This window comes from Papio anubis, chromosome 7 (genome assembly GCF_008728515.1).
Source record: "Papio anubis isolate 15944 chromosome 7, Panubis1.0, whole genome shotgun sequence".
In the NCBI taxonomy this organism is placed as follows: Eukaryota; Metazoa; Chordata; class Mammalia; order Primates; family Cercopithecidae; genus Papio; species Papio anubis.
Genome location: NC_044982.1, coordinates 146,592,218 through 146,662,091, shown reverse-complemented (window position 1 = coordinate 146,662,091; position 69,874 = coordinate 146,592,218). Strand labels below are relative to the sequence as shown.

At 47.6% G+C, this 69,874-nt stretch overlaps 3 protein-coding genes and 1 pseudogene across 5 annotated transcripts in view; 3 read left to right on the top strand and 1 right to left on the bottom strand.

Annotated features, from left to right (window-relative positions):
- The window catches only part of DISP2 (dispatched RND transporter family member 2), a 12,902-nt gene extending 11,158 nt beyond the window's left edge, over positions 1 to 1,744 (top strand). The window contains exon 8 of the mRNA XM_003900767.2: positions 1 to 1,744. This exon is cut by the window's left edge and continues 2,255 nt beyond it. Within this exon, the coding sequence (XP_003900816.1) occupies positions 1 to 1,006 (1,006 nt within the window). The 3' untranslated portion in view covers positions 1,007 to 1,744.
- An 8,994-nt stretch (positions 1,745 to 10,738) lies between these two features.
- LOC101011658 lies at positions 10,739 to 11,193 on the bottom strand (annotated as a pseudogene). The gene has a single exon (XR_649049.4). The product of XR_649049.4 is annotated as a 60S ribosomal protein L22 pseudogene (transcript).
- A 2,644-nt stretch (positions 11,194 to 13,837) lies between these two features.
- KNSTRN (kinetochore localized astrin (SPAG5) binding protein) lies at positions 13,838 to 26,018 on the top strand. The gene is made up of 9 exons (XM_003900768.4): positions 13,838 to 14,162; positions 14,344 to 14,438; positions 17,169 to 17,301; positions 17,975 to 18,022; positions 20,398 to 20,503; positions 20,731 to 20,824; positions 22,675 to 22,736; positions 23,452 to 23,526; positions 25,250 to 26,018. The coding sequence occupies exons 1-9, from the start codon at positions 13,954 to 13,956 to the stop codon at positions 25,376 to 25,378; spliced, it is 951 nt and encodes a 316-aa protein (XP_003900817.1). The 5' UTR covers positions 13,838 to 13,953; the 3' UTR covers positions 25,379 to 26,018.
- A 19,357-nt stretch (positions 26,019 to 45,375) lies between these two features.
- IVD (isovaleryl-CoA dehydrogenase) lies at positions 45,376 to 69,123 on the top strand. Of its 2 annotated transcripts, none has more exons than XM_021940422.2 (12): positions 45,376 to 45,630; positions 47,258 to 47,347; positions 47,556 to 47,607; positions 50,227 to 50,396; positions 50,858 to 50,951; positions 51,153 to 51,289; positions 52,892 to 52,988; positions 54,735 to 54,828; positions 55,241 to 55,322; positions 55,919 to 56,023; positions 56,129 to 56,201; positions 68,196 to 69,123. In XM_021940422.2, exons 1-12 carry the CDS (start codon positions 45,487 to 45,489, stop codon positions 68,249 to 68,251), a joined length of 1,194 nt encoding a protein of 397 aa, XP_021796114.1. In that variant the 5' UTR covers positions 45,376 to 45,486; the 3' UTR covers positions 68,252 to 69,123. The 2 variants fall into 2 exon arrangements, with proteins under 2 accessions (XP_021796114.1, XP_009208187.1); XM_009209923.2 differs by lacking the exon at positions 68,196 to 69,123 and adding an exon at positions 58,580 to 59,272.
- Positions 69,124 to 69,874: the final 751 nt, after the last annotated feature.

Genomic DNA, 69,874 nt, shown 5'->3' with positions numbered 1-69,874 from the left:
TGCAGCCCTGTTTGCGGCTGGCGTGCTCATGCTGCCTGCCACAGTGCTGCTTTATCGCAAGCTGGGCATCATCCTCATGATGGTCAAATGCGTCAGTTGTGGCTTTGCCAGCTTCTTCTTCCAATCTCTCTGCTGTTTCTTCGGGCCAGAGAAGAACTGTGGGCAGATCCTCTGGCCCTGTGCTCACCTACCATGGGATGCTGGTACTGGGGACCCTGGTGGGGAGAAGGCAGGCCGCCCACGACCAGGGTCAGTTGGAGGGATGCCCGGGACCTGCTCAGAGCAATATGAGCTACAGCCCCTGGCACGGCGTCGGAGCCCCAGCTTTGACACCAGCACAGCCACCAGCAAGCTGTCCCACCGGCCCTCAGTACTCTCTGAGGATCTGCAGCTCCATGATGGTCCCTGCTGTTCCCGGCCCCCACCAGCCCCTGCCTCCCCAAGGGAGCTGCTGCTGGACCACCAGGCAGTCTTCAGCCAGTGCCCTGCCCTGCAGACCTCCTCCCCCTATAAGCAGGCTGGCTCCAGCCCCAAAACACGGGCCAGGCAGGACTCCCAAGGGGAGGAGGCTGAGCCCCTGCCAGCCTCGCCAGAAGCCCCAGCCCACTCCCCTAAGGCCAAGGCTGCAGAGCCTCCTGATGGCTTCTGTTCCTCAGCCAGCACCCTGGAGGGGCTCAGCGTCTCTGATGAGACCTGCCTAAGCACCTCTGAGCCCAGTGCTCGTGTACCAGATTCCGTGGGTGTGTCCCCAGATGACCTGGATGACACTGGGCAGCCAGTCCTTGAGCGGGGCCAGCTCAATGGGAAGCGGGACACCCTGTGGCTGGCGCTGAGGGAGACAGTGTATGACCCATCATTGCCCACCTCCCACCAGAGCAGCTTGTCCTGGAAGGGCCGAGGGGGGCCAGGGGATGGCAGCCCTGTGGTGCTGCCCAATAGCCAGCCAGACCTGCCAGATGTTTGGCTGCGCAGGCCCAGCACCCACACGTCGGGCTATAGCAGCTAAGGGGGACCCAGGGAGGCCAGACAGGGCACGGAACCCTGTCAGGGATGACAAGGCAAGGGCAGCAATAGGCTGGAGCCTGAAGGTATTTCTCCAGATCCACAGGGAGAGGTCTCACCCTCCAGCTGTGGATGTTAAACCCTGCCAGATGTCCCAGGCTTGATCTGTCTGCTCTTACTCCTCACACCTGGAGGATTCCAGCAGGAGGGGTTTTGGAGGGGACCTGCTTGTGACCTGCTGAGGGCTTGTCTGCCCCCACAGCACCATCTAAAACCCCCCCTCTAGAAGTGGGGAAGGCCGGATGTGTAGCTTCGGGTATCGGAGGAGGCTGACCTGGCCCCCATCCCAAGTTACAAGAACTTCAGTGAGACTAAGGGACCCCCATCCTAGGGATCTTGTCAGGATTTCTTACTGACCAGAGGAGCCCGCAGAAATCTTCGCAGCCTCCTGAGTCTCACCCCTTTCATACGCTCTTCATCAGGACACTTCCCTCTCTTTCCGGAGCTTCTCTGGGCAGAATTAGGCTGGGGCCTCTCTCCCCAACTGCCCTGCTCTCCTCATACTCACCAGTTTGACCAGAAATTCTCCAAATCCAGCCATAGATGGCTGCTGGGAATGCAGCAGGAGAAGGAGGATGGTCAGCCTCGGAGCATCTCTAAATTACGGGACAGTCCCTCTTTGGAAGCAGGCTCGTGTGCTCTCCTGTGTTAATAAACGATAATAATCCTTTCCATCTCTGCACATTTTAGTCTCCTTGGAATCTATCTCACTACTTCACTACAGGGTAGCCTGACATTGGTCAGGTTCTTTTGCCCCCAATTTATAGGTAAAGACATTGAGGCTAAGTAAGATGAACTGACCTCAAAGTCACTTAGCCACTACATGGCAGAGCGGTTTCATTCCACCACTACAACCTCCAGTCTCCCCTTGGCTACCTGCCTTGTGGACATTGGCATATGGCTGTCTTGATCTTTCACCTCGAGCACCCTCTTCCAATCTGCTTTCTCTGGTGTCTCTGACTGAACCCAGCCACCCTCTTTGGGCCTCCACTTCCTGAGAGAGCTGTATTCCAAACAAACCCAGGAGTTCCTCTCCATCTCCCCTGTGCCTCCCTCTGGAATCTGGCTGAGATGTCTGCTGGCCCTGGGGCGTCCTGGCTGACCTGATTCCCAGGCTTCAGGACCATGCCTCTTCTACGGCCACAGTGTATAAGAGGCCCCACCAGAAGAGATACTGAGGGGCAGAAGAGGTGAAGCCAAATCCAGTCGAGGCACGAACTCAGACCTGCCCTTTGGGGAGTGTGTGAGTTGCTTCCCAGGTCAGGGTCCCCATCTTTTTAAGGACAAGTCTCTCTGTGGAGCGTTAAGCAGACCAAAGACTGGCTCCTCCTTCTCAAAGCAGAGTCTGGTGGGGAAGTTTTATCCCATGTGAGAGCTCATGACATCAGGTGGCATCAACACGTTTATTGAACACCTACTTTGCATATGATACTACAAGGGGACAGACGTGTGGAAGAAAAATTGAACACCACCCTCAAAGAGCTCACTTTCTAGCTGGGGAGACAGCTTATATGCACACGCAGGCATCGGATGGCTCACCAACGGCACCATATGCCTGCCATCATCATCATTGTTGGAGCTCAAGTACCCAGGACTGGGTAACAAGAAAGGCTTTCTGGAGGAGGAAAAACAAGCTGGGCTTCAGAAGACCAAGCATCTCAGACTGGAAGGGGCCCTGGCGATCACTTATTCCAGCAGTTTTCAAACTTTGTAGCCTCAGGACTCTTTCTTCAAAGGAGCTCTGTGTGGAAAAACAATATATAAAACAGGTAAAAAGCAGCTACTCTGGTGGGTGCTGGGTGTTGGGGGTGGAGTCAGCTCAGCCTCTCTTTCCACTGCAGCCTCTCCGGGGACCTGGGGAACCCTTCAGGCTCCTGGCAGCTTCACAGAATGCAATATGAAAGCTACTGATCCAGGCTATTTTACAGAGGAGTGTCAGAAAAGGGAAGGGATTTTTCCAGGGTCAAATAGTCTGTGGCAGAGCTGGAGGCAAATCAGATGATGTTTTTGTTTTATTTAGTTTTTTTATTATTGAAACCTACTTCCTACTCCAAGTAGCCCATGAGAAGTGGAGCAGAAACCCAAAAGAGACATGGGAGTTGTGGAAGAGACAGAAGATAGTAGGCAGCTATAGCAGGATACCTTGGCTCCTTTGCAAGATAAGTAAATCAAGATGCGAAACTCCTGACACCAGGAAGGGGAGGCTGGAACCTAATTTAAACCTGTCCCCTGGGGGTCTGCTGGGACCTCTCTCTTCATGTCCAGGTAGCATTTGGCGTCTCTGGCCTAGAGCTGCTCATCAGCCGTGGTTTTTCTGATAATGGTGTCCCTCTGTTGTCACGCAGCCAGGCTGAGAGAGCCCTGGTATCCTCAGGGGCAATGAGCCACAGGGAGGTCAAGTGAACTCTTCCTCCTGAGCGTGAGCAGAAGGCACTTTGCCTGAACACAACCACTGAAATGTTAGAATGCAGAGGGGTGGATGGGTGGGCATGAGGGACTCGGGCACACCCGAGGGCCCTACTTGGGGATTTCCGGGTCACATTCTTACAGGCTGTGGCCACACAACACTGCAGGAAGGTGAATGAGCCATAGCAGCTGATGCATTGATTAGACGTGTTCTTTATGTTGCCAGGCCCAGAAGAACCCAGCAGTAATCTAAAACATTACCTCATACCTAGTGTGGCCCAAACCAACAGCAGGCAATCCACATCAGCAGAAAATCCAGCCTGCCTCTCTAGCTCTGACTTTGGAATGTGGAACTTAAAGCACTTTCAATTTCCTTTGAGTTGCAGCAGATCCTTCACTTTATTATCATTAGGGGCACTTTACAATGAGTGTATGTCCCTGGAGACATGGCTTATAAGCACGCTGTGAGGCACACGAAAAGGAGTCAAAGCAGTCATGCTTGCCCTGCAAAATTCAAGAAATGATTTCTCCGCACTCAGACGCTTTCATAGAACTACATTAACACTCATTTGGAACTTGAGGTCATTTCCCCTATTTGTGCCACTGATCCTTGAACTCACATTCTGAGTACGAGTATGTATCCTGTATGTGATTAAAATACAACTTGAGGCCGGACGTGGTGGCTCATGCCTGTAATCCCAGTACTTTGGGAGGCCGAGGCAGGCGGATCACTGGAGGTTAGGAGTTTGAGACTAGCCTGGCCAACATGGTGAAACCCCGTCTCTACTAAAACTACAAATATTAGCTGGGTGTGGTGGGGGATGCCTGTAGTCCTAGCTACCTGGGAGGCTGAGGCAGGAAAATCGTTTGAACCCAGGATGCAGAGGCTGAAGTGAGCCGAGATCATGCCACTGCACTCCAGCCTGGATGACAGAGCAAGACTCCATCCCAAAAAAAAAAAAAAAATATATATATATATATATATATATGTATTATGTATATATAAACTTGATATAGTCTGTTACCATAGGAAAACTTGGCTTCCACGACTTCCATGGCTGTGGTGATTTGGGGACTTTTAGAATGACAATGTTAGACAGATTGATTTTTTATTGGCTGAATCTTAGATTTTACTGATATATAGCATATCCCATACCATGATATTCGGGCAATATTACAGCTTGAGACAATTTTTAAAAAGACATTTCTCAAGAGAGTTATAAGCCAAACTTTCCTAGCCCCCTCCAACTCATTCCGTCCTTCTCCCAGTGCATGACAGGACAGGGAAAAAGGCTTTAAATCAGATTTTAAGAAAGAGGATATATTGGTTTACAACCTTTGCCTATTGTCCAGAGAGTTTCTGATCTTTTCTTTTCTTTCTTTTTTTTTTTGAGACAGAGTCTCACTCTGTCGCCCAGGCTGGAGTGCAGTGGCACAATCTCGGCTCACTGCAAACTCTGCCTCCCAGGTTCACACCATTCTCCTGTCCCAGCCTCCCGAGTAGCTGGGACTACAGGCGCTCACCACCACACCCGGCTAATTTTTCATATCTTTAGTAAAGGCAGGGTTTCACCGTCTTAGCCAGGATGGTCTTGATCTCCTGACCTTGTGATCCACCCACCTCAGCCTCCCAAAGTGCTGGGATTACAGGTATGAGCCACTACACCCGGCCCTGATCTTTTCTTTGACGGCGGCATTATCTCATTTTTTGATAATACACATGGGTATTGGCAAGCTCTTGGGACCCCATGCCAAGCATCAAGATCCCATTTACCTGGTGATAGGAAACACAGACATTCCTCACCCTTTCCACCCTCACCCTTGTTCACAGGGATGACTGTAACTAAGGTCTGCAGGTATTTATGCTTAGGAGAAGAAATTGTAGCTCAATTCACCAGGAAGATGGGAAACAAAAGAAAGCCACTATGTGCTATGTAAATGTCTAGCCATCCAAAACCACCCTATGCAGAGGAACCCTGGAAGGGCCTTGATAAATTACTCATAATTATTATCAGGCCTCTTTGTGATTCCTCACATTTCTCTCAACATAGGGGAAAGATCAGCATTTTACCAAATCCACAACCATCAAACAAACAAGAGCTTTAATGCTGCTGAAGAAAATCACACAGCTGAGCAGATAGATGTAGATTTGAATTCATGGCCACCTATCTTAACTGGACCCTCAGCTCTGCCTAGCTAGTATTCATTCTAGCTACTAGTTTTAATTATTTGTATCGACTCTTTTATATTTTCTCCACCTTCTCAAATATCTGATGCCCTCAACTTCCCCCACCCCTCAGTGGACAAAAAAAAAAAAAAAAAATACATTCTTCATGAAGAAAATTGAAGCCTTCAAATAGAAATTTCACCTTCAAGGCACCAAAGCCCCTACTTACCTACCCCCGCTCCTGCCTGCTCCTCTCCCCATCCCTTCTGCTACAACGAAGGAAGCAGTAATGGCTCCATCAATGGCTTCTCACACTTGGTGTCAGAGGCTTCACACGAGGGTTTGCACTCCCCTACAAGGACATGAAGACTTTCTAGAAGGTAGGTGGACACAGATAGTTTTAAAGTAATCCATTTCCAGAGCCGCCTTCTCCATATGTTCCCCTCCTCATATTGGTGGGCCTAAGAAGTAGCCAGAGGCCTGACAGCTCTCCTTCCCCACTTCCACTTTCACCAGTTGCCTCCCCTCCCTCATTCTGAATCCTACTCTGGCACCTTGCTCTGCGCTGTTAAAAACAAATAAAAGGGCTACTTGAGAATGCTCTGCTTGAGGAAGTCCTCGAAAGAGCAAAGCCTGGAGAGCTTCTTTGAGAAGGTTCACAGGGGCGGCCCTGTGGCTCAGTTCTGTGCCTTCTTCATTTAAGAATTCAAATTCAGGCAAGGCGTGGTGGCTGACGCCTGTAATCCCAGCACTTTGGGAGGCCGAGGCGGGTGGATCACGAGGTCAGGAGATGGAGACCATCCTGGCTAACACGGTGAAACCCCGTCTCTACTAAAAATACAAAAAAATTAGCCGGGCATGGTGGTGGGCACCTGTAGTCCCAGCTACTCGGGAGGCTGAGGCAGGAGAAGGGCGTGAACCCGGGAGGCGGAGCTTGTGGTGAGCCGAGATCACACCACTGCACTCCAGCCTGGGCGACAGAGCGAGACTCCATCTCAAAAAAAAAAAAAAAAAAAAAAAAAAAATTCAAATTCATTGAACATGTTATATTGTAAAATATATATATATTAAAAAAGAAAAAATAAAAATTTTTTAAATAATTCAAGTTCAGGTGAGACACAGTGGGTCATGCTTGTAATCCCAGTGCTTTTGAAAGACTGAAGTGGGAGCATGGCTTGAGGCCAGGAGTTTGAGACCAGCTTGGGCAACATAGCAAGATCCCATATCTACAAAAAATAATTTTAAAAATTAGCTGGGCATGGTGATATGTGCCTGTAGACCCAGCTACTCCAGACGCTGAGGCAAGAGTATCACTCGAACTCTGGAGTTCAAGGTTACAGTGAGCCATAATCACATTATGGCACTCCAGCCTGGCAACAGAGCGAGACCTTAACTCTAAAAAGAAAGAAATAAAGAAGAAATCAAACTGAAAGTGAGTGGTTGACACAGGATACATATTAAGCACATCGATTTGAATGGAAAAATAAAATCAGACTTTTCCTGTTAGAAGGTCAGATTTGGCTCACAGGTTTGACAGAGAGGATAGCCTTTGCAAGTAGGATGTATGGTGGACATTTTCCCTAAAATGGAATAACTTTAATCTGCAGTTCCACAGTTTGAACAGAAACAGACTGAAAGTACAGATACAACTTCCCTTTCCAGCCAAGATGGAGGAGCAGGGGCCAAGTTTACCCTCCTGCCTGAAACAACCAACCAAACAGAAAACACATGAAATAATGAGTTTCAAGACACTGGACATGAGGTAACAAAAGACAGTGATCTCTCAGAGGCAAGAAACAAACAAGGTGAACCCCTCAGTTGCCCAGCTTACTGCTTGAGAGGATGTATTTCATGGAGGGAGAACCTAGGCAAAGCAAGTGACTCTGAGGTGAGGGGATAGCTGAGAGTTTGGAGCAGCCAACTGGCTAGAGTGCTCAGGACAGGGTACTGGAGAGGAGAAAGGTGGATACATAGAGAATTCTGGGGATCTGCAAAGGGCCCCTATTGAGTGTTCAACAGAGTGTGATTCATCATATAAGTGTAAAGAAACCACTTGAGACAAAGGAAAGAACCACCCGAAACAATGGGCTGGAACAGTAGCCAGGAGTCACACAGAGCCTGGACAGTGCCTGTCCCCATCAGCCAGATCGGAAAACCTCATAATTTATGGAGCATTGGTCAGAGCTCTCAGAAGGGCCTTGCCTCGTAGTGGGGATTCATTAGCCCTAGTTTAAACATTGCTAGATCCTACCTAACAAATCTCAAAAGTGAGACCTGAAGGAATCAAGCTGTTTCTAAGTAACTGAACTGCCTCCCAGAACAAAGCCCAAGAACATTTACAGAAATCCAAAATTAACAAGCACGCAAAAATGTAAAATTCACAGTGCCTGATTCTCCAATAAAAAATTACCAGTCATGTGGTCGGGCGCGGTGGCTCACGCCTGTAATCCCAGCACTTTGGGAGGCCGAGGCGGGCAGATCACAAGGTCAGCAGATCAAGACCATCCTGGCTAACACGGTGAAACCCCGTCTCTACTAAAAAATACAAAAAATTAGCCAGGTGTGGTGGCGGGTGCCTGTAGTCCCAGCTACTCGGGAGGCTTTGGGAGGCTGAGGCAGGAGAATGGCGTGAACTCAGGAGGCGGAGCTTGCACTGAGCCAAGACTGAGCCACTGCACTCCAGCCTGGGCAACAACGCAAGACTCCGTCTCAAAAAAAAAAAAAAATTACCAGTCAAGCAAACTATGACCCATCATAAGGAGAAAAATCAATTGAAACCACCACAGCTGACACCTATGTGAGAACTGGACAAGGACATTAAAAGAATTATTATAACTGTATTCCATATGTACTAAGTAGAGACTAGGAATATATTTTTAAATACCCACTTTGAATTTTAGAGACGAAAACTAAAATGTCTGAGATGATGGGGTGGGTGGGGTAGGCAGAAAGAAGAGGATGGGAAGAAGTACCAAGGGGAAGGAGGAATGATTTGGGTATGACGGGTGGGTGTGTTTATTATTTTAATTGTGGTGATGGTTTCACAGGTATATGTAATTTCTAAACTTATCAAATTGTACACTTAAAATATGTGGTTTATGGAATGTTAATTATATCTCAATAAAATTGTTAAAATTGTACTGAAACAAAACCATTGGGGGGAACTGGGTAAAGAGTCCAAAGGACCTCCCTGCACTATCATTGTAACTTCCTGTCAATTATAACGATTCCAAAATAAAAAATTTAAAAGTGTTTTTAAAATTAAAAAAAAAAAGTCTGAGATGAAAAATCACTGAATGGAATAACAACAGTGTAGACATTGCAGAAAAAAAAAAACAGTAGTGCACTTGAAGACATAACAATATAAATTATCCAAAAAACACCAAGAGAAAGAATTTTAGAAATGAATACAAAGGGCTAGGCGCAGTGACTCATGCCTGTAATCCAACACTTTGGGAGGCTGAGGCAGGCGGATCACCTGAGGTCAGGAGTTCGAGACCTCCCTGGCCAACATGGTGAAACCCTGTCTCTGGTAAAAATACAAAAATTAACCTGGCGTGGTGGTGCACACCTGTCATCCCAGCTACTCGGGAGGCTGAGGCAGGAGAATCACTTGAGTACGGGAGACAGAGGTTGCAATGAGCTGAGATGGCACCACTGCACTCTAGCCTGGGCAACAGAATGAGACTCCATCTCAAAAAAAAAAAAAAAAAAGAAAAGAAAAGAAATGAATACAAAGTATACACAATATGACCAGGTGGGTGGCTTATGCCTGTAATCTCTGCACTTTGGGAGGCTATGGTGGGAGAATCAGTCGAGGCCAGGAGCTCCCGACCAGCCTGGGCAATATAGCAAGACCTCATCTCCACAAAAAAATTTTTTTTTAATTAGCCAGGCATGGTGGCATGTGCCTATAGCCCCAACTACTTGGGAGGCTGAGGCAGGAGGATTGCTTGAGCCCAGGAGTTGAAGGCTGCAGTGAGCTATGATCGCACAACTGCACTCCAGCCTGGGCAACCAAGCAAGACCTTATCTCAAAAAAAAAGAAAAAAGTAAACAATATACAACAGGCAGAAAGTATGTCCCTTACAATGATTTAAAGTTATGAAAAAAATTTAAGCCAGGTGAGATGGTGCATGCCTACAGTCTTGGCTACTCAGGAGGCTGAAGTGGGAGGATGGCTTGAGTCCAGAAGTTCAAGGCTGCAGTACGCTATCTATGATCACACCTGTGAATAGCCACTGCACTCTAGCATGGATGACATAGCAAGATCCGCCTCTAAAAAAATAAAAATAAAAGTACACTTAAATATTAAATATTAAGTAAAAACAGGCAAGAGGGTTTTTTTGTTTTTGTTTTGTTTTGTTTTGTTTTTTGTTTTTTGTTTTTTGTTTTTTTGTAGGGGCATATGAATAAAGGAATTTAAAGATGCTACTCTGGATCCCATCTTCCTTCTTCCTTGCTCCTGAGCATCCTTTCCATCCATTCTACTGGCTCGTTCTTATGGGCACACATATCCACAGCTTTTTTTTTTTTTTTTTTTTTTTGAGACGGAGTGTCTCTCTGTCACCCAGGCTGGAGTGCAGTGGCGCCATCTCGGCTCACTGCAAGCTCCGCCTCCCAGGTTGACGCCATTCTCCTGCCTCAGCCTCTGGAGTAGCGGGGACTACAGGCACCCGTCACCACGCTCGGCTAGTTTTTTTGTATTTTTAGTGGTATTTTTAGTGTTAGCCAGGATGGTCTCCATCTCCCGACCTTGTGATCCGCCTGCCTCAGCCCCTCAAAGTGCTGGGATTACAGGCTGAGCCACCCTGCCCGGCCCACATGTCCACAGCTTTAGAGAAAGCTTTCTTTGACCCCCATAACCCATCTCCAGTTACTGCCCAGTTGCTCTGCTTTTTTTGCAACAGACTCCTGGAGTTACCCTGCCATCTCTGCTTCCTCATCTCCCACGTACTCTTCAACCCATGCCCATGTGACTGCCACTGCAAACGCTCCACCAGCATTCTTCTTGCTAGACTCATCACGACTTCTCTGTTGCCAAATTCATTGGATGCTTTTCGTTCTCATTCTACTTGCCCTTTCAACTATTTTTTTTTTTTAGTTCCCAAGTTTTATTCAAGAACTCATACAAAATATTCCTGATAAATGAAATTTAATCCTCATCTTCCTGCTCTTCTTCGTCCTGGTTAATCTGGAAGTAACGTAATTCATAACTCTCTTTGCTGTTAGCAACTACGCGCAACCAGTCACATAGATTATTCTTCTTCAAATATTTTTTGGTGAGATATTTCAAATACCTTTTGTAGAAAGACACCACAGATGTCACGGTGATCTTACTCTTGCTCCTTTCGATGGTTACCACCCCTCCACCAAGGTTCCCAGCTTTTTCCTTCACTTTGATCCTTTCTTGCAAAAACTGCTCAAAATTGGCAGCATCCATGATTCCATCTTCTACAGGGTGGATGCAATCAAGAGTGAACTTCAGAACCCGCTTCTTTTTTTTGTCCCCCTTCGCCACAAGCTTTTTCGCAGGAGCCATGGCAGCAGCGGAGTTAGAAAGTCAACTATTTTCAATAGTTCACCACTCCCTCCTTCAGCAGCTTGCCACTTCCTCCTTAGATTTTGGAACACCACCCTCTTTTTGTTCTCTTCTCACCTCTCTGGCACCTCTTTATCAGGTTTCTTGGCAAGCACCTTATTAGCATTGCAACTTCAAAATGCTGGTGTCCCTGTCCTTGGCCCAAAGACTCTCTGCACACTTCTTCTCTTGATCTCATCAAATATCAAGGTTTTGTTTTATTTTATTTTGTTTGAGACAGAGTGTCGCTCTGTCACCCAGGCTGGAGTACAGTGGCACCATCTCGGCTCACTGCAACCTCCACCTCCCAGGTTCAAGTCATTCTCCTGCCTCAGCCTCCCGAGTAGCTGGGATTACAGGCATGCACCACCATGCCTGGCTAATTTTTCTATTTTTAGTAGAGATGGGATTTCACCATGTTGGCCAGTCTGGTTTCGAATTTCTGGCCTCAAGTGATCCCACCTCAGCCTCCCAAAGTGCTGGGATTACAAGCGTGAGTCACTGTGCCCGGCCATTGTTTTGTATTTTTAGCAGAGACAGGGTTTCATCGTGTTGGCCAGGCTGGTCTCGAACTCCTAAATATCAAGATTTTAAGTACATTCATATGTCAATAACTCCCAAGAGTGTATCTCCAATCCAGGCTCTCTTCTGGGCTCAAGGCCTGTATTTCCAATTGCCTACATGACCACCCCACTGGAATGCCTCAAAGATATGTCTGGTTTTCCACGTTCAAAACTGAATTCTCAATTTCCCCAGCAGAAAATAGTGGCTCTGTCCTCACAATTATTCAAGCCCAATTATTTGAAAAGAAAAAGGGCTGGGCGCGGTGGCTCACGCCTGCCCCAGCACTTTGGGAGGCCGAGGCGAGCAGATCACCTGGGGTCAGGAGTTTGAGACCAGCCTGGCCAACATGGTGAAACCCCGTCTCTACTGAAAATATAAAAAATTAGCCAAGCATGGTAGCAGCGCCTGTAATCCCAGCTACTTGGGAAACTGAGGCAGGAGAATCGCTTGAACTCAGGAGGCGGAGGTTGCAGTGAGCCGAGCCAAGATGACACCACTGCACTCCAGCCTGGGCAACAGAATGAGACTTCGTCTCCAAAAAAAAAAAAAAAAAGAAAGAAAGAAAGAAAGAAAGAAAGAAAAAAAAGAATATATATATATAAATTGATCAGGTACCGTGGCCCATGCCTGTTGGGAGGCTGAGGTGGGAGGATCATTTGAGGCCAGGAGCTTAAGACCAGCCTGGGCAACATAGCAGGACCCCATCTCTACAAAAAGTAGCTGGGCCTGGTGGCATGCACCTTTAACCTTTAGTCTTAGCTACTCAGGAGACTAAGGTGGGAGGATCTCCTGAACCCAGGAGTTCAAGGTTGCAGTGAACTATGATTGCACTCCAGCCTGGGCAACAGAGTGAGACCCTGTCTCAAAAAAATAAAATACAGTAAAATAAAATATAAATTGGATGACACTCTCCTGCTATAAAGCTTCAGTGACTTTCCATTACTTTTAGATAAAATCTAATCTCTATACCTTAGCCTGTAAAATTTGTCTTTTGACTTCTTATTTCTCCAGTTTTATCTGTACCACTCTCTTCCTATCTTTCTGTGCCTAGGGAAGAACCCATTTCTGCCTTGGGACTTTGCATTTTCCCCTTTCCCCAATGATTAACTCCCTCTCCTCCTTCCTTAATCGAACATCATCTCAGAGAGGTCTTCCCTGAGCCCCCAATATAATCTAAGTTTCCCTGCTTTTCTATCTTATAGGATTTTGTATTTTCTCTTCATTGTGTGTGAGTGTGTGTGTGTGTGTGTGTGTGTGTTTTGGTTTGGTTTTTGAGATCATGCTCTGTCACCCAGGGTGGAGTGCGGTGGTGCAATCTCGGCTCACTGCAACCTCTGCCCCCCGGGGGTCACACAATCCCCCTACCTCAGCCTCCAGGGTAGCTGGGACTACAGGAGCATGCCACGACGCCCGGCTAATTTTTGTATTTTTTGTAGAGATGGGGTTTCACTATGTTGCCCAGGCTGTTCTTGAACTCCTGGACTCAAGCAATCCACCCGCCTCCACCTCCCAAAGTGCTGAAATTACAGCTGTGAGCCACTGCGGCCAGCCTTCTTCACAATTTCACCACAATCCGTAAATATTTATTTATTCAGGTGATTATTTGTTCACTGTCTGTTTCCTAAGTTGTAAACTCCAGGAGGGCAGAGCCAAGGTCAATCTTGATATTTGCTCTCCCTCAGTCCCTCCCACCCACTGAGAACACTGCTGGGTAATCAGGAAGTGCTCAATAAATGCTGGATGAAATGAATGAACTAGTGCATTTAATGATGCAAACTACCCTGTTTATTAGGAGTAGCTTTGAATCGCTACTTAAAATCTGGGTAAGTACTATTAAAATTAGGACCTCAGGTAGGTGCCTCAGGTATCTCAGCCCATAGGTCCTTTTCTTCAAGCTTCACCTGCCACTCTCCTCCTGTAATGTGTAGTTTTCATCCAAATAACCTGTGCTCCTGGCAATATCCCTAACAATCCCAAACTAAATAAAGAGGATTGTGACATGGACCCTTAATGTGGCCACGTTTGCGTCTCCATCCCGGAATATGACGCTGGTAGCTCATTAGCTCCATTCAAGCCTACAAATTGCATCACCCTCCTCCTCCGCCCAGACCTGGGGGCTCCAACACCTTTCGCTAGGTCTGCCTCTGGCCTCCGAGCGAACCTTCCGTACAGCATGGCGGCTCCCGAACCCCCGCCAGGGGACAGAATGTTCCGTACAACATGGCTTTCTACGGAGTGCGATTCCCACCCACTTCCGCCCAGCTACCGGAAGTTTCCATTTGAAACCGAGGCGGCCAACTTGGCAGGCGGCGCGACAGTTGCTTCAGGGCATCTTTTGAAAGAGAGCGACGAGGACTGCGGGCAGGACCGGCGGGCTCCTGGGTTCGGCTCTCCCGGGGCGAGGGACTGGGCTGGATGGGAGGAAGGACGGAAAGAGCTGGGAAAGGAGGATTTTCTCTTTTCCAACCCCGAGCCGAGGCCTGTCGGGTCGCGCTATCCCCAAGCCCACCACTCTCGGGCCCAGTAGTCCAGCGCTGGGTAACATTCATCCTGTACCTTCCAGAGTTCAGCCGTGCCGCCTCGTTACGATGACCAGTGTGGTTAAGACAGTGTATAGCCTGCAGCCCGCCTCTGCGCTGAGCGGCGGCCAGCCCGCAGGTGAGTGCCCACGCCGCGCCCGGGGCACTGCGGCCCGGCCGGGGATGGTCCCGGGAGTGTGGAGATCCAATGGGTGGCGTGGGCACTGGGAGGGTGTCCCGCCGGCCCCGAAAACCTGCGAGCGCCCTATAACCAAGGTGTGTAGGTTTATGATGGGAGTTAGGGGAAGGGCCATGTGGTAGGATTTTAGACCTGCTCTGCATTTTTCTGCCCGCGTATGTACTGTATTCATCAGTTAGATTTAAGTTGTTGGTTATTGTACAGTGTTATTCCCATTAAGCTAGGAATCCCCTTCTAACCGGTTATCCGTCTTATTTCCAGACTTGGGTCATCTTGAGGGATTGGGTTTGTTTTCAGGGAGGAAAGAGGAGAATCATTTGAGAAGTGGAATGCTTAGGGTTCTTTGTTCACCTTTACATCTGCGCCGTGTTTCTCGAGATAATTATTGAGAATTACCACATTCTCAATACACGTTTGTTGAGTGAAGTGAGAGAGAGGGGTTAGACCTAGGCAAAGTATTTGAGAAACTTGGGCGAAGAGACAGACATGATTAAAAATAGAGTTTTTAATTGCTTTGCCATCTGCTTTGTGTTGCTTTGCTTGTGGTTCAAAGTCATCTCATGGGGTTTGCAGTCGGGAAACTGCCTAATCTAGAGATTATAGTACAGAATAAGCTTCAGACATCAGAAAACTGTTGTGGGAGATTGTGGAGTAGCTATTTGTGATCCCTTCCCAGATGATTCCACTCAGCTGGTACATAAACCTTGGCAGGATTGAGCTCTGAAGTAAATAGGCTTTTCTCCAAAGGCTTAATGGGTTGTTTGTTGTCTTGTGTAGCCACAGAACACCTGAATGGTAATCCTGGCACCAGCGGGGACTAGGAGTTGCTGGAAGAACTGGAGCCAGGTCTCAGCTGCTTGCTGTGTCTTTCCCTTAGATGCAGTGCCCTCAGTCAGTGGGCAGTGACTAGCTCTCTCAGCCAAGCTGCAAGTGTTCATCTCTTGGGTTTACATCTCTGTCCCAGCTTTATGATCATATGTAACTGGAACAGTTTCAAATTTTTAGGCTGCCTCCCAGGTTTTTTGTTTTGATTTTGAGCATTGGCTGGATAAGTAATATATGCACATGTAAAAAAAAAGTTGGAAAACCATATACAATGATAAACAAGTTTCCTTCCCTTCCTTGACACCAGCCATCCAGTTCCCCTCCCAGTGTCTCCCATTTTTAGGAGACAGCTTTGTGAAATCCTACCAAGTTTTTCCTACATTGCAATCCTTAGGTTTTAGCAAATACGAATTATTGGAACCAATTCTAGTCAATGAAGAGTGTTAATTTTGATCAATCGACTGTTAATTCCATTTTACATGGAGTAGATTTGTTGTTTATAACTTGCTAATACTTGAGAGAGGAGAAGATGATATTTCTCCAAGGTTACTTTTTACTTCAGACAGACACCTCAAAAAGAACCCTTTTAATACCTCATTTGTACCACATTTCTTTAATTTGATTTGATTGTAATGGCTCTTAAGTTAGGTCAAGCTTAAAGGGGCCATTTTACAGTCAACAAAGTGAGAATGAGTCCAGAAAAGCCTGCGTGTGAGGGTAGGGGTGCTTTTAACTCCACATAAGTTACTTGAATTTGCTGTAGAACATGAATGATGGACTGTGTGGTTGGGGAGCTGGCACAAGGATGAAGGAAAATTCTCACCTTTGGGGAAGAAGAGTGTTATGGCAGGGCCATTTCTCTGGTTATCTGGCAAGAAGATCAGATTAGAATGCCTAATAGGGAAACTCTAAACTTAACGAAGGGTAAACGAAAGAGCTGGTGGTAGAGGCAGTCAGCATGGAAGAGGAAGGGACCAGACAGGTGGTTTAGAGATGGTCTGTGAAACAACCTATGCAACTGTGAAGTGTTTGATTTATTCAACAAGCAGTTATTGAACCCCTGTTCATATGCCAAATATTCTTCTAGGTGATGGGGACACAAAGATGTCTTAGAGTGGTTAGGAAGATATTCTGGGAAAAAGAACGAAGTAACAATTTAAAAAAACTCAGAGCAGCTCAGTCATGCCTTAGGAGAGTGTGCAGCGTGCTTGGAGTTGCTTAACGAGATGGTACAAGGATTCAGCCATGTTTTACTTCCACCCTGCTCTCTGCTGGTGTCCATCTCCATGTTCACTTTTACAGCCTCCACCTTTCAGTTCAACGAAACTTTTGGCTACCCTCAAACACACTGTACTGTCCATTTAAAGAATTTTGGTTTTTATTGCCAATTAGCCTGGAAGTTTTATTCTTTTGAATTAATATCACATGTTGAAATTTGCCAGAATGAAAATAAAGATTTGGCCAGGCGTGGTGGCTCACGCCTGGGAGGCCACAGCAGGAGGATTGCTTGAACCCAGGAGTTCGAGGCCAGGCTGGGCAACATAGTGAGACCCTGTCTCTATTTTTTAAATTTTATTTTAAAACATCTTTTAGGTGCCTGTAGTCCAGCTACTCAGGAGGCTGAGGCAGGAGAATCTCTTGAACCCAAGAGGCAGAGGTTGCAGTGAGCCAAGATCGCACCACTGTACTCCAGCCTGGGCCACAGAGCGAGACTCTGTCTCAAAAAATTAATAATATTTTTTAAAATAAAGATTTATGACAACTTAGAATGGGGCTCTGTTTGTTATAGGGTTGCAGTTGTCGGCTCATGATGCCAGAAGTTTTACCTCTCGTTTTCCTTTGCAGACACACAAACTCGGGCCACTTCTAAGAGTCTGTTACCTGTTAGGTCCAAAGAAGTCGATGTTTCCAAACAGCTTCATTCAGGAGGTCCAGAGAATGATGTTACAAAAATCACCAAACTGAGACGAGAGAATGGGTGAGAACGCATCATTAGTATCCGGTTAGAACATCTTCCTAGAAATTGATCAATACAAAGAATTAGAAAACAGGATTTTGGGGAATACAAGGCTCCTGAACAACTGGCCTTCAGTCAGTGGCCCAGAGCTGTGCAGCATTCCTGAGCTCTTTGCCAGAACCCTCTGGGTTGATCTTTCTGAAGAGACACAGCCAGGGCTATGAGAGGTGTTCTTTCCTCTTTCATCGCTTGCTCTGAGGATACAAATGGCAGCACTGTAGTCATACACCAACCCTGAGGGGTAGTCATGTGGGGTGGGGACTAGTTGTTACCCTAGGTTGCTGGTCTGAACACAGTCCAGCCCTAGCATGGTGTGTGTGTGTGTCCCCAGCCAGCATTCAGTTCCCAGGTCAGTGATGTTGACATGAGATAGCCACGCCATCTTGAGAGGAGCAGCTCTGTCAGGATGTTGGGGTGGTCGGGGTCATGCCCCGTTGCTACTAATAAGCCTTTTTAATAGTCTCTGCTGAAACAATAATGCATAGTCCCTCAGAGCTCTCAAGCTTGTGCCATTTGCCTTGTATGTCATCCCTGGTTCTTTCCTCAGAAACTCAAGTTCTTTGTTCTGCCTGTTCACTGCACACTTAACAGTACTATGAGTCTCTGATTCATTTCTTTGTTTCTGCCCTCCTAGGCAAATGAAAGCTACTGATACCACCACCAGAAGGAATGTCAGAAAAGGGTGAGCATCAGGGTAAATCAACTTGGCCACTATTCTAGGGTAGTGGATCTCAATCCTTGTTTCTGCATCAGAATCACTCGTGGGACTTGTTTACTGTGTTAGGGTCTGGGTTCCACCTCAGGAACCTGCGTGGAATTTTCAGGGGTGAGGCACAGCTAGGTGTAAGAACCATTGTCAGTGCAAGAATCAGTGGTGCTACTATCTTGAGTCTCAAGCAAGAGCTTTTTGGACTCCATGCCAGGACCACTGTTGATCAGAAATCACACTTAGCTATGGCCCATCAACAGGAGGGTGAAGCCTTCAGGAGAGGAAGGGCTGCCTGTAGTTAGTGATCTCGAGATGAAGATTCTGGTGGTGGTGGTGGTGAAATCCGGGAGAGAAGGTTCATCTCTCATCTTTGAGGCTAGCTTCGAAGTTTTGCACTATCAGAAATAGAAATAATACGCTGAAAAGTCTGTACAAATAGGTTTTAGTTCCAGATCTATTATTTGGGCTTATCCTAAGAGTTTTGAAGATAGCAGGGCACAGTGGCTCATGCCTATAATCTCAACACTTTGGGAGGCCAAGGCTGGTGGATAACCTGAGGTTAGGAGTTCGAGTCCAGCCTGGGAAACATGATGAGACCCCATCTCTACTAAAAATACAAAAATTAGCTGGGCGTGGTGGCACATGTCTATAATCCCAGCTACTCAGGAGGCTGAGGCGGGAGAATCACTTCATCCCCAGAGGCAGGGGTTGCAGTGAGCCAAGATCACATCATTGCACTCCAGCCTAGGTGACAGAGCGAGACTCTGACTTAAAAAATTGAAAAAGTTTTGAAGACAAAATACTAGCAATAAAGACTGAGGCCGGGCGCGGTGGCCCAAGCCTGTAATCCCAGCACTTTGGGAGGCCGAGACAGGTGGATCATGAGGTCAGGAGATCGAGACCATCCTGGCTAACACGGTGAAACCCCGTCTCTACTAAAAAATACAAAAAAAACTAGCCGGGCGAGGTGGCGGGCGCCTGTAGTCCCAGCTACTCGGGAGGCTGAGGCAGGACAATGGCATGGACCCGGGAGGCGGAGCTTGCAGTGAGCTGAGATCCGGCCACTGCACTCCAGCCTGGGCGACAGAGGGAGACTCCGTCTCAAAAAAAAAAAAAAAAAAAAAAAAAAAAAAAAAAAGACTGAGAACTTTAAGAAAAAACTCTAGGCCCGGTGCAGTGGCTGACGCCTGTAACCCCAGCAGTTTGGGAGGCTGAGGCGGGCGTATCACAAGGTCAGGAGATCGAGACCATCCTGGCTAATATAGTGAAACCCCGTCTCTACTAAAAATACAAAAAATTAGCCGAGTGTGGTGACAGGTGCCTGTAGTCCCAGCTACTTGGGAGGCTGAGGTAGGAGAATGGCGTCAACCCGGGAGGCGGAGTTTGCAGTGAGCCCAGATAGCACCACTGCACTCCAGCCTGGACAACAGAGCGAGACTCCATCTCAGAAAAAAGAAAAAACTCTAATATTGGTGATATTAGAGTTTATTCGATGATAAACATTAGATTATTTTATTACATATTAGCCCAGCTACTGGGCTAAGAAATGCACATGGGTTTTCTCTCTTATTATTAATAATAATACTATGAGATGTAGGTATTGTCCTAATTGCCAAAATGAGGAAACAGGGCCTCAGGGAGCTTGTGCAACTCACTGAAGGTCATAACCACTATGTAAATAGCCAGGATAGGAACAGGACGTGTTTGTGTAACTCTGTAGGCCTGTCGCCCAGGCTGGAGTGCAGTGGCCGGATCTCAGCTCACTGCAAGCTCCGCCTCCCGGGTTCACGCCATTCTCCTGCCTCAGCCTCCTGAGTAGCTGGGACTACAGGCGCCCGCCACCTCGCCCGGCTAGTTTTTTGTATTTTTTTAGTAGAGACGGGGTTTCACCGTGTCAGCCAGGATGGTCTCGATCTCCTGACCTCGTGATCCGCCCGTCTCGGCCTCCCAAAGTGCTGGGATTACAGGCTTGAGCCACCGCGCCCGGCCCTTTTTTTTTTTTTTTTTTTTGAGATGGAGTTTTGCTCTTGTTGCCCAGGCTGGAGTGCAATGGTGCAATCTCAGCTCACCACAGCCTCCACCTCCTAGGTTCAAGCGATTCTCTTGCCTCAACCTCCCAAATAACTGGGATTACAGGCATGCGCCACCACGCCCAGCTAATTTTTGTATTTGTAGTAGAGACAGGGTTTCTCCATGTTGGTCAGGCTGGTCTTGAACTATCAACCTCAGGTGATCTGCCCACCTCAGCCTCCCAAAGTGCTGGGATTACAGGCGTGAGCTACTGTGCCTGGTGTAGGCCATGCTCTTAACCCTTTTGTCTTTTCATGTAAGTACAACTGTTATTACAGCTACAAACCACTGAGTAAGCAAAAATCAGAGGACGAGCTCAAGGACAAGAACCAGCTCTTAGAAGCTGTCAACAAGCAGTTGCACCAGAAGTTGACTGAAACTCAGGTAAGAGACCCACCAGAGCTCTGTTACCAGCTACCACTGGGCAATGCACATGGAATCCTGATGGATGGCCCCTTGGGTGAGCAAGCTTGTTAATGCACAAATGCCCAAGGGCAGAAAAAAAAAAAAAACAGGCTTTTGCTATGGCTGTCCAAGAGCAAGGGCAAGAAAGGGCGACCACCCCTAGGGATTGGGACAGTTCCTGATCTGTCTGTGCGGTGCTCCAACAGGGAGAGCTGAAGGACCTGACCCAAAAGGTAGAGCTGCTGGAGAAGTTTCGGGACAACTGTTTGGCAATTTTGGAGAGCAAGGGCCTCGATCCAGGTAAGAGATAGCACACAGCTAGCTGCCTTTGAAGGGATTGGTGCATGTGTCCCTTCCTGGGTTGATCTTGGCAGCATGGCATCAGCTGGCCCAGTAAGTGCAGGGGTTACTTCAGTAAAGCCCTAAAGATTTTGGAGGGCTTCTGTTTGTTTTCATGTGATGTTGATTTTTGCCTGGCCAATAGAATTTCAGAGGATTGCCGGGCGCGGTGGCTCAAGCCTGTAATCCCAGCACTTTGGGAGGCCGAGACGGGTGGATCACAAGGTCAGGAGATCGAGACCATCCTGGCTAACCCGGTGAAACCCCGTCTCTACTAAAAAATACAAAAAACTAGCCGGGCGAAGTGGCGGGCGCCTGTAGTCCCAGCTACTCGGGAGGCTGAGGCAGGAGAATGGCGTGAACCCGGGAGGCGGAACTTGCAGTGAGCTGAGATCCGGCCACTGCACTCCAGCCTGGGTGACAGAGCAAGACCCCGTCTCAAAAAAAAAAAAAAAAAGAATTTCAGAGGATTATATAGAGAGAAAGTTATCTCTTTCTTACCTGAACACTTTATGCCAACAGGTATGACCTTGCAAGTAGATGAGAAATATTTTGTTCCTTTCAAGGGAGAATATTTTCTGTCTCTTCCCATTTGGGAAAGTTACTAGTGTGCTTGAAAGGAATATTTTGTTTGAACATGTTCTTCCTCGCAAGCATACTAGTAACTTCCCAAATGGGAAGAGACAGAAAATACTACTTCAAGCATTCTTAAACCTGGCTAATCAGCAGAATTACAGTGACTAAAAAATGACTACTGTTCTGACCCTGTCCCCCAGAGAGCAGAATCCGTAGCAAAGAGAGCAGTAGAAGGAATTGTCCAAAGACTGTAAGAGGGCCTCAGACTGAGTCAAAGAGCTAGAGAATGCCCAGGAAATGGGCCCAGGCCTTTTTGTATTAAGGAATACTGACTTTGAATGTTACTGGTTAATCTTTAGGTTACAGGTGAGGATATTCTTTTTTTTTTTTTTGATATGGAGTCTCACTCCGTTGCCCAGGCTGGAGTGCAGTGGTGTGATCTCAGCTCACTGAAACCTCCTCCTCCTGAGTTCAAGTGATTCTCCTGCCTCAGCCTCATGAGTAACTGGGATTACAGGCGTGTACCACTATACACAACTAATTTTTGTATTTTTAGTAGAGACAGGGTTTCACCATGTTGGCCAGGCTGGTCTCAAACTCCTGACCTCAAGTGATCTGCCTGCCTCAGCCTCCCAGAGTACTGGGATTACAGACATGAGTCACCATGCCCGACCTGGGATATTCTTTGTAGTCACTGTAAAATACATGTTTTTAAATTTAAATTTTTTTTTTTTTTGAGATGGGATCTCGCTATGTTGCCCAGGCTCGCCTCCACCTCCTGGGCTCAAGCAATCCTCCTGAGTAGCTGGGACTACAGGTATGCACCACCACACCTGACACCATAAATGTTTTGTATGATTTTAATTTATTACATGCATGTGATATTACCAAAAGTAATAATTTTTAAGGCCTGAAAGGCTCTTAAATTGTGAACAAAACCAAAAAAATCCAACCTATACATTTCCTTTGGACAAATTGTCCACTGACCTAAGGAGAAAGTATACAAAATTTTTGGCCATATCCAAACCTAGATTGAAAGGAGATAAAATGCAGTTCTGCAGGGCAGATGTGGGTGACCCTGCCAAGGTGAAAACTTGGGAGAAAGTCCGGGATTAGACACTTAAGAGAAATTCACCTCGTGAATATTTCTGTACTTGTTCATGGAGGGTTTTTATTTTTTTTTTGTTTAAAGTGTGTAGTTCCCTAAGTGAAGTTGACTTTGTTGTATCCGTCAGCTTTAGGCAGTGAGACCCTGGCATCACGACAAGAATCTACTACCGATCACATGGACTCTATGGTGAGGGAATGGGTGCGAAAGGGCACAAGGGCTGAGTGACTGTGGGGCTCTGTAAATCTAAGAAGGTCTCTGCTATATGTTCCATAAACCCCAAGGAACAACCTTTGATTATCTGCGATGGTAGAAAAGAGAAATGGAACATGCACTCAAAATAGCATATTTTACTTGAAAGGTAGCTTTGTGCTTACAAATATAGGTAAGTCTGAATTGAAAATTTAAAACACGTGGGGCCTGGCGCGGTGGCTCACGCCTGTAATCCCAGCACTTTGGGAGGCTGAGGCGGGTGGATCACGAGGTCAGGAGATGGAGACCGTCCTGGCTAACATAGTGAAACCCCGTCTCTACTAAAAAACACAAAAAACTAGCTGGGCAAGGTGGCGGGCACCTGTAGTCCCAGCTACTCGGGAGGCTGAGGCAGGAGAATGGTGTCAACCCGGGAGGCAGAGCTTGCAGTGAGCTGAGATCTGGCCACTGCACTCTAGCCTGGGCGACAGAGCGAGACTCCGTCTCAAAAAAAAAGAAAAAAAAAAAAAGAAAAAAGAAAATTTAAAACACGTGATAGGTAAACCTGTTTCTGGTTCCTCTGTTCTATACTGTTTCAAATTTCTCTCCTGACTCCTTTGTTGAGAACTGTGTGGAAGGGATGTTAGCCATCATCTAATGCAGGTCTGGTTTTATATGAAGATTTGTTTACTACATTGTACTTTCCTCTTAGTTGCTGTTAGAAACTTTGCAAGAGGAGCTGAAGCTTTTTAATGAAACAGCCAAAAAGCAGATGGAGGAGTTACAGGTGAGAGGCAGACATCACCCTGACCATTTCCTACCACGATAGGTAGATTTCTTTCCTGTTTTTCTTTTTATTTTTAATAAACTTGCTAAATAATTTTAGATTTATAGGAAAGTTACAAAGATAATGCAGAAAATTTACCCTGATACTTTTTTTTTTTTTTAATTTCCAACTTTTAAGTTCAGGGGTACATGGACAGGGCGTGCAGGTTTGTTACAAGGTAAACATGTGCCATGGTGGTTTACTGCACAGATCATCCCATCACCTAGGTATTGAGCCCAGCATCTATTAGCTATTCTTCTTGATGCACTCCCTCCCCCAACCCCCAACAGTAACATCTTACATTATCCTGGTACATTTGTCAAAACTAAGAAATCAGCCAGGCATGGTGGCTTATGCCTATAATCCCAGCACTTTGGGAGGCTGAGGTGGAAGGATTACTTGAAGCCAGGAGTTTGAGACCAGCCTGGGAAACATAGTGAGATCCCATCTCTGCAAAATAAAATTTAGAAAATAGCCAGGTGTGGTGGAAGGCAGAGATTGCAGTGAGTCGAGACGGTGCCATTGCACTCCAGCCTGGGCAACACAGCAAGACTCCGTCTCAAAAAAAAAAAAGTATGAATAAACTAAGTTCATACCAATAATGCCTGTCTTGCTGGGTTGTTAAAAAAGAGAATTATGTCCAGTACCTAACCCAGTGCCTGGCAAAGGTACTCACAGTATATGCTTTTTTTGAGAGAGAGAGAGATGGTGCATACCTGTAGTCCCAGCTGCTCAGGAGGCTGAGGCGAGAAGACCACTTGGGCCCAGGAGGGCAAGGCTGCAATAAGCTGTGATCATGCCATTGCACTCCGGCCTGGGTGACAGTGAGACTATGTCGCTAAAAATAGAAATTTTTTTTTTTTTGAGATAAAGCCTCGCTCTTACCCCCAGGCTAGAGTGCAGTGGCATGATAATCGGCTCACTGCAACCTCCACCTCCCGGGTTCAAGAGATTCTCTTGCCTCAGCCTCCCGAGTAGCTGGGATTACAGGCGTTTGCGACCACGCCCGGCTAATTTTTATATTTTTAGTAGAGACGGGGTTTCACCGTGTTGGCCAGGCTGGTCTCGAACTCCTGACCTCAGGTGATCCACCCGCCTTGGCCTCCCAAAGTGCTGGGATTACAGGTGTGAGCCACTGCGCCCGGCAGGAAAAAATTTTTTTTAAAAAAGAGACCAACATCAGTACATTACTATTAACTATATTCCAAGTCTTCATTTGGATTTTTTAGCAGTTTTTTCCACCAATTTTTTTTTTCTTTCTGTTAGCGAGGCCTCTTAGAAATGTTCACATTGCCAAGGCATGAGGCAATGTGTAACACAGTAGGTTGCTCAGAGTTGGGAATTGGGAACTGTGTGTAATCCTTTCTATGGAAACTTGATAACTTGAGGAGGAGACCTGTAGTAAACACAGATTCTTTGGTCTGGACTGCTTCAGATTGCTTGGATGAATCATGGGATATTGCCCCAAACCTAGAGCTACAGGAGTCTAGTCCCTCTCTACTACTAGGGGGACAATTCCTAAAACCAGCACATAGAAACAAAATCTAAAATAGAAGATACAGTCTCTGTTGATACTCCAGCGGTCTTCCTTAGTGGAACAGGAGCATAATGTGGGTATTGTGTTTCCTGTTAGTCAAGAGTTTTGTGTATGTGTTGTTTTCCTTTGGAATGTCTTTCCATGCAGGCCTTAAAGGTAAAGCTGGAGATGAAAGAAGAAAGAGTCCGATTCCTAGAACAGCAAACCTTATGTAACAACCAAGTAAATGATTTAACAACAGCCCTTAAGGAAATGGAGCAGCTATTAGAAATGTAAGAAGAAGCAAGTGGCCAGATGGCTCCCTCTTGGGCATAAACTCTCAGAGGAAGCCACTTAGGATATCATCTTGGCCATGATCTTCTGGGACTCACCATCTCCAGAATGAAAGCAATTTCTACAGTAGAATTAAGGACAGTTTATGCTGAAATGGAATTCCTCATTTAAGCAAGTTTTCCCAACTTTCAGGTTGGTCAGCCCTCCTGAGCCTCACAGGTGGATAATTGAGGCCTACAAGAGAGGGAGGCCTAGGAGCTTGGATTGACCTTCTAGTCAACCACCTGATTCCAGCACACCATTATAATCCGGAGATTAAACCAACAACCAGAGGATCTAAAAGGTCACATTCAGATTTTCAGGAAGAAAATCTTCATTACAGTAGAGCACAAGTGTTCCGTACAAGACCATTGAGGAGCCATGCTGTCCCCTTCCAACCCGGAACACGTTCTGTCCCATCCTGGTTGGGCTTCTGTACCTCCTTATTAATTTATGAACCTGAAGTTGCTTGGAGTGTTCTGGGCTTAATAAATGGGGTGAAAATATAGGTAGCAGTAACACCTACATGAAACAATACACCTTGGAGCTTTAAATTACTTTTTTTTTTAAGTCTACTTTTAAAATAAATACTTCTGTAAATATTCTGACTGTAACACTGAGGAATGAAAATAACCTTTTAACCTAGATATGTTAGTTGATCATTATTGAACTAATTTAGTTAACAAGTCCAAGATATTCTGACTTAATCTAGAATATTTTTCTGCTACTCTTTAAGAGCCCTGTGGCTAGTCCCTCTGTCTCCCAAGAGCATTGGCTCGTCTCCTTAGGGTGCTGCCCATTTCTAGCAGTGGTTTCACCAGGTCTGTGGCCACTTGCTGCCTGTGTTCTCCCTGCACTTTTTTTTTTTTTTTTTTGAGACAGAGCCTCACTCTGTCACCTAGGCTGGAGTGCAGTGATGTGATCTCGGCTCACTGCAACCTCCTCCTCCCAGGTCAAGCAATTCTCCTGCCTCAGCCTCCCGAGTAGCTGTGACTACAGGGATGTGCCACCACGCCTGGCTAATTTTTAAGAGACAGGGTTTCACCATGTTAGCCAGGATGGTGTCGTCTCCTGACCTCATGATCCGCCCACCTTGACCTCCCAAAGTGCTGGGGTTACAGGTGTGAGCCACCGCAACCGGCCTTTTTTTTTTTTTTTTTTTTTTTTTGAGACAGTCTCGCTTACTCTATTGCCCAGTACAGTAGTGTGATCTCTGCTTACCACAACCTCCACTGCCTGGGTTCAAGCGATTCGCCTGCCTCAGCCTCCTGAGTTGCTGGGATTACAGGCGCCCCATCCCCTTACCATGCCCAGCTAATTTTTGTATTTTTAATAGAGGCGGGGTTTCCCCATGTTGGCCAACTCCTAACCTCACGTGATCCACCTGCCTCAGACTCCCAAAGTGCTGAGGCCGGGCGTAAGCCACCATACCCTGCCATTTTTGTATTTTAAATAGAGTCGGGTGGGGTTTTGCCCCGTTGGCCACTCTGGCCTCAAACTCCTGACCTCTAGTAACCCACCCGCCTCAGCCTCCCAAAATGCTGGGATTACAGGTGCGAGCCACTGCACCCAGCCCTCGCTGCACTCTTAAGCATGATTATCTGCCTGCTGTTTACTTTGTACAGCCAATCCTAGGCCTGGTCCCATAGATCCTTGAGTCCATGGCCTGAAGTCCATGACATGCTTCCCCACTGGTTTACCAAAGACATGGCCAAATTTTTTTCTTAACCAAACTAGGCTGACTTTGGCCATCTCCTGTTCTTTCTGCACCTCCTAATTTCTTCACCAAACCCTCCCACCCCCACCCTTCAGCATCTTTAAGGCTGCCCAGAGACACCCAGTGAAGCCAGTAACACTCCAACCCGGGCTTAAAGGGCCACAATTGTTTGCTTTCTCATACAGAGTTCACAAAGTTGGTTATGTTTCAAATATTTTGAGCCTATCCACTAAAAACTGGTCTTTGGCAAATTCTCAAACTAAATTCATACCAGTAAAACTGGTATGAACAGGCTGGGTGCCGGTGGCTCACGTGAGCCTGTAATCCTGGTACTTTGGGAGGCTGAGGTGGGTGGATCATGATGTCGAGTTCGAGATCAGCCTGACCATCATGGTGAAACCCTGTCTCTATTAGAAATTCCAAAATTAGCTGGGTGTGGTGGCGGGCACCTGTAGTCCCAGCTACTCAGGAGGCTGAGGGAGGAGAATCTCTTGAACCTGGAAGGCAGAGGTTGCAGTGAGTCGAGATGGTGCCATTGCACTCCAGCCTGGGCAACACAGCAAGACTCCGTCTCAAAAAAAATAAAAGGATGAATAAACTAAGTTCATACCAATAATGCCTGTCTTGCTGGGTGGTTATAAAAGAAAATTATGTCCAATACCTAACCCAGTGCCTGGCAAAGGTACTCACATCCTGGTGGTGATATTATTAAAGTTTAAAACTTATCCTGGCAAAAGATTCCCTTCATAAACTTGCCCCAAACTTCAATTCCAGTGTCCCCTTCTCCCCACTCCAAAACACAGTTGCTGATCTTACCATGCCTTTGCAGGCCTCAATTATTCAACTTCCTTCTGACCTGGGAACTCTCAACTTTGACTCTTAAGTTCAAATTACAACCTTCTTAAAACATAAAGCCAAAACCCACCCTCATCCCCTCCATCTACCACATACACTATATTCACAGCCAAATGTCTCAAGAAGCTGTTTCCTTACCATTTTCTTTCTCTGCCATTCTGGCTTCAAAGTACATAGGAACACTAATGTAGCTACATTAGGCAGATCCATCCAAAGTAGAATATAGATAACCAAGGACTGAGCAGGAGGGGAAGGGAGTTTCTCTTTGGGATGATAAAGTTCTGGAAATGGAAAGTGGTGGTGGTTGCATGGCATTCTACATATACCTAATGCCACTGAATTGTACGCTTTAAAATGGTTGAGGCCGGGCGTGGTGCCTCACGCTTGTAATCCCAGCACTTTGGGAAGCCAAGGCTAGTGGATCACCTGAGTCAGGAGTTTGAGCAGCCTGGCCAACATGGGGAAACCCTGTCTCTACTAAAAATACAAAAATTAGCTGGGCGTGGTGGCATGTGCCTGTAGTCCCAGCTACTTGGCCAGCTGAGGCAGGAGAATCGCTTGAACCCGGGAGGTGGAGGTTGCAGTGAGCCGAGATCACACCACTGCACTCCAGCCTGGGTGACAGAGCGAGACTCCATTAGAAAATAAATAAAATTGGTTGAGGCCAGGTGCAGTGACTGACACCTGTATTCCCAGCACTTCGGGAGGTCGAGGCGGGCAGATCACCTGAGGTCAGGAGTTCGAGGCCAGTCTGGCCAACATGGTGAAATCCCCTTTCTACTAAAAACACAAAAATTAGCCAGGCGTGGTGGTAGGCGCCTGTAATCCCAGCTACTCAGGAGGCTGAGGCAGGAGGATCGCTTGAACCTGGGAGGCGGAGGTTGCAGTGAGCGAAGATCGCACCATGACACTCCAGCCTGGGTGACAAGAGCAAGGCTCTATCTCTAAATAAATAAATTAATTAATTAAATTGTTGAAATGGCAAACTTTTACCAGATTTTTTTTTTAATTTGAGGCTTAAAGTGCGCTAACCTTAAGTGTACAGGTTCATAAGTTACTGTCACTGTTGTGGAAGTGAGCACTACTCTACAAAATCACCATCCATTAGTATTGTCCTTCCATGAATTTCATATAAATGGACTCACAGTATACACTTTTTTTGAGAGAGAGAGAGAGAGAGAGGGTCTCTGTCATCCAGGCTGGAGTGCAGTGGTGCCATCTTGGCTCACTGCAGCCTCGACCTCCCGGGCTCAAGTGATCCTCCTACCTCAGCTCCCCAAGTAGCTGGGACTACAGGGGCACACCACCAAACCCAGCTAATTTTTGTATATTTTTTGTAGAGATAAGGTCTTGCCATGTTACCCAGGCTGTTCTCAAACACCTCAGCTCATATGATCCGCCTGCCTTGGCCTCCCAAAGTGCTGGGATTACAGGCATGAGCCACCAAGCCCAGCTCCCTTTTTTTTTTTTTTTTTTTAAAGAGACAGCTTTAGACCAGAAGTTCTTGACCAGCCTGGGCGACACGGTGATACTCCTGACTCAAAAAAAAAAAAGACAGCATCTTGCTCTGTTGCCCAGGCTGGAGTTCAGAGGCACAATAATAGCTCACTGTAACCTCGAATTTCTGGGCTCAGCCGACTGAGTAGCTAGTACTACAGGTGAATGCCACCACACCTGGCTAATTTTTTAAATTTTTGTAGAGATGGGGGGGCTCTCACTGTGTTGCCCAGGCTGATCTTGAACTCCTGGCCTCCCAGAGTGCTGGGATTACAGGTTTGAGCCACCACACCCAGCCAAGTATGTACTCTTGTGTTTGGTTTCTTTAGCTCAACGTGTCTCTATAATTTGTATGGTTGAATGTATCAGTATTCTCTGGCTAGTGGACATTTGTTTCTGGTTTTAGGCTATTGATAAAACTGCACTGGTTTCTCTGGGATAGAGACCCTAGAACTGCTGAGTCATAGGGTAAGCAACTCAGTTTTCCAAAATAAATGTACCGTTTATACCACCACAACAATGTATGAGAGTTGGAGATTTAGTCAGTCTTTTTTGAAATACATATTTTGGCCAGACACAGTGGCTCATGCCTGTAATCCCAGCACTTTGGAAGACTGGGGCTGGAGAAGTACTTGAGCTCAGGAGTTCAAGACCAGCCTGGGCAACACAGCAAGACCTCTTCTCTACCAAAAAATTTTTTAAATAGCCAGACGCGATGGTGCACACCTGTAGTCCCAGCTACTCTGGAGGCTTAGGTGAGGGGATCGCTTGACCAGGGAGAAGGAGGCTGCAGTGAGCTGTGATGGCTCCACGGTGTTGGTGGTGGACTGATTCAAGTTCTTGACTTTGGTGCACAGAAGAATTTGAGAGTAATTCTCCACCCCGGGGGAGTGTTTTTACTGTTAAAATGAGTATAGGTCAGCCTAAAGACACTGACCAAGGGTTTCTGTGCCTGTGCAAGCTGGAGGATTTGTCCCCTTTTGCTCTTTTTCCTCCTTGCAGCAGGATGTTCTGACCACGAGTTCCTGAGGCGGGTTGTGCAGCATCCAGCCGTTCTCTCCATCTGTCTGTTTGGCAAGTATCTTGTTCCCCTTTAAGTGAGGCTGTGACCATCCTACCTGATCTACCTCAACTGCACTCCAGCCTAGGCTACAGAGTGAGACCCTTTATCAAAAGATAATAGTGTATATATTTGGGAATAATTTTAGATTTACGGAAAAGTTGCAAAGATAGTCCAGAGAGTTCCCATATACCCCTTCCCCAGCTTCCCCTAATGTTAACATCTTACAATACCATGACATATTTGTCAAAACTAAGAAACCAGCATCAGTAAATCAATATTAACTAAACTCTGGGCTTTATTTGGATTTCATTGGTTTGTCTACTAATGTAGTTTTTGGGTTCTAGGATCACATCCAGGATGCCATATTGTATTTTGTCATTAGTTATTATGTCTCCTTAGTCTCCCCTGGTCAATGACAGTTTCTCAGTCTTTTTCTGTTTTTCATGACCTTGACAGTTTCAAGGAGTAGCAGTCAGATATTTTGTAGAATATCCCTCAATTTGGATTTGTTTGATTTTTTTTGATGATTAGACTGTGGTTATGTTTTTTAGGGAAGAATACCACATAAGTAAAGTATACTCAGCACATCATATTGAGAGGTGAAGCCAGCTGGACTTCTGGGTCAGGTGCGGACTCGGCGAACTTTTCTGTCTTACAAAAGGATTTTAAAACGCACCAATCAGGCCAGGCGCGGTGGCTCACACCTGTAATCCCAGCACTTTGGGAGGCTGACGTGGCTGGATCACGAGGTCAGGAGATCCAGACCATCCTGGCTAACACGGTGAAACCCTGTCTCTACTAAAAATACAAAAAATTAGCCAGGCCTGGTGGCGGGCACCTGTAGTCCCAGCCACTCAGGAGGCTGAGGCAGGAGAGCGGCATGAACCCGGGAGGCAGAGCTTGCAGTGAGTGGAGATTGCGCCACTGCACTCCAGCCTGGGCAACAGAGCAAGACTCCATCTCAAAACAAACAAACAAACAAAAAAAAAACCACACCAATCAGCACTCTGTAGCTAGCTAGCGGTTTGTAAAATGCACCAATCAGTGCTCTGTAAAAATGCACCAGTCAGCATTCTGTGGCTAGCTAGAGGTTTGTAAAATGCGCCAATCAGCACCTTCTAAAATGGGCCAATCAGCAGGACCTAGGCGGGGACAAATAAGGCAATAAAAGCTGGTGACCCACCACACTGTCCCTGGGCAGCAGTGTCAACCCGCTCGGTTACCTTTCCCGGTTGCGGAAGCTTTCTTCTTTTGTTCTTCACAATAAATCTTGCTGCTGCTCACTCTTTGGGTTCATGCCAGCTTAGCTATAATACTCACCGCAAAGGTCCGCAGCTTCATTCTTAAAGTCAGAGAGACCAAGAACCCACCAGAAGCAACCAACTCCAGACACAATATTATAGGTAGATAGTATCAACTTGACTTGTTGCTAGTAATATTAACCTTGATCACTTGGTTAAGGCAGTGTTAGCCTGGTTTCTCCACCGTAAAGTTACTATTCTACTCTTTCCATACTCCCTTTAGAAGTCATCACTAATTCCAGCCCACTCTCAAGGGGTGTGAGAACTATCTACCTGTCCATATTGTTTGGAATTCTTCTGTAAGGAGGATTTCTTCCTTCTCCCTCCCATTTATTTATAACAATATGGGCCGAGTGCGGTGGCTCAAGCCTGTAATCCCAGCACTTTGGGAGGCCGAGACAGGCGGATCACGAGGTCAGGAGATCGAGACCATCTTGGCTAACACGGTGAAACCCCGTCTCTACTAAAAATGCAAAAAACTAGCCGGGCGAGGTGGCAGGCGCCTGTAGTCCCAGGCACTTGGGAGGCTGAGGCAGGAGAATGGCGTGAACCCGGGAGGCGGAGCTTGCAGTGAGCTGAGATCCGGCCACTGCACTCCAGCCTGGGCGACAGAGCCAGACTACGTCTCAAAAAAAAAAAAAAAAAAAAAAAACATGTTTGGTTTTTTTGTTCTTTTTGTTTGTTTTTTAAGACATTCTTGCTCTGTGACCCAGGCTGGAGTGCAGTGTTGCAATCTTGGTTCACTGTCACTTTGCCTCCCAGGTTCAAGCGATTCTTCTGCCTCAGCCTCTTGAGTAGCTGGGACTACAGGTGCACACTACCTTGCCGGGCTAATTTTTGTATTTTTGCAAAACTGAGCTCTCGTCAAGTTGACCACGCTGGTCTCAAACTCCTGACCTTAGGTGATCCGCCCACCTTGGCCTTCCGAAGTGCTGGAATTACGGATGTAAGTAATTATATACCACACCTGACCTGTATGAACATGTTTGTACTTTGTTTTTTAAACTTTTATGTTCAAGGGTACATGCGCAGGTTTGTTACATAGGTAAATTGTGTGTCACCCAGGTGACGAGCGTGGAACCAGATAGGTAGTTTTCTGATCCTCACCCTCCACCCACCCTCCACCCTCAAGTAGGCCCCAGTGTCTGTTGTTCCCTTCTTTGTGTCTGTGTACTCAATGTACTCAACTCCCACTTATAAGAGAGAACATGCAGTATTTTATGTTTTTACTTTATACTTTGATTTGTTCAATTTTTACCTTATTTTGTTGCTCAAAGCTTTGTTGTTTACCTTTCATATTGTTTACTTTTCATATTACCTGGGAAGCAGCATATTAAGGTCTATTATCTACCTCTAATCTTTTGTATAGTATGAAATCGGAGTCTCACTCTGTCGCCCAGGCTGGAGTGCAGTTGCGCAATCTCGGCTCACTGAAAGCTCCGCCTCCTGGATTCACACCATTCTCCTGCCTCAGTCTCCCGAGTAGCTGGGACTACAGGTGCCTGCCACCACGCCTCACTAATTTCTTTTTGTACTTTTAGTAGAGACAGGGTTTAGCCATGATGTTAGCCATGATGGTCGTCTCGATCCCCTGACCTCGGAATCCACCCACCTCTCCTCCCAAAATGCTGAGATTACAGGCATGAGCCACCACACCCGGCCACCTTTTTTTTTTTTTTGAGATGGAATCTTGCCTTGTCGCCCAGGCTGGAGTGCAGTGGCGCAATCTTGGCTAACTGCAACCTCCACTTCCTAGGTTCAGATGATTCTCCTGCCTCAGCCTCCCGAGTAGCTAGGATTACGGGCATGCACCACCATGTCTGGCTTATTTTTTGTATCTTTAATAGAGACAGGGTTTCACCATGTTGGCCAGGCTGGTCTCGAACTCCTGACCTCGTGATCCGTCCGCCTCTGCCTTCCAAAGTGCTGGGATTACAGGCATGAGCCAAAAAACACCATTCTTCCCCTACTGAATTGTAATGCAGAGTTCATTATAAATCAAGCAACTCTATATGTGGGTCTATTTCTGTACTCTCTATTCTGTTTCATTGATTTCTAGCACCAATACCACAGTATATTAATATATATACACATATATTTATCTTTATAAAATATCTGTTTCTGGTAGTGTAAGTCTCCAACTTCTTCAAAATTTTGTTTGCTATTCTAGGTCTTTACAGGTGTGAGCCACCGCGCCCGGCTGTGAGGTTCTATGTAAAATTTTTTTTTTTTAGAAAGACACCCTTGAATAAAATTTGATGAGCTTCTGGGTGGAACACAGAGGGCATAGACGCTCTGCACTCCTTTCCCCATACGTTGCCCTGTGTATTTCTTCCATCTGGCTATTCATGTGTACCCTTTGTAATATCCTTTATAGTATGCCAGTCAACTTAAGTGTTTCCCTGAGTTCTGTGAGCCACCATAGCCAATTAATCGAATCCAAGCAGAGGGCATGGGAATCTTGTTTTTTGGCTTGTTAATCAGAATATAGGTGACAATCTACCTGTGACTGGCATCTGAAGTGGGGGGCAGTCTTGTGGGATTGAGCATTAACCTGTAGGATTTGACTCTAACTCCAAGTAGATAAAGAATTGAAATTATTTTGGTTTTGGTTTTTTCTTTTTGAGATGGAGTTTGCTGTTTCCCAGGCTGGAGTGCAGTGACACCATTTTGGCTCACTGCAATCTCTGCCTCCCATGTTCAAGCGATTCTCTTACTTTAGCCTCCCAAGTAGCTGGGATTACAGGCTGCGCCACCATGCCCGGCTAATTTTTGTATTTTTAGTAGAGACATGGTTTCGCTATGTTGGCCAGGCTGGTATCGAACTCACGACCTCAGGTGATCTGTCCACCTTGGCCTCCCAAAGTGCTGGGATTACAGGCAAGAATTGAAATGAATTATAGTACACCCAGTTGGTGTCTGCTGGAGAATACTTTGGTGTATGGGGAAAAACTTCCCCACATCTTCTCACAGAAGTATTCTGTGTTAAGTGTGTGAGAGAAAAAAGTTTTTTTCTTTAATGACCAAGTGGGATATATCCTGTTATGAAAGCATCAAAAACCAAAATTACAACAAATTTAAAGATCTTAATAGACTTTATTTCAGATTCCAGTTACTTTTCTTGTAAAGAGCAAAGCAGAGAGGACTTCCATATCATGCTGCTAAACTTGGCCTGTTTCAGGATTTGGCTATTACTTCTCCTGATTTTTTATTTGTATTTTTTGACACCACTGATCTGAAGTTATGTCCCCATTTTTTTAGAAGGTCAGTTAAAGATCTTAGTTTCAGCTTGGTGGCATGGACCTTCAGCATGAGTGGCTCCATTATGATTTAGTGTGCTGGGCCTAGTGCAGGAGTTCAGTTCAAACCAATGGGCTCCTGTAAATTTTATTTAATGAAAGGTTCAAATTCAATCAATGTAAGTAGACACATTAACAGAATAAATGATAAAAACGAACACATCAATAGATGCAGAAAAAGCATTTGATACAATTCATCTTTTTATTATAAAAACTCTCAGCAAAGGAGATAGAGAACTGCCTTAATCTAATAACGGACATCCATAAATAAACTACAGCTAATACTATACTTGGTAATGCAGTGTTGAATCACTTTCCCCTTGAGGGTGGGAATAAGACAAGGATGTATGCTATCACCAGTCGGCTTTACATTGTACTGGAGATTTTAGACAGTCCAGTTAGGCAAGAAAATAAAGAAAATAGAGATGTACAGCGTACAGAAAAAAAAATACAGTATATAGATATGTAAAGGAAGAAGTATAATTCATTTGCAAATGATAAGACTGTATACATAGGAAATCTTTTTAAAAATCTAAAAGAATCTAAGTTATTAGAATAAGTGAATTTAGCAAGATAATTGGATACAAAAACACTATATAATAGGTATTACTAGCAACAACACTTGGAAAATAATATTTTTTTTTTTTAAATTTGAGACAGAGTTTTGCTCTTGTTGCCCAGGCTGGGGTGCAATGGCATAATCTCGGCTCACCACAACCTCCGCCTCCTGGGTTCAAGCGATTCTCTTGCCTCAGCCTCCCGAGTAGCTGGGATTACAGACACGGGCCACCACACCTGGCTAATTTTGTAGTTTTAGTAGAGATGGGGTTTCTCCATGTTAGTCAGGCTGGATTCGAACTCCTGACCTCAGGTGACCCACCTACCTCGGCCTCCCAAAGTGCTGGGATTACAGGCGTGAGCCACCGCACCCGGCTGAAAGTAAGACTTTAAAAATATAATCTGGGAATCTCTTTGAACCTATTCTTTTTGGGAGACTGCCTGATTTAAAAATAAATATAGATAATACATATATACACACACACACACACACAATTTACAAAAGCAGTAAGAACTTCAATCACATGAGAATAAATCTAATGAAAGATGTATGTGCAAGACCTCTACTCTGAAAATTATAAGAACATTGCTGAGGGAAATTAAAGAACTAAATAAATAAATAGGTATACCATGTTAATAGATTGGAAGATTTAGTATTGTTAAGATGTCAGCTCTTCCCATGTTGATCTGTAGATGAACTATAATCCTAATCAGTATCCCAACAAGCCTTTTTAAAACAGAAATTGAAAAGCTGGCTTTAAAATGTATATGGAAATGCAAAAGACCTAGAATAGCAAACAAAATTTTGAAGAAGTTGGAGACTTACACTACCAGAAACAGATATTTTATAAAGATAAATATATATGTATATATATTAATATACTGTGGTATTGGTGCTAGAACTCAATGCAACAGAATAAAGAGTACAGAAATAGACCCACACATAGAGTTGCTTGATTCATAATGAACTCTGCATTACAATTCAGTAGGGGAAGAATGGTGTTTTTTGGCTCATGCCTGTAATCCCAGCACTTTGGGAGGCCAAGGCAGGCAGATCACAAGGTCGGGAGATCGAGACCATCCTGGCTAACACAATGAACACGGTGAAACCCCATCTCTACTAAAAAAAATAATAATAATAATACAAAAAAAATTAGCCGGGCATGGTGGCAGGCGCCTGTAGTCCCAGCTACTCAGGAGGCTGAGGCAGAAGAATGGCATGAACCCGGGAGGCAGAGCTTGCAGCTAGCCGAGATCGCGCCACTGCATTCCAGCCTCCTGGACAACAGAGAGAGACTCCATCTCAAAATAAACAAAAAAACAAAAAACAAACAAACAAGAAAAAACTAGGGCCTCACTATGTCACCCAGACTAGCCTTAACCTACTGGACTCAAGGGATCCTCCTGTGTCAGTCTCCCAAGTAGCTGGGACTGCTGGTGTGGACCACCATGCCTGGCTCAAGAGTTTTTATAGAGCTTAATCTCCAGCTTTCCCCCATTCCCAGAGGTTGGTGGATGGGGCTGGAAGTTACAATTCCCTAATCATTTGGTTTTTCTGGTAACCAGCCCCATCCTGAAGTTATGTAGGGGCTCCATTCTAAGTCACCTCATTGAAATAAATTCAAGTGTGATCAAAAGAGGCTCATTATTATTATTATTTTTATTATACTTTAAGTTCTAGGGTACATGTGCACAATGTGCAGGTTTGTTACATATGTATACATGTGCCATGTTGGTGTGCTGCACCCATTAACTTGTCATTTACATTAGGTATATCTCCTAATGCTATCCCTCCCCCCTCCCCCCACCCCACAATAGGCCCCTGTGTGTGATGTTCCCCTTCCTGTGTCCAAGTGTTCTCATTGTTCAATTCCCACCTATGAGCGAGAACATGCAGTGTTTGGCTTTCTGTCCGTGCGATAGTTTGCTGAAAATGATGGTTTCCAGCTTCATCCATGTCCCTACAAAGGACATGAACTCATCCTTTTTTATGGCTGCGTAGTATTCCATGGTGTATATGTGCCACATTTTCTTTTTTTTTTTTTTTTTTTTTTGAGACGGAGTCTCGCTCTGTCGCCCAGGCTGGAGTGCAGTGGCACAATCTCGGCTCACTGCAAGCTCTGCTCTGCCTCCCGGGTTCACGCCATTCTCCTGCCTCAGCTTCCCAAGTAGCTGGGACTACAGGCGCACGCCACCACGCCCGGCTAATTTTTTTGTAATTTTAGTAGAGACGGGGTTTCACCATGTTAGCCAGGATGGTCTCGAACTCCTGACCTCGTGATCCACCCACCTCGGCCTCCCAAAGTGCTGGGATTACAGACGTGAGCCACTGCGCCCGGCCATGTGCCACATTTTCTTAATCCAGTCTATCACTGATGAACATTTGGGTTGGTTCCAAGTCTTTGCTATTGTGAATAGTGCCACAATAAACATACATGTGCATGTGTCTTTATAGCAGCATAATTTATAACCCTTTGGATATATACCCAGTAATAGGATGGCTGGGTCAAATGGTATTTCTAGTTCTAGATCCTTGAGGAATCGCCACACCATCTTCCACAATGGTTGAACTGGTTTACAGTCCCACCAACAGTGTTAAAGCGTTCCTATTTCTCCACATCCTCTCCAGCACCTGTTGTTTCCTGACTTTTTAATGATTGCCATTCTAACTGGTGTGAGATGGTATCTCATTGTGGTTTTGATTTGCATTTCTCTGATGGAGAGTGATGATGAGCATTTTTTCATATGTCTGTTGGCTGCATAAATGTATTCTTTTGAGAAGTGTTTGTTCATATCCTTTGCCCACTTTTTCAGGGGGTTGTTTGATTTTTTTTCTTGTAAATTTGTTTAAGTTCCTTGTAGATTCTGGATATTAGCCCTTTGTCAGATGGGTAGATTGCAAAATTTTTCTCCCATTCTGTAGGTTGCCTGTTCACTCTGATGGTAGTTTCTTTTGCTGTGCAGAAGCTCTTTAGTTTAATTAGATCCCATTTGTCTATTTTGGCTTTTGTTGCCATTGCTTTTGGTGTTTTAGTCATGAAGTCCTTGCCCATGCCTATGTCCTGAATGATATTGCCTAGGTTTTCTTCTAGGGTTTTTATTATTTTAGGTCTAACATTTAAGTCTTTAATCCATCTTGAATTAATCTTTGTATAAGGTGTAAGGAAAGGATCCAGTTTCAGCTTTCTACATATGGCTAGCCAGTTTTCCCAGCACCATTTATTAAATAGGGAATCCTTTCCCTATTTCTTGTTTTTGTCAGATTTGTCAAAGATCAGATGGCTGTAGATGTGTGGTATTATTTCTAAAAGAGGCTCATTATTAATAAAGATATTTCTATTGGAATATTCTAAGGGTTTTAGTAGCTTTGTGACAGGAACCAGGGACAAAAACCAAATATATTTCATATCTTACCACAGTCATAATGTATTTATACACACACACACACACACACACACACATAACACTGGATTCAGCCATGCCGTCGCTCACAGCTATAATCCCAGCACTCTGGGAAGCTGAGGCAGGAGGATCACTTGAGCCCAGGAGTTTGAGACCAGCCTGGGCAATTTAGCCAGGAGTCATCTCTACTAAACATCGAAAAAATTAGCCAGGTATGGTGGTACACGCCTTGTAGTCCCAGCTACTCAGAAGGCTGAGGTGGAAGAATTGCTTGAGTCCATGAGGATGAGGCTGCAGTGAGCCATGATCTCCCCACTGCACTCCAGCCTGAGTGACTGAGCGACTGAGTGAGACCTTGTCTCTGTAAAACAAAAACAAGGCTGGGCGCGGTGGCCCACACCTATAATCCCAGCACTTTGGGAGGCCAAGGCGGCCTGATCACTTGAGGCCAGGAATTTGAGACCAGCCTGGCCAACATGGGGAAACCCCATTCTCTAATGAAATGCAAAAATTAGCCAGACATGGTGGTGCAAACCTGTAATCCGAAATACTCTGGAGGCTTGAACCCCGTAGGCAGAAGTTGCAGTGAGCCAAGATCATACCACTGCCTCCAGCTTGGGCGATAGAGGGAGACCGTTTCAAAAACAAAAAAAAACCACACACACGTTGAATTCAATTTTATAATATATTTTTTAGCATTTTTGTGTCCATTCATGAGAAATACTGACCTGTAATTTTCTTCCCTTTTTTTTTTTTTTTTTGAGACAGAGTCTCGCTCTGTCGCCCAGGCTGGAGTGCAGTGGCCGGATCTCGGCTCACTACAAGCTCCGCCTCCCGGGTTTACGCCATTCTCCTGCCTCAGCCTCCCGAGTAGCTGGGACTACAGGCGCTCGCCACCTCGCCCAGCTAGTTTTTTTGTATTTTTTTAGTAGAGATGGGGTTTCACCGTGTTAACCAGGATGGTCTCGATCTCCTGACCTCGTGATCCGCCCGTCTCGGCCTCCCAAAGTGCTGGGATTACAGGCTTGAGCCACCGCGCCCGGCCCCCTTTTTTTTTTTTAGACAGAGTCTCACTCTCGCCCAGGCTGGAGTGCAGTGGTACCATCTCGACTCCCTGCAACCTCCACCTCCCAGGTTCAAGCAATTCTCCTGCCTCAGCCTCCTGAGTAGGTGGGATTACAGGCACCTGCCACCGTGCCCGGCTAATTTTTGTAGTTTTAGTAGAGATGGGGTTTCACCATCTTGGTCAGGCTGGTCTTGAACTCCTGACCTCGTGATCCACCTGCCTAGGCCTCCGAAAGTGCTGGGATTACAGGCATGAGCCACCGTGCCCACCCTGTAATTTTCTTTTGTAATGTTTCTTTCTGTTTTTTGTTTGTTTGTTTGTTTGAGACGGAGTGTCGCTCTGTCTCCCAGGCTGGAATGCACTGGTACAGTCTCAGCTCACTGGAAGCTCCACCTCCCAGGTTCACGCCATTCTCCTGCCTCAGCCTCCCGAGTAGCTGGGACTGCAGGCACCCGCCACCATGCCCGGCTAATTTTTTGTATTTTTAGTAAAGATGGGGTTTCACTGTGTTAGCCAGCTTGGTCTGATCTCCTGACCTCGTGATCCACCTGTCTTGGCCTCCTAAAGTGCTGGGATTACAGACATGAGCCACCGCGCCCTGCCTTCTTTTGTAATGTTTCTTGTAAGATTTTTGGTGTCAGGGTTATATTGGCCTCATAAAATGAGTTGAAATAATAAGTTTGGTATTCCTTCTTATTTATTTTCTCTTAGGTTTATACCCTTATTTATTTATTTATTTATTTATTTATTTATTTATTTATTTATTTATTTTGGTTTGAGACGGAGTCTCACACTGTCACCCAGGCTGGAGTGATGTGGCGTGATCTCAGCTCACTGCAAACTCTGCCTCCTGGATTGTAATGATTCTCCTGCCTCAGCCACCCAAGTAGCTGGGATTATAGGTGCCCGCCACCATGCCCGGCTAATTTTTTGTCTTTTTAGTAGAGATGGGGTTTCACTATGTTGGCCAGGCTGGTCTTGAACTCCTGACCTCGTGATCTGCCCACCTCAGCCTCCCAAAGTGCTGGGATTACAGGCGTGAGCCACCGCCCCCAGCCTATACCCATATTTCTTACTTAAGTATTTGGAAGAATTCATTAGTGAAGTCTTTTAGGCTTGGAGTTTTCTTCATGGAAGGTTTTTCATTGTGAATTTCAATTTATTTGGTAGATAAAGGACTATTCAGATTTTTCTATTATGTCAGTTTGTGTCAGTTTGATTTGTCCATTTTATCTACATTATCAAATTTATTAGCATAAATTGCTCAAAATATCCTTATCTTTTTCATATCTGTAGGATTTAAGAGCCATCCCCTTTTTAATTCTTGATATCAGATATTTGCAATTCCTCTTTTTTTGGATAAGTCTTGCTAGCAGTTTATCAATTTTTAAAATCTTTTTTTATTTTAGGAGATAGGCTTTTGCTATGTTGCCCAGACTAGACTCCAACCCCTGGGTTCAAGCAATCCTCCTACCTTGGCCACCTGAGTAGCTGGGATTACAGGTATGTACCACAGCACCCAGTTTAATTTTGTTAATCTCTTTATTTTCTGTTTTTAATTTTTTTTAGAGACAGTGTTTTGTTCTGTTGCCTAGACTGGAGTACAGTGGCCCGATCATAACACACTGTGACCTCAGACTCCTGGGTTCAAACCATCCTCCAGTCTCAGTCTCTCAAGAAGCTGAGACTACAAGCACAACCCACCATGCCTGGCTAATTTTTAAAATTTTTTGTAGAGACCAGTCTTATTGTGTTGCTCAGGCTGGTCTGGAACTCCTGACCTCAAGTGATCCTACTGCCTCAGCCTCCTAGAATGTTGGAATTACAGGTGTGAGCCACCATGGCTGGCCCACATTACCTCTTAAGATGACTCAAAAGTGCTTCAAACATAATTGTGCCCAAAACAAGCTCAAAGTCTTTCCTCTCAGACCTGATTCTTTTCCAGTGAACCTACACATTTATTGTAGGTTTGAGTTAAGAAAAGTGCCAACAGTGCAACACATAAATAGGCAAAGGACATGATCTGACAGTCCACAGAAAAATAAGGGCTTTCTGTATGAAAAAATCCTCCACCTCACTCATAAGAAGAAAAACTATGGTGTGTCTATACAGTGGAATAGTCTTTAAAAAAAGAAAAAAGAGGACGCTCTTAACATAGTGATATGCCAAGATCTCCAAGATACTTTGTTAAGTGTAAGAAGAATATATATTCATAATTGCTTGTATTTACATAAAATACTGGAATATTCAAGAAACTAATAAAGGTGGGCTGGTGCAGTGGCTCATGCCTGTAATCCAAGCAGTTCGGGAGGCCAAGGCAGGAGGATTGCTTGAGGCCAGGAGTTTGAGACCAGCCTGGGCAACAGAGTGAGACCCTTACCTCTACAATATATATGTATGTATATATGTGTGTATGTATATGTGTATTGATATATATATTAAGCTGGTAACATATGCCTGTAGTCCCGTCTACTTGGCAGGCTGAGGTCAGAGGATTGCTTGAATGTCATGGCAGTAAGCCATGATTTTGCCACTGTACTCCAGCCTAGGTGACAGAGATCCTGACTCAAAAAAAAAATTAATTTCTGCCTGATTAAAAAAAAAAATAAAGCAGTGCTATGATCGGGCGTTAACTTCTCAATAGGACTTCAAATTATGGTAAGGGGGTAAGTTAGAAGCTGAGGAATGGGTGCAGGGAAGTTGGATGTGGTATGAATGATCTGAAAATGAGAGCAATGTGCCAAGTACTGTGCTGAATCATTAAGTATGCAATCACCTTTATTCCTTATAATAGCCTTAAAGTTGGCTGGTATTGTTTTCACTTTAAAGAGGATAAAGCAGCGACTGAAAAGATCTAAGGAACTTGCTGAAAGTCCCACAGCTATGTAGTAGGATTGCGTAGACCCGTTCCTGGACTCAGGGTACCAATCTGAGATGAGTTGTTCAAGAGCATTGACTCGGCTGGGTTCCGTGGCTCATGCCTGTAATCCTAGCACTTTGGGAGGCCAAGGCGGGAGGATCACATGAGCCCTTGGATCAGCTTGGGCAACATAGTGAGACCGTCCCCCCTCCGCCCTGTCTCTAATTAATTAATTAAATTTTAAAAATAAAGAACATTGACACAACATGGAGGTAAATAGAGCAAGTGGGGAGGGAATAGAGACTTAATTCCATCAGCTCTCCTCTTTCCCCTCACCACTCTTCCTTTCCCTGTGTCCCAAACCCGTGTTTCTAAGTCCTGACTGTTATTCCTATGGTGTATTAAATACATATTATTTACTATTTAATACATCTCTTGTTTGTTTTCTCAAATGTTTTGTGGAGACAATGTCTCCCTATGTTGCGCAGGATGGTCTTGAACTCCTGGCCTCGAACGATCTTCCCACCTAAGCTCCCAAAGTCCTAGGATTACAGGCATGAGCCACCACGCCCAGCCTATTTAATACATCTTATTTAATATATATAGTATAATACTTAAATATGTACTATTTAATATTTAACACATATTAAATACAAATGGTCCCCAACTTACGGTCTGTCGCCCAGGCTGGAGTGCAGTGGCGTGATCTCGGCTCACTGCAAGCTCCGCCTCCCGGGTTCACGCCATTCTCCTGCTTCAGCCTCCTGACTAGCTGGGACCACAGGCGCCCACTACCACGCCCAGCTAATTTTCTGTATTTTTAATAGAGATGGGGTGTCACCTTGTTAGCCAGGATGGTCTCGATCTCCTGACCTCGTGATCTGCCCGCCTCTGCCTCCCAAAGTGCTGGGATTACAGGCGTGAGCCACCGCGCCCAGCCCTACTTAAGATTTTTCAACTTTATGATGGTGTGAAAGTGATAGACATTCAATAGATATTGTACAATATTCAATAAATTATATCTAACACTGTCTTATAAAATATGCTTTGTGTTACATGATTGTGCTCAGTGATAAGCTATTGTAAGTGTTCTGAGTCTGTTTAAGGTCCACTAGTCTAAGCTATGATGTTTGGTAGGTTAGTGTTTTTTTGTTTTTTCTTTTGAGAAGGAAATTCGCTCTTGTTGCCCAGGCTGGAGTGCAATGGCGCGATCTCAGCTCACTGCAACCTCCATCTCCTGGGTTCAAGTGATTCTCCTGCCTCAACCTCCTGAGTAGCTGGGATTACAGGCATGCGCCACCACGCCTAGCTAATTTTTGTATTTGTAGTAGAGACAGGGTTTCTCCATGTTGGTCAGGCTAGTCTTGAACTCTTGGCCTCAGGTGACTCACCTGCCTCGGCCTCCCAAAGTGCTGGGATTACAGGCGTAAACCATCACGCCCGACCTAGGTGTATTTTTAAAGTGCATTTTTGACTTAAAATATTTTCCATTTATGATGGGTTTATCGAGAAGTAACCCCACTGTAAATCGAGGCAAGTCTCCAATCTGGAAGGCAGCTACTCCTTAATAGCCCCTTTCCCATAAAACATAAATCAAGGCCCGGCGCAGTGGTTCACGCCTGTAATCCCAGCACTTTGGGAGGCAGAGGCGGGCGGATCACAAGGTCAGGAGATCGAGACCATCCTGGCTAACACGGTGAAACCCCGTCTCTACTAAAAATACAAAAAAATGAGTCGGGCGTGGTGGCAGGCGCCTGTAGTTCCAGCTACTGGGGAGGCTGAGGCAGGAGAATGGCGTGAACCCGGGAGGCGGAGCTTGCAGTGAGCTGAGATCACTCCACTGCACTCCAGCCTGGGCGACAGAGCGAGACTCTGTCTTAAAACAAACAAACAAACAAACAAACAAAAAACCGTGAATCAAAATCTACAAACCTTGTCATATAATAAAGCAAATAAAGCAAGGTGTACTAAGTTATAATCAGTGTGCACATTAGAGCAAGCACTACTTTTCCGATCTTAATTATTCCAGAGATGCTTGACCAATTTACTGGGCACGTGGGCAGTTTTCTGATTGCTGTTTCCACACTTTGCTTTCCCACAGAGAGATTTCCGCAGTTAGGGGCTGCTATTTCAACGCAGGGAGATAAAAAGAAAAAAAAAAAAACTTCCTCTTCTACCCCGCTAAAAACATCCATCCTAGGGAGCACGCCAGCATTTCCAGCGCTCAGGGCAGGGCCACCCGGCCTGCGGCCGTTGCATTGGCTGGAAGCTGGCGGGCGATCACGGTTGATCGGCTCGGGTGCGGTCCAAGGGCAGCACCGCCTTCGGTGGGCCGCCTAGGGTGATTGGCTGCTGCAGACCCACCCCCTCGTCGGTTTGCGGGTCGGCGAGGCCTGGATTGGTGGAGCTAAGAGCTGGCTCAGCAGCAGCTCAAGCTCTTGGTTCAGGGTAGAGATGGCGACTGCGACTCGGCTGCTTAGGTGGCGTGTGGCGAGCTGGAGGCTGCGGCCGCCGCTTGCCGGCTTCGTTTCCCAGCGGGCCCACTCGCTTTTACCGGTGGACGATGCAATCAACGGGCTAAGCGAGGAGCAAAGGCAGGTGAGGAGACTGACCCCCTTCCTAGCCCCAAGGTCTCCTTCCTGCCTGGTCCCCATCGGCCCAGCGCCCACCCAGCCTTGGCTTTTGCCCGTGGGCCGTTGGGAGCGCCAGCGCCCGGGCGAGATGCGGGCCTCTGCCCTGGGGCCGGTCCTCTGACCTCAGCCTGACGTCTGTGGGGTGAAGATTTGAGACCGTAGGGGAGTACTGCTGGAAGTAGAGAGGAGTCGAGGCTGGGAGAGCTCCTGGGAGACCGATGGTGTTTTGGTGGAGGATTGGCCAGGCTGCTTGTGGCACAAGGGCCCTCAATCTGTATGTAGTTCACTTAACCTGAACAGTCTGAGGTATGCTTCTGACACCTGGGTGATCATCATAATCACCAAGGAGTCTTTTTTGTATAAACAGTTTGAGGGTTTTAAAAAGCTACAGTGAGCTCTCCTGTCGCTCCTCAGCCCATTGGGTCAAAACACAAAGTTGAACAAGTACTCCAAAGAAGCAGTTAGAGGCCAGGCACCGTGGCTCACACCTGTAATCCTAGCACTTTGGGAGGCCGAGGTGGGAGGATTGTTTGAGCTCAGGGGTTTGAGATCAGCCTGAGCAACATAGCCAGATCCCCATCTCATAAAAAATAGAAAAGAAGAAGACGAAGAAGTATTTACAAATGGAGCGGAACCAGAGTCCTTCCTGAGGCTTCATTTGGGGGCTGGATGGAGCTGGCAGAGGTGTGAGCCTTCCAGCAACTCCATAGTTTGTTTATAGCCAGCGAACGCTCAGAGCTTCCGTGAACCACCTCAGGCAGAAAGGGTTCAATCCCTGTTCTCAAGCTTTCCTGGCAAGAGGAGTTTCTTTCTTTTTCTTTTTTCTTTTTTTTTTTTTTTTTTTGAGACGGAGTTTTGCTCTTGTTGCCCAGGCTGGAGTGTAATGGCATGATCTCTGCTCACCGCAACCTCTGCCTCCCAGGTTCAAGTGATTCTCCTGCCTCAGCCTCCCAAGTAGCTGGGATTACAGGCGTGCACCACCACGCCCAGCTAATTTGGTATCTTTAGTAGAGACAGAGTTTCTCCATGTTGGTCAGGCTGGTCTCAAACTCCCAACCTCAGGTGATCCTCTTGCCTCGGCCTCCCAAAGTGCTGGGATTCCAGGTGGGAACCACCATGCCCAGCCACCAAGAGGAGTTTCTAATCTCTTTGGGTAATTAGTCCCTTTTAGTCAAAGGTTCAGGGGCTTGAAAGAGGCTGACAACTGTTGAGATCTGGAGGCTGCCTGGAATGCAGCTGGAGCATAGAGGGTGGGAGGTGGGAAGGTGCTGGGGAAGCTGGGAGAGTCAGCTGGGGTCAGCTCCTGCAGGGCCTAGCAGGCCTGGGTGAGAAGCTTGTGTTTCATTCTAAGTATAGTGGAAACCAATGGAATGATTTTTACGTAGGGTGTGACGTTTTAAAAATTACCATCAAGCTATCTAAGCTGAAGACCTTAAGAAAGAAGATCATCTCTGAGGAGGCATAAACTGCTGAGGCCTCTCACTTTCAGTCCGATGCTGTTTGGTGAAGTTACTTGTGACCTTTTCTCTTGAATGTGCCTTGGTAGTGGAGATGCTTTCCGCAGTGGCATCTGTTTACTTGTCTCCTATTAGCTTCGTCAGACCATGGCTAAGTTCCTTCAGGAGCACCTGGCCCCCAAGGCCCAGGAGATTGATTGCAGCAATGAGTTCAAGAACCTGCGAGTGAGTTGGGAGGCCTGGGCACTGGGGGGCAGTCTGGGAGTGGGGCTGAGCTTCACTGCTGCCTGGAAGAGCTCACGCAGTTTTCTGGTAAATGAAGCCTCCCTAAGAATGCAGCCCCTCTTTCTGAAGTGTTTGGGTCTCATTGTTCCAGCCACATGTGACTGGCTGCCTTCCCCTCAACACTCATTCCACTCTATTCTGTTGGCAGGAGTTTTGGAAGCAGCTGGGGAACCTGGGCGTATTGGGCATCACAGCCCCTGGTGAGTATAGTGTATTTCCCTAAAGAGAACTTTTCTTGTGTGCCCTTTAAGACAGTTCCCAAAAGAAGCAGGAAGGGAAGGGAAAGACTGTGTTTAAAGAAACCCAGAACTGCATCTTTTGGACCTGTGAAAGCACCCATTGTCAGCCCAGAGAACAGAACACTCTTCTATTTTATTAGACAGTGATGTGGAGAAGGCAGAGGGATTAACTTGGTCATTGTGGCTCACTTGGATCAGGATCAGTCCAACTCTTGAACTCTGCTTACTTAACAGGCTCACCCAGGTGATTTGGGAAGTTTAGAAAACTCTGGATCAAGTGGTTGTCTTCATGGTACCTCAGTCCTACTACCTCCCCTAATCCCTATAAGCTTTGTCCTACCCATGGCCTCTCGGCAGGAACACTCCGGGCAGGGTGTCCCTGCAGGGACTGCCTGTGTCCTCTTCTGCCCACACCTTGGTGCTCATTTGGGAGCAGATGGCAGGGGGAGTAGGGTGGGGGGTGGGCAGGGGAGAGAGGTGTCTATCTGGGCTTCCAGGTGAGGTGGCCAGATGATGTGTTTACTAGGCTCTCCAGAGGGAGAAGGCAGGGATCTGGCAGGCTCTGGTTTGGATATTCTTTTTTTTTTTTGAGATGGAGTCTCACTCTGTCACCCAGGCTGGAGTGAAGTGGCATGATCTTGGCTCACTGCAAGCTCCACCTCCCAGATTCACGCCATTCTCCTGCCTCAGCCTCCCGAGTAGCTGGGACTACAGGCACCCGCCACCACGCCCGGCTAATTTTATGTATTTTTAGTAGAGATGGGATTTCACCGTGTTAGCCAGGATGGTCTCGATCTCCTGACCTCATGATCTACCCGCCTTGGCCTCCCAAAGTGCTGGGATTACAGGCATGAGCCACCGCGCCTGGCCTGGTTTGGATATTCTTAACCTCTGAAGGAGGCCCAGCCTGGCTTGCAGTGTCCAGTAAAGAGATGAGCCTAGGCCAGGCACAGTGGCTCATGCCTGTAATCCCAGCACTTTTAGAGGCCGAAGCAGGTGGATCACCTGAGGTTGTGAGTTTGAGACCAACCTGACCAACATGGAGAAACCCTTTCTACACTGAAAATACAAAATTAGCCAGGCGTGGTGGTACATACCTGTAATCCCAGCTACTCGAGAGGCTGAAGCAGGAGAATTGCTTGAACCTGGGAGGTGGAGGTTGCAGTGAGCTGAGATGGTGCCACTGCACTCCAGCCCAGGCAACAGAGCAAGACTCCATTTAAAAAAAAAAAAAAAAGCCCAACCTGCTTTGGCCTGTATTCACTCTGGGCATGAGAGTATGAGTGAAACCCAATACTTCTCCTTACGTCCTAGAAAGTTACATCACCTTTCATAAAATGAAACCACTTAAAGATTAATTGCAACCATCTTAATGTAAAAGCATTGGGGGAAAGGCTGCTGGTCACTCCTAAGGAAGACTCTCCTATTGTGTTTTGGCGGTTTATGTACCCCACTCCCTGCAGATAATATGCTTCTGAATCAGATTGTATTTTATGGAAGAAAGAGGCAGTTAGAAATCAGATGAAAATGGCCAGGTGTGGTAGTGGGCTTCTGTAATCCCAGCAACTGGGGAGGCCAAGGCAGGAGGATCGCTTGAGCCCAGGAGTTCAAGGCTGCAGTGAGCCATGATTACACCATTGCACCCCAGCCTGGGCAAAAGAATGAGAGCCCGCCTCTTGAAAAAAAAAAGAAAAAATTTGATGAAAACTCTTTCAAGGGAACCTGAAAAAGAAAGCCGGATATAAGTTCCGGTTTCTGCATGATGTCATGGTGGCTGTTTCTAATGTCACCTGCCTTCAAACTTTCCTTCCTGCAGTTGTAGGGGCAGGTCAAGCTTTCCTTAGAGCCGAGGACAAGCCTGACTTGTTGGTCAGAGTGAACATGTGTATAGGACCTTGTTAGGCTTGACGCAATCAGCAGGGCTGGGGGTGGTATCAGGTGACCCAGCCACTTTGAGTTTGGATCTGCTGCCAAGGAAAAACCATATATTTTATGAGGAGTTCTGAAATTCTCTGCCAGCATCTCATCTTCCCTCTGCTGCACAGCCCACCTGAAGATTGTCCCTGAGGCTGTAGCTCTCCTGTCCTGTTATCAGTCCTGCTTCTTTGGGTTCAGCCCTATGCTATAAAATCTCACCTTCCTTGGGCCTTTTGCAGACACCTCACATCCTCTGGCTTTGTATCTGTTCTTGGTGCTTTGGATACCACCTCCATCCCAATGTCTTTGTTTTTCTCTGTTAAACTCCAGGCCCTCTTTCTTCATTTATTCATCTGCCTCTGCATTTCTGTAACTTTCTGAGTAGTGGGTGCTCAGGTTGTTCACGTATCTTCATCAAGAGGTCTGTCTGGGATAAAGCAGGAGTTGCAATGATTGCCTTCTGAATCACCCCTCAGCTGACAAGCAGCAGCAGGCAAAACCAGTCCAGTGAGCTTATAAGCAGGTCTGTGGCATCAGCTTATTCTTGTTGCTAGAGGGAATTTGGAATAGGTGCTACAAGGTGTTTCCCTTCTGCCAACAAATGGAATATCCCAATTTAATCTGGGCTGCCTTTTCCATTCCCTTGTACCACACCACTCCCAGTTCAGTATGGCGGCTCTGGCCTGGGCTACCTGGAGCATGTGCTAGTGATGGAGGAGATATCCCGAGCTTCTGGAGCAGTGGGGCTCAGTTACGGTGCCCACTCCAACCTTTGCGTCAACCAGCTTGTGCGCAATGGGAATGAGGCCCAGAAAGAGAAGTATCTCCCAAAGGTAAGGAAATGGAAATGTAATACTTGCTAATCTCACAGTGCAGCAACCAGCTATAAGGCACCCTCTCCCCTTGGTGAGGGCCAGTGAGACCTGCTTTCTGTAGCATGCTGCCATGAACCCAGCGTGGTTAGGAAGGGGCCATGGATTGCTTTAAAATATTTGAGCCAAAAATAAAAATAGGACCAGACCTCTTGCATTGAACAACAGACAGACAACATTTGAAGAGAACTCTAAGAAATGGAAGAGTAGGACTAGCTTTCTTTGCAAAGGGAATGGAAAAAGGAGAGGCATTTTCAGCCTTGTAGCCATTGGGCTTCTTAGAAGAGACTTCTAGGACTTTACCGATACCCTGGTGTGAGAAGTTTGAAGGGGTGTAACGTGGACAGGAAGCAGCAGTATCAGTGAGCTGCTGTAGAGTACTCCGAGGTTGTAACAAGGCCTGTTGGGGGTTTTCCTTGCAGCTGACCAGTGGTGAGTACATCGGAGCCCTGGCTATGAGTGAGCCCAATTCAGGCTCTGACGTTGTCTCTATGAAGCTCAAAGCGGAAAAGAAAGGTGAGGCTGCTCTCGACTTGGGAGACAAAATGGGCAGAAGTTCAGACATTATCAGGGTGAGGGAGGAACAATTGGGGGTGGCCCCTGTTGGGTTTCCAGAACTTTCTCAGAGCTGGACAGCTACTTGCTCAGCAGAAGGTCTATGGCCTGGCTGAGACAGGCCGAGATGGCTTGAGCAAATAGCCAACATCCTGCCCTTAGGAGATCACTACGTCCTGAATGGCAACAAGTCCTGGATCACTAATGGCCCTGATGCTGACGTCCTGATTGTCTATGCCAAGACAGATCTGGCTGCTACGCCGGCTTCTCGGGGCATCACGGCCTTCATTGTAGAGAAGGTGAGTATAGATGGGTGTAGGGCCAGGGAGGCGTCTGCCTCCTGACAGTGGCACCAGAGATAGCCCCTTCACTGATCTCAAATGCAATCAGTGTTGTGTGCTCTGCAAGGCCCCCAGAGGTGGGGATGAGGCAGAGAGCAGACTGCAAGGAGGGTAACCAGGAAGTCCAGGGCAGATGGGTCACTTCTGAAGACAGTGGAGCCGTCCTCAGTGCCAGGCCACACAAAGAGATCTAGAAAGGGAAGGACTGAAAGGAGGTCAGGACGTGACAGTCAGGGTACATTGGTGGACCTGATGAGTGTGGCCGTGGGAGACTGAGGTGTGGGTGGGATATAAGTGGAGACTGCCCCTGCAACAGCCTTGACAACAAAAGCAAGAAGGAAGCAGGGCAGGAGTTCAAACAAAAAGTTAGGAGTTTGGGTGTGTTTTTAGGAATGAGAGAACTGAGCAAAGTTTTTGGTCAGAAGGGAAAAAAAAGGGAAGAAAAAGGAAAATAGAGGGAGCAATTGAGGCGTCTGGGAATGAGTGGGCAGAACACAATGGTGAGCGGGGACAGGAGAGAGAAGGATGGGTTACAGGTGATGGTGCAGGAGCCACCTGCCTGGCGATCATGAGGAGGAAGCCAGGGGCCCTGTGAGGGCTGGGGCCATGGGGGGGAGTTGGCAGAGAGTTTCACGAGCGAGTATTGTAAAGGTTTGCGGTACCCTCCATAGAGCGGGGGAAAGTAGCTGTCTAGAGTTGGAGCAGTAGGGACCTGGCTGAGATTGGAAATCTCAAGGTTACGTGACGCCCTCCTCATTACAGGTCGAACGGCAGCATGTTCAGCACTCTGCTGGGCACTTGCCAAAACATGCTGCAATCCAGTAATCCAGGTCAAAGCACAGAGGGCTCAGTTCAGCCCTAGTGATATCCCTTTGGGTACAGACAGGAGAAAACAGAGGATAAGGGAATTGACCGGGCTGATGACAGTGTCTTGGAAGTAATGTCCCCTGGGGGAAGGAAATAAGGCCGGGGGGTCAGGAGGGCTCAGAGAACTGAGCATATCATTGAGAAAGAACTGTCCCGCCGGGCGCGGTGGCTCAAGCCTGTAATCCCAGCACTTTGGGAGGCCGAGACGGGCGGATCACGAGGTCAGGAGATCGAGACCATCCTGGCTAACACAGTGAAACCCCGTCTCTACTAAAAATACAAAAACTTAGCCGGGCGAGGTGGCGGGCGCCTGTAGTCCCAGCTACTCGGGAGGCTGAGGCAGGAGAATGGCGTAAACCCGGGAGGCGGAGCTTGCAGTGAGCTGAGATCCGGCCACTGCACTCCAGCCTGGGTGACAGAGCAAGACTCCGTCTCAAAAAAAAAAAAAAAAAAAAAAAGAACTGTCCCCTTGAGAACTGGGGAGAACACAAGCTAGTGGCAGAGGAGGCTGGGATCAATCTGGGGCGTTAGCACTTGAAGGACCTCGGGGGAGCATGGGACTAGGATGCTGCCATGCTGTGCAGGCACAGGGACTCAGTAGGAAGGTGGGTGCCTTCTTCCCAGGGGCCTTTCCTTTACCAGGCCCCCTTGGGGCTAATCTGTAACCTGGACTGCCTTTTGATTCCTATAAAGGGTATGCCTGGCTTTAGCACCTCTAAGAAGCTGGACAAGCTGGGGATGAGGGGCTCTGACACCTGTGAGCTAATCTTTGAAGACTGTAAGGTTCCTGGTAAGTAGCACCGAGAATCGGGGAGCCCGTCTCCTGACCCCCTTCCAGGCTGATCTGGCTGTTCTCAAGCTGAGAAAGCCTCTGGGTTAGACAGACTTGGCATTGTTAGCTCTTCAGTGACATGTGGCTAGGCTGTGAGCTGGGGCTGCGGGACAGCGCTCCTTCCTGTCCAGGGCCCTGCAGCGGCATGCCTAACTGGCATCACACGCTCCACATAGAGTCTGTACTCAGCAGCCAGAGAAGGGTCAGACCTACCCTTTCCCACTGATGTCCTTCAGTCTTCCTGTACTCTCGCCCGTCCACTGCATGTAAGTAACTCATTAACTCACATTTTTGTAAAAAAAATTTAAAAATGAGTTATTCATTTTTAGCATTAATGATGCTAAGAAAAAAAAAACATCTGAATCCACTGATGGAAACCAGACTCAGTGAAGAGAAGGCAGTTCTGTTTGAGTATGAGTATTTTCTCCCCCGAGGTGTAACTGAAATATGACATGGTGGAGCACTGTGGGAGAGCCAGCGCAGCCATCATGTACTAACCAGACCAGGGGCGTGGATTTGTTGTTTGGGTATTTTTTTTTTTTTTTCGAGAAGGAGTCTTGGCTCTGTCACCCAGGCTAGAGTGCAGTGGCGTGATCTCGGCTCACTGCAGCCTCCACCTTCCAGGTTCCAATGATTCTCATGCCTCAGCCTCCCGAATAGCTGGGATTATGGGCACACGCCACCCTGCCCAGCTAATTTTTTTTTGTTTTTTTGAGATGGACTGTCACTCTTGTTGCCCAGGCTGGAGTGCAATGGTGCGATCTCAGCTCACTGCAACCTCTGCCCCCTGGGTTCAGCCTTCTGAGTAGCTGGGATGACAGGCACACACCACCACGCCCCGCTAATTTTGTAATTTTAGTAGACAGATGGGGTTTCACCATGTTGGCCAGGCTGCTCTTGAACTCCTGGCCTCAGGTGATCCACCCGTCTCAGCCTCCCAAAGTGCCAGGATTATAGGCCTGAGCCACCGCGCCTGGCCAGGGGCGTGGATTTGATCACCAGTTAGATTTGCTGTCTGCCTCAGCCATGTACCATGCCTATCACTGACAGCCCAAAAAAGTGTGCTTTAATTACAGGGAGCATCCAGGGAGGGGAACCTGTGCAGCTCCTTCTTTGTTGACAGGAAAAAATTCAGCTAGCATTAAAGGCAGGTCAGTGGTGTCAACTCATTTTCCTGCCCACACCTCCCAAGGCCATCCAGTCTGGCTTACTGGGTGGAGAGGTGCTCAGCAGCTTCTGTTACTATCTCTGAATGGCCTGTCTCCTGGACAAAGAAGCTTTCGTGGACTACCCTGCAGGGAGGTGACACTGGACCAGAGCTGACTCCACCTGGGGAAAGAGTAACTCTCTGGTTTCTTTATAGGTGCCTGTGTAGAAAGAGTCAGGGAGGGATTGGGTGACTTCTAGACCAATTAACTTTTCTTCTTTCCCATCCAAGGGAGTCCAGAGAGGGAAGGGAAAGATCTAACAACCCTGGGCTTTGTGGTTGGCCTTGTGGATGGGGTGGGGGTCCTGGCAGCTCCACTTCTGACTGGAAGGGGTTCACTTGATCGTTTTCTTTTACCTGGAACCTTAGTTGAATAAAGGTCAAGTGACATACTTTAGTGCCTTACTTGAGAGCCATGTTTCCACATCTAGTACCTTTGATAAAAGTGAGGAGGCTGTGGACAGCTCTCTCCCTCTGACCAGCACTTATCCTGGCAGCTGCCAACATCCTGGGCCATGAGAATAAGGGTGTCTACGTGCTGATGAGTGGGCTGGACCTGGAGCGGCTGGTGCTGGCCGGGGGGCCTCTCGGGTAAGTGTGAGGCTTGGGGGAAGCTGGGCTCTGTCGGCCTCCTTGGCCAGTGGCCCACCATGAGCAGCAGCATCCTTCCCCTTGGGGGCCAAAGGGAGCTGCCTCCTGGCCCCGCACTCTCCTGGGAGACAAAAAGAACCACCTCCTCCCATGTTGAATTTCTTCCCACAGCAGGGAAATATCATTAAGTGACAGACCAAAGGCCTGAGGAGCAGGGTGGCTCACTCGGCTGTGGAACGACACCTGGGCTGTCACACCCCTGCACCTCTGGTCAGTCAGTGCCATAACTGCGGCTAGACTTTCTGAGGCTGCTTTTCTCCTCCCTGGGACTCCGGCCTTCCCACGCTAGCATTTTGCCACCACACCCAGTGGGATGAGGAGGTGCCCATAGGACCTTTCTCCTTTCTGACAGGCTCATGCAAGCGGTCCTGGACCACACCATTCCCTACCTGCACGTGAGGGAAGCCTTTGGCCAGAAGATCGGCCACTTCCAGGTGAGCCGCGTGCTTTTGCTGACATGTACGCTTCGACTGCGCTGAAGTTTTCTTTGAAAAGAGAGGAAGTGAGGTGGGCACTGTGGATGTTCACTGTCTCCTCTAGCAAATTGAGCTTGACTGCTTGGAATGCAGTCTTCCTCAGCATGCAGCCCGGCTCTGGAAGTCATCAGGAAGTTCATCTCATTGCCACCTCGATGCCTGTGTGAGGTGGATGAACTAGACATTGTAAGGTTGGAGAGCAAAGTGTGCAGGTTGTGGGGGCAGAAGGGAAAGAGGTTGCTATTTGTAGTTAGACCACCTGGTCCGAAGAAGCTGCTGGAAGGTAATAAGCGTTGGAGTAAATGGTGCCTTGGGAGCCATGCCTTTTGGAGGCAGTGATGGCCACTTGAGGGTGTCATGCGGGCCGTGGAATGGCCACTCTCTGGCCCTAACTCCCACACCTGCCTCCATCTCCGTCATCCTGGGTAAATCCCATCTCCTCTCCATGCCCCTGCTTCCTCATCCTTGGCTGTCTTGTTGCCGTTGCTGACCTGGCTTTTGGTAACTGGGAGAGTGTTCCAGCATGTTGACCTGTGACATCCCTTTGTGCTCAGTTGATGCAGGGGAAGATGGCTGACATGTACACCCGCCTCATGGCATGTCGGCAGTACGTCTACAATGTTGCCAAGGCCTGCGATGAGGGCCACTGCACTGCCAAGGTGAGAACCGCCTCAGTCCAGGAGAGGGGGGGCAGTGGGCCGGCGGCTGGGACTTGCTGTCTGCATGCCTCGCAGGGCCCTGCTGACCCGAGCTTCCTCCCGTAGGACTGTGCAGGTGTGATTCTTTACTCAGCTGAGTGCGCCACACAGGTAGCCCTGGATGGCATTCAGTGTTTTGGTGAGTGATCCCCACTCCCCACTCCCAGGGCTCCCTCACTCTTGGGGCCTGTGGCTGCTTCAGAAAGCGTTTCAGGGCGGGCGTGGTGGCTCATACCCATAATCCCAGCACTTTGGGAGGCCGAGGCGGGTGGATCACCTGAGGCCAGGAATTCGAGACTAGCCTGGCCTACATAGTGAAACCCCATGCCGGGCGTGATGGTGCATGCCTGTAATCCCAGCTACTTGGGAGGCTGAGGCAAGAGAATCGCTTGAACCCAGGAGGTGGAGGTTGCAGTGAGCCAAGATTGCACCATTGCACTCCAGTCTGGGTGACAGACTGAGACTCTGTCTCAAAAAAAAAAAAAGCAGTCTCCTCTCCACTCCTCACTATGTGCTTATGCTAGGCCCAGATGAGCTGGGACCTTTGGGCTCTTTCTGTCCCAGTTACAAGGAGGAAATGGAAAGCAAATGAGAAAACTGCTAGATGCCAGGAGTTGCCGCTGCCTTCAGCAACACCCCCCTCTCATCCTCCCTGCCTCATAGACGCTAGGAAATGGGGAAAGGGAGATGTCTCAGAGGTAGACCAGCCTTGTTTCCATGCTGTGCGGTGGTTAAGAGCATAGACTCGAGCCGAGCAGCTGAGGTTTGAATCCTTGAGCTGCTATGCTGGCGTCCTCTCATCCCCATTTGCCGTGCCTGTCAGTGGCACCCCTCTTTCTTTGTCTGGTATCCTTAGCACTCTGAGTGGCCTTTCGGCTGCAACCTCTTGCCCACCCTACCCCCAACAAGGTACGGTAGTCCCTTCTTGTCCTCAGCTTTGCTTTTCACAGCTTCATTTACTGTGGTCAACCAAGGTCCAAATATACTAAATGGTGCTGGGCTCACACCAATAATCCCAGCACTTTGGGAGGCCAAGGTGGGCGGGTCACCCAAGGTCAGAAGTTTGAGACCATCCTGGCCAACATGGAGAAACCCCATCTCTCCTAAAAATACAAAAATTAACCGGGCGTGGTGGTGCATGCCTGTAATCCCAGCTACTTAGGAGGCTGAGGCAGGAGAATCGCTGGAACCCATGAGGCAGAGGTTGCAGTGAGCCGAGATCGTGCCACTGCACTCCAGCCTGGGTGACAGAGCAAGACTCCATCTCAAAAAAAAAAGTGCAGCTGGGCACAGTGGCTCATACCTGTAACTCCAGCACTTTAGGAGGCTGAGGCGGGTGAATCACCTGAGGTCAGGAGTTCGAGACCAGCCTGGCCAACATGGTGAAACCCCATCTCTACTAAAAATACAAAAAAAAAAAAAAAAAAATTAGCCAAGTGTGATGGCGGAAGCCTGTAATCCCAGCTATTTGGAAGGCTGAGGCTGAAGAATCGCTTGAACCCAGGAGGCGGAAGTTGCAGTAACCGGAGATTGCGCCATTGCACTCCAGCCTGGGTGACAAGAGTGAAACTCCATCTCAAAAAAAAAAAAAAAAAAAAGGCCAGGCGCGGTGGCTTACACCTGTAATCCCAGCACTTTGGGAGGCCGAGGCAGGCAGATCACCTGAGGTCAGGAGTTTGAGACCAGCCTGACCAACATGATGAAACCCTATCTCTACTAAAAATACAAAAATTAGCCGGGTGTGGTGGTGCGTGCCTATAATCCCGGCTACTCAGGAGGCTGAGGCAGGAGAATTGCTTGAACTTTGGAGGCGGAGGCTGCAGTGAGCCAAGATCATGCCACTGCCCTCCAACCTGGGTGACAGAGCACAACTCCTTCTCAAAAAAAAAAAGCTAAATGGAAATTTCTAGAAATAAGCAGTTCATAAGTTTAAAATCCACACTATTCTGAATACCGTGATGAAGCATTGTGCCATGCTGCTCTGTCATGTTTGGTACGTGAAACGTCCCTTTGTGCAGCCTATCCATGCTTTGTGGGCTACCTGCCCGTTAGTAGTCACCTAGAGTATCCAATCAGCTGTCTTGGTATCAGAGTACCTGTGTTCAAGTAACTCTTATTATTTTACTCAGTGGCCCCAAAGTGCAAGAATAGTGATGCTGGCATGTCATAATAGTTCTGTTTTAGTATTAGATATTATTGTTGATCTCTTATTGTGCCTAACTCATAAATTAAACTTGCTCATAAATATGTATGTATAGGGGAAAAAACAACATATATATGGGGTTTGGTACTATCCACGGTTTCAGGCATCCACTGGGGTCTTGGAATGTATCCCCCAAGGATAAGAAGGGACTAGTGTATTCCCCACACCCCTCCATCTTGCTACCTTTTGCTGCTTTTCTTTAATCAGTCTCTCCTCCTATGGCCTGTTTCTATATACTCGGCCTTCTCTTTGCTTTCTTTGTTTTGCCCACTGTCAATCACTTCCTTTCTTCTCTGCCCAAACCCTTGTTGCAGGTGGCAATGGCTACATCAATGACTTTCCCATGGGCCGCTTTCTTCGAGATGCCAAGCTGTATGAGATAGGGGCTGGGACCAGCGAGGTGAGGCGGCTGGTCATCGGCAGAGCCTTCAACGCAGACTTTCACTAGTCCTGAGACCCTTCGCCCCCTTTTCCTGTACCTAGTAGCCTTTCTTGGCAAGTAGAGATGTGGCGGCTCTCCCACCCTGCCTGCAGCAGGCCCTCCTGCCCAGCTGGTCTTGTTAGCCCTCTGGCCTCTGGATGAGGTTGAGTTCTCCACAACAGCTCCCAAGCATCATGGCCCTCACAGCCGGGCCAGTGCCAGAACTAGTGTTCTGTGACTTAAAATGGACTCAGCAGGAAGCATATTGTCTGGGGATTGTTGGGACAGGTTTTGGTGACTCTGTGTCCTTGCACTCTAACTTCTGAGCCCACTTCCCAGGGTAGGCATCTGGGGGCATGCAGATACCCGCCTCTTTCTCTTGGGTGAGCCTCTGGCAGGACGATCTCTCTGCTCAAGCACAGCAGAATCATGGCCCCTCCATGAATTGGAACTTGGTGCAGGTTAAGTATCCCTAATCCTAAAATCTGAAACACTTCTGGTTCCAAGCATTTTGGATAAGGCGTATTCAACTTGCAGTCTCTTTTCTGGGGGAAAAAAAAATAATTAAAAACCTAGCCTAGCCAGGCATGGTGGCTCACGCCTGTAATCCCAGCACTTCAGGATGCCAAGGTGGGTGGATCACCTGAGGTCAGGAGTTCAAACCCAGCCTGGCCAACATGTGGAAACCCCATCTCAACTAAAAATAGAAAAAAATTAGTTGGGCATGGTGGCGGGCACCTGTAACCCCAGCTACTTCAGGAGGCTGAGGCAGGAGAAACACTTGAACCCGGGAGGCGGAGGTTGCAGTGAGCCAAGATTGCGCCACTGCACTCCAGCCCGGGTGACAAGAGCAAAACTCTGTCTCAAAAAAACAAAACAAAAACCTGGCCCTTGTTTCTTCCAGTTTCTAGAGGTATCATCTCCTAGCAGCTTATGAACACATATGCTTGGCCAGGCAGGGTGGTGTGTGCCTGTAATCCCAGCACTTTGGGAGGCCCAGGCAGGAAGATCACTTGAGCAAATGCCGGGCGCGGTGGCTCAAGCCTGTAATCCCAGCACTTTGGGAGGCCGAGACGGGCGGATCACGAGGTCAGGAGATCGAGACCATCCTGGCTAACACGGTGAAACCCCGTCTCTACTAAAAAATACAAAAAACTAGCCGGGCGAAGTGGCGGGCGCCTGTGGTCCCAGCTACTCGGGAGGCTGAGGCAGGAGAATGGCGTGAACCCGGGAGGCGGAGCACTCCAGCCTGGGCGACAGAGCCAGACTCAGTCTCAAAAAAAAAAAAAAGGAAGATCACTTGAGCCTAGGAGTTCAAGTCTGTAGTGAGCTATGATGAGACCACTGTACTCCAGCCTGGGCAACAAAGTGAGACCCTGTCTCTAAAAATAAAAATAAATGATGGCTGGGTGCCGTGGCACACGTCTGTAATCCCAGCACTTTGGGAGGCCAAGACGGGTGGATCACTTGAGCTCAGGAGTTTGAGACCAGCCTTGCCAACATGGTGAAACCCCATCTCTACTAAAAATACAAAAATTATCCAGGGGCGGTAGTGCACACCTGTAATCCCAGCTACTCAGGAGGCTGAGGCACGAGAATCACTTGAACCTGGGAGGCGGAGGTTGCAATGTGCCAAGATGACACCGCTGCACTCCAACCTGGGCCATAGAGCGAGACTCTGTCTCAAAAAAGAAAAGAAAAATAGGCCTGGCGCAGTGGCTCACACCTGTAATGCCAACACTTTTGGGAGGCCAAGGCAGGTGGACCATGAGGTCAAGAGTTCAAGACCAGCCTGGCCAAGATGGTAAAACCTCATCTGTACTAAAAATACAAAAATTAGCCAGGCGTGGTGGCAGGCGCCTGTAATCCCAGCTAATCCCAGTCTCAGGAGGCTGAGTCAGAGAATTGCTTGAACCCGGGAGGCAGAAGTTGCAGTGAGCCAAGATCACACCACTGCACTCCAGCTTGGGTGACAGAGTGAGACTCTGTCTCAAAAAATAATAGGCTGGGTGCGATGGCTCACACCTGTAATCCCAGCACTTTGGGAGGCCGAGGCGGGCAGATCACAAGGTCAGGAGTTTGAGAACAGCCTGACGACCAACATGGTGAAAACCCGTCTCTACTAAAAATTAGCCGGGCGTGGTGGCAAACGCCTGTAATCCCAGTTACTCGGGAAGCTGAGGCAGGAGAATCACTTGAATGTAGGAGGCGGAGGTTGCAGGAGCCGTGATCGTGCCATTGCACTCCAGCCTGGGCGACAACAGAGTGAAACTGTCTCAAAAAATAACAAAGTAAATGAACACATGTGCTGCTAAGAGTCTGCTGTGTGGCAGAGCAGAGGACAGCGTGCTTTTGTGTGCTGTTGGAAGACTAGCTCCTCCTGTACAGCACCTCTGAGCCCTTGTGCACTGCCCCACCCTGCCACGGGCACCATCCAGTCCTGGCCATGTGACCACCCACAGCTGACTGGGCAGCAGGCACAGGCCCTACCCGAGCAGACCGGAGTTGGCTAGCCTGACTCCAGCTGAGGCTGCCTGTGTACATTTCTCCAGATACTCTATGGCTAATTTTGTTATTACTGCACAGTGGCTGCTGCCATTTTGTATTAAATATATTGTGAAACAAACCCATCTGCTTCTAAAGCAGTGATTTTGGGGAGAAGCAATCTACTTGCCGCTGCTTCCTTTCTGGATTCAGCTTGTGTCCTTGGAGAGTGGCTGGTCCAGGTCCTATTCCTGCCCTCCAGCCTGTTCTTTCATGAGGGACAGGAAGATAAAATCAGCCCTTAGGATAGAGGTCTCAGCCTCCCTTTCCCAGATCTCCCAGTGAGTTTTAAAAGAAACAGGGAGCCCAGAGTGCTAAGTTCTTACAGCCAGAAGGAAGCTTATAGATTTCTGAAAACTACGCCTGTGTTTTTAAAAAGATCAACACAATTTTACTTTGTCAAGGTCAAAATGAACTAGAATCCAGATCTGCTAGTGGCAAAAATGGGGATGTTCTGAGAATTCCAGCCTTGGGCCCCACTGTACAGCCTGGATAGAGTGTGGTCTGAGAAGGGAATGGGTCTAGGTTGTTCCACCCCTTCCGAGTTCCCTAAAGAGGTAACTGGTTTTCTTGGCTCTCAGCCCAGCAGCGCCTATCCTGGCTTTTGGTCCTGGCCTGCAGCCAAGTTGCTGTTCCTAGCCTGAGGCTTGAGACAGGTGGGGTTAGCTCCTCACCAACCCCAGTTCAGTCCCATCCTGAGGGCAAGATCCTGGGCTCATAGGCAGTCCCTTTCACTTCCCTGCCATGCTCCCTGCTGTGTTGGAGATGAATGTGACTGAAAGGGCCATCTTGCTGGCTTAATGTGTGGCTGGAACGACCAGCCTGGAGACACAATGTGGCAAAATGGGGCGCTTCATCCAGTCTGTCTAAACCCTGTCGACTTGGGGAGGTGATTTCTTTCCTGATTCTGTATGTGAAGCAAAAGAAATGTTTTTAAATTAAAAGCAAAAAAACCAAAATGAACCATGTAGCCTGAGTGGTAAATGGAAGAACAAGGGGCACGTCTACTTTGGTTCTGGTGGGCATGTTTGGTTGCCTACATGCATTGGGCAAATCTGCAGCACCAGCTGCCAGCACTGCTCCTTCCTGCGGCTGGCTCTTATTCCACTCCAATTTTAGGCAGGTCACACTATCAGGGCAGCTCACTGCTGTTGATGCTGCCTGCTCTGTGGGAGGGCAACAGAACCTTGGGATGTTTTTTAAGCGTGGTCTGAGCACACCCCTTATCAGAATTTGGCAACCTGAAAGAAATGCAGGTTCCTGGATCCTGCCCCAGACCTAATCACATCCCCAAGGGTGATTCTAGACACGGTAATCTTTTACAACTACCATCTGGGTCCTAGAGCAGGCTTCCCCGGGAGCCTGAGTCCTAATTCTAAATCCATATAATCCAGTGATAACAATCCCTTGCCCATGTAACTCTCTCAAGTCTGAGCTCCTTGATCTTTGCACAACCGAGTGCAGGAGGCAAGGTTTCGCGCAGGACACGCTTTCAGAGGACCGGTAAGGTGAGTTGCCCTCGGTGGGATGGGACCAGACCTGGTGTAAATGCAGCGCGCTGACTGGAGAGAGGTGCCCAGTCCACTGCCTGCCGGACGGGAACTGGGACCTAAGACCCGGGTGGTCATCTGTCTCGACCCCCAGCCTAGGGCAGGTCCAGAGTCCTTCCTCTGACCCTCTCCCTCCAGGCAGCGCGCTTCTTGGAGCGCAGCACTGGCTCACCAGACGCAGCTCGGAAGTCGCATGGAGCTCGCCTGACCCCTGCCGGCTGGCGCGTGGTTGCAGACGCGCGGAGCCAGTCTATCCGGCCTTTGCCTGGGGTTCTGGTCCCAAGGCCCCCAGTCTGGGATTTCAGGACTCAACGACGTTTTGTTTTAGCCAATAAGGACATTAAAGGGAAGGGGGGTTGGGGGAATGCCATCCTCTATTACCATCATTTTATACAAGGCCTTTTTTTTTTTTTTTAAGACGGAGTCTCGCTCTGTCGCCCAGGCTGGAGTGCAGTGGCGCCATCTCGTCTCACTGCCAGCTCCACCTCGCGGGTTCACGCCATTCTCCTGCCTCAGCCTCCTGAGTAGCTGGGACTGCAGGCACCCACCACCGCGCCAGGCTAATGTTTTGTATTTTTAGTAGAGACGGGGTTTCGCCCTGTTAGCCAGGATGGTCTCGATCTCCCGACCTTGTGATCCGCCCGCTTCAGCCTCCCAAAGTGCTGGGATTACAGGCGTGAGCCATCGCGCCCGACCGGCTTTTTTTTTTTAAGACGTAGTCTCACTTTGTCGCCCAGGCTGGAGTGCAGTGGCCCGATCCCGGCTCACTGCAACCTCTGCATCTTGGGTTCAAGCGATTCTGGTGCCTTAGCCTCCCAAAGAGCTTGGATTACAGGCACGTGCCACCACGGCCGGATAATTTTTGTATTTTTAGTAGAGATGGGGTTTCACCATGTTGGCCAGGCTGGTCTCAAACTCCTGGCCTCAAGTGATCCACCGGCCTCAGCCTCCCAAAGTGCTGCGATTACAGGCATGAGCTACCGGGGCCCAGCTAGGCCAGGAATTTTTTTTTTTTTTTTTTTTTTTTTGAGACAGGATCTCACTCTGTCGCCCAGTGCAGTGGTGTGATCTCAGCTTACTGCATCCTCGACCTCCCTGGCTCAAGAGATCCTACAGCCTCAGCCCTCCCCTGGCCACCCCCTTAACCCCTCAGTAGCTGGGACTAGAGGTGTGCACCACTATGCCAGACTAATTTTTGTGTTTTTTGTAGAGCTAGGCTTTCACCATGTTGTCCAGGCTGGGCTCAACTCCTGGGCTTAAGCGATCCTCCCGCCTCCACTTCCCAAAGCGTTGGGATTATAGGTGTTGAGCCAGTGTGCCCAGCCCTCAAATTTTTGTATATGCTTTATGTTCATGGTTTTAAAAAATACTACTATTTTTAAAAACTTATTTTAAAAAATAAAAGTCCCCTGTCCCTCCTATCCCCATTCCCACTCCCAGGACAAAACCACTTTTGAATCTTTAAGGGGCTTATTTTGATAATTCACTTCATACCTCTAAGTGACATGCTTACTTATTGATTTAATTGTAAGCACTTTTAAGGATAGTTTTTTTTTTTTTTTTTTTTTTTTTTTTTTTTTTTTTTTTTTTTTTTTTTTTTGAGACTGAGTCTGGCTCTGTCGCCCAGGCTGGAGTGCAGTGGCCGGATCTCAGCTCACTGCAAGCTCCGCCTCCCGGGTTTACGCCATTCTCCTGCCTCAGCCTCCCCAGTAGCTGGGACCACAGGCGCCCGCCACTTCGCCCGGCTAGTTTTTTTGTATTTTTTAGTAGAGATGGGGTTTCACCGTGTTAGCCAGGATAGTCTCGATCTCCTGACCTCGTGATCCGCCCGTCTCGGCCTCCCAAAGTGCTGGGATTACAGGCTTGAGCCACCGCGCCCGGCTTTAAGGATAGTTTTTGTTTTTGTTTTTAAGATGGAATCTTGCGCTCTGTCACCCATGCTGGAGTGCAGTGGCACAATCTCAGCTGACTGCAACCTCTGCCTCCCAGGTTCTAGTGATTCTTCTGCCTCAGCCTCCCGAGTAGCTGGGACTACAGGTGCACACCACCATTCCCAGCTAATTTTTGTATTTTTAGTAGAGACAGGGTTTCACCATATTGGCCAGGCTGGTCTCAAACTCTTGACCTCATGATCCGTCTGCCTCAGCCTCCCAAAGTGCTGGGATTCCAGGCATGAGCCACCATGCCCAGCCCAAGGATAGTTCTTTAAAGTGCATACATTTGATTTATGAGAAGTTATGCCCATACTTTTTTCACTTCCTCGGGCCAGCCCTGTCCACGGGCCAGTGTTTGGAAGCCCTGAAATCAGGTGGTACAGAGCCCCATGCACATTCCTGGCTGTCCCCAACCCTTGCCACATTTGGTACACAGAGCCTACAGCCACGCTAGTGCCGAGTGGGGGCTCTCTTCTCTCTATGTGCACCACTTGGTTACTCTTGCAGGGGGCCATTCCAGAATTCGGCCTCTCTCCCTCACCCACCACCCACCCACTCTCAGAGGCTAGCCTGATATCTCTTAAATATTTCTTGGACTTTCAACATCCTGCCAATTTGCCTCCCTTCTTCCAGGCCATGCCCCTCAACCCTTCCTCTACACTGAACCAGTGAACTGTCAAGCTCCCTGCAAATTCTTCAGTGGCTCCCAGCACCTATAAGATCTAAGGCTTGGCAAGGCAAATATGACTCTAATTCCCCTGGGCCTTCCCCTTCTGCTGCTTCCCTCCTTCCCTGCTCAATGTTCATGTTCTTGTTGCAAGGAGTCCTCACTGCTGTGTTTCTCACCCCTGTGCCTTTTGTCTGGGGCAGCTCTGGAAGTCCTGCCAGCCCTTCAACCTTTCTCTTGCTCCCTCATCTCTAAAGCCTCAGGCCAGGGCCTGCCTCCTTCAGGAAGACCTCTCTTCTCCAACCTTTCCTCACTCCTCTGTCTCCATCTCATCCATTCTAGACGGGTCCCCTTCCTCCTTCTCCCTGGGCATATCTGCACTAATGGGCTTGCCACAAAGTTGTGTTTACTCCAGTCTCCCCAGCATTAGGCAGGCTATGAATTTGAGGGCTAGGACTGTGATTCTACTGTCTTTACATGATCACCAGCCAGCACAGTTCCCGGCATGTAATAGGTGCACAACAAATGTTTATTGAAAGAGTAAATGAGCAGTCACGTGACACTTAGCTCACACTTTGCTGGTATACAGTTATTTGTGTATATGGTGCTCTCTGAGTATATTGTAAGATCTTTTAGGTCAAAGACCATCTCTCACTTATCTGAACTCTCCCAATAACACCCGGGGCTCACAGTAAGTGCTCAGTGGCTATGTTCTTGCTAAATGAGTGAAATGACAGGTGGGCCAGAGCCCTGGACTAATCCCAGCATTGGCAGAAACAGCAGGGCCAGCCGGCTTTGCCTGGCCCTGTTTTCTCCAGGCCTTCCCACCCTGGAGTGGCCAGGGCCCAGCCGCAGAAGGGAGGCCCTCACCCCCATACTCCTCTGACCCACTCAGAGACAGAAGGAAGCTGTGCTAAAAGACCCTGACCCTCCCCTGCTAGCCGAGGACGAGAATGGGAGCTGGAAGGGGAAAGGAGAAGAGCAGAGCCACACAGCCTTTGTGTTCTTGTGTGAAATGAATGGTATATATGGGGGAGTACGTACATGCACATATGCAGTGTGAAAAATAACAAATTCCTGTGTACCCAACATGCAGGTCAATGAAGAGAGTATTCCAAGCCCATGTGCCCCTCCTTGACATATTCTCCCCAGGGGAGCCACCATCCTGAATTTGGTGATAATCCTCCCCTTACCTTTCTCAGTGGCTTCCTGCCTCTGTATAGATCCCTGAACAATATTGTTTAGGTTGCCTGATTTCAAACTTTCTATAGCTGGACTCATACCACATATATATATATATTCTTCCATGTCTTGCTTTTTGGCTCATCATTGTACAGTTTTTGTTTTCTTGTTTTTTTGTTTTTGTTTTTCATTTGTTTTGAAACAGGGTCTCACTCTGTTCATGATCATGGCTCACTACAGCTTCAACCTCCTGGGCTCGAGCCATCCTCCCGCCTGGGCCTCCCAGGTAACTGGGATTACAGGGGCTTGCCATGACGCTCAGCTAATTTTTTTGTATTTTTTGTAGAGATGGGGTTTCATTATGTTGCCCAGGCTGGTCTCAGACTCCTGGGCTTAAGGGATCTGCCTGCCTCAGCCTCCCAAAGCTGCTCAGCTCTTTTAAATTTTTTATTGTTTTTGAGACAGGGCCTCACTTTGTCACCAAGGCTGGAGTGCAGCGGCGCAGTCATGACTAACTGCAGCCTTGACCTCCCAGGCTCAAGTGATTCTCCCACTTCAGCCTCTTCAGTAGCTAGGACTATAGGCCCAGTCCAGCTATTTTTTTTTTTTTTTTTCCTTAAATGTTTACAGAGACAGGGTCTTACTATGTTTCCCAGGCTGGTCTCCTGAGCTCAAGCCATCCTCCTGCATCAGCCTCCCAAAGTGCTGGGATTACAGGTGTGAGACACGGTGCCCAGCCTCATTCATGTTAATGAGCAGGACTGTAATCTCTTCAATTTTTTTTCTTGTGTAGTATTCCATAATGTGGAAATATAACAATTTAATTGTCCATTCTACTGTCGATGGACATTTGGGCTGTTTCCAGTTTGGGGCTATTGTAAAACATTCCTGGCCAGACGCGGTGGCTTTTACCTGTAACCCCAGCACTTTGCGAGGCCAAGGCGGGCGGATCACCTGAGGTCAGGAGTTCGAAACCAGTCCGGCCAACATGGCAAAACCCTGTCTCTAATAAAAATACATAAATTAGCCAGGTGTGGTGGCGGATGCCTGTAATCCCAGCTACTCTGGACGCTGATGCATGAGAATAGCTAGAACCTGGGAGGCAGAGGTTACAGTCAGCTGAGATCGTGCCATTGCACTTCAGCCTGGGTGACAGAGTGACACTCTGTCTCAAAAATAAAAGAAAAAAGGAAAAAACCATTCCCATGGGCATCTTCTGATGCAGATCGGCAAGTGTTCCTCAAGTCATAGTCCCAGGAATATAATTTCTCCGTTGTAGGCTATGCACCTGATCAACCTTACTAGATCATTCACAACTGCTTTCCAAAGTAGTTGTGGGTCTATTATTTTTTAGAACGATGCCACCAGAGGTGACTTGGGGTAAAAGTTGAATGCCAGCCCCAGGGCCAACCCCATGAGCTTATTTTCAGCAAGGGAGAGAAGTCATATGGCAAAAGAGTGTGCATCTGTGCATTGCTGCTTCCCCAGCCATGCCCATAAACCACATGTTCAACAAACCTTTACAGGCAAGCTACTAAGACCCATGCACTGGGCGAGGGGCTGGGGAGACGATAATGATTTAGCACAGACCAGCCTCAGAGAGAACAATTATGTTTCCATTTACCCTGCCAGGCAGCCGGATGCTCCAGTTGTGCCCTGGAAGACACGAGAGAGTAAGGGCCGGATAGATAAGAGGGAATTTTCTTGAAGGAAAAAAGGTATTCTGGGCCCAGGAATATCTCAGCACAGGCAGTACCTCCACTCCTCAAAGGTGGCCGGTGGCTCAGTGGCGGAAGTACAGAGGGCTGCCCTTGCTGGCAGGAGAAGGAAGGAAGGAAGGAAGCAAGAAGACTAGGCCTATGCTCGTGCTGGCAGAGAGAGACACAGCTCCAGATCCATTCAGATGCATCTTGTGCCTTGTGCCCGTCCAGGAGCAAACACGGGTGAGCATGCACGTGGACACGCATACCTCCGCACACACTTTCAGAGAGGCTGTCAGACACGCTGCAGGAGCAGAGGCAAGGAGCGTGAACACGCAGCTGCTTGTGGAAGATAAGCCCAGCACTGGGGGCTGCCTGCCTGGCCTGTCTTGAGAGTCCCCTTGCACATCTGCCTGGGCTCCCAAGAGGCAACCTCTACAAAGATATGTGTTTTCAGGACAAGCTGCCCCCTCCCGCAAAACCTTTCTGTTTACAGGAATGGAGTAGCAAAATCCCTTAGTTCATATTTGAGTCCTGTCTGATGCTGACAGGCTGGCCAGGGCTGGGCATACAGTAGGTCTCTTTACTTGCTGAAGTAAAATAGTTAAATGAAATTTACTATAAGATAAATTAAGATAACTTTACTATAAGCTATATGAAGATTCAAAACAGGGGGAAAGAGAAACCTGAAATGAGAAAAGGGGAGTGAAGGAAGACTTGATGTCCTTCATAACTGGCCTGCATCCTGCCCAGCCCCTCCTTTCTTTCCAGAAGCCCACCAGTGGCCCAGAGTGGAAGGGTGGGAGTCAGACCAGCCCAAGGTTGCTAATTAAGACTAGACTGCCAAGCATGGTGGCTCATGCCTATAATCCCAGCACTTTGGGAGGCTGAGGCAGGCAGATCACCTGAGGTCAGGAGTTCGAGACCAGCCTGGCCAGCATGGTGAAACCCCATCTTTACTAAAAATACAAAAATTGACTGGGTGTGATGGCACGCACCTGTAATGGCAGCTACTCGGGAGGCAATTCTCCAAGAATTGCTTGAACCTGGGAGATGGAGGTTGCAGTGAGCCGAGATTTGGCCACTGCATTCCAGCCTGGGTGACAGAGTGAGACTCTGTGTCAAAAAAAAAAAAAAAGACTGGACTGTTTGTGGATTTTATATGACTGCTGCTGCTTGAGAGAGCTGAGATCTGCTCTCCTTTCCTAAGATTGCTTCCAAGGCCCAGAGCTGGCTGGCAGCAGTTCAGAATCACCACCTAGATATTGAGATCCAGCCAGTCCCAGCTCCTCTTGTACCTCTTCCCAGCCCCTCCCTCCCAGGTACCCCTAGGCAGAGTATACCCTACGGTCCTTTGAGGCTGGAGAAGCAGGTGGTTGTGAAGTAGGCTGGCCTTTGGGACCTCCCTCTCCCCTGGTACCCTCCCTCCCTGGGAGGCTGCTTGGCTCCAGAGTGAAGGAGCAAGTAGGGGCCCTCAGTAGTCTTCTCCTTCCATGGCCAGGCTGCCCACCTGCTTGGAACCCGGCCACACACATCCCGGTGCCCCATTCACTGGCCCTCCAGGTTGTCAGAGACCTTTGTGCTGCAGTTTTTCTGCCCTCCCACCTGATC

What these genes read in the sequence shown, in the direction of transcription:
- KNSTRN (XM_003900768.4), top strand. Translation starts at nt 13,954, where the DNA reads ATGGCGGCTCCCGAACCCCCGCCAGGGGACAGAATGTTCCGTACAACA. An exon ending in AAACTGAGACGAGAGAATGG is followed by an intron (nt 17,302 to 17,974) that starts GTGAGAACGCAT and finishes CTGCCCTCCTAG; the next exon opens with GCAAATGAAAGCTACTGATA. An exon ending in CCGATCACATGGACTCTATG is followed by an intron (nt 22,737 to 23,451) that starts GTGAGGGAATGG and finishes CTTTCCTCTTAG; the next exon opens with TTGCTGTTAGAAACTTTGCA.
- IVD (XM_009209923.2), top strand. Translation starts at nt 45,487, where the DNA reads ATGGCGACTGCGACTCGGCTGCTTAGGTGGCGTGTGGCGAGCTGGAGG. An exon ending in TAAGCGAGGAGCAAAGGCAG is followed by an intron (nt 45,631 to 47,257) that starts GTGAGGAGACTG and finishes GTCTCCTATTAG; the next exon opens with CTTCGTCAGACCATGGCTAA. An exon ending in CGGCCTTCATTGTAGAGAAG is followed by an intron (nt 51,290 to 52,891) that starts GTGAGTATAGAT and finishes ATTCCTATAAAG; the next exon opens with GGTATGCCTGGCTTTAGCAC.